Source organism: Castanea sativa, chromosome 11 (assembly GCF_040712315.1).
Source record: "Castanea sativa cultivar Marrone di Chiusa Pesio chromosome 11, ASM4071231v1".
Lineage (NCBI taxonomy): Eukaryota > Viridiplantae > Streptophyta > Magnoliopsida > Fagales > Fagaceae > Castanea > Castanea sativa.
The window spans coordinates 20,192,548-20,264,212 of NC_134023.1; the positions used below are offsets into that span (position 1 = coordinate 20,192,548).

Sequence of the window (71,665 nt, forward strand, 5' to 3'; positions counted from 1 at the left end):
AAATTGATTTTTATTTGTCAAAATACCAGATCTGTTTTGTAGTAAAAAAAAAAAAAAAAAAAAAAAAAAAAAAAATGGTTTTAACTTTATAAAAGATCAAACCTGTTTTGTGTTGATAAAAAAAAAAAAGGTTTTTAATGAAAGAAAAATCAAATCTGTCTTTATATGTTTTAAAAAATATGGAAAATATTTTTTAAGAAGAGAGTTTCACTCATAATATAAAGTTGTGCAACATGAATTAAACAAAACAAACAACAATAAACACATTCATGCACAATCTTTTTCTTTGTTTCAAAATCTGCATATGTTAAAGAAAAATCAAATATGTATCTAAGAAAGATACAAATCAGTTTTTGTTTTGAGAAAAATTTAGATATACATCTAATAAAGATACAGATCCTTTTTATTTGAAGAAAAATTCAGATCTATATCTAAGAAAGATGCAGATCTGTTTTTGATCAAGTAAAATTCTGATATGTTTTTATTTTAAAGCAAAATTCAAATCTACATATAAGAAAGATGCAGATCCATTTTTTATTAATAAAGATTTAGATCTGCATCTAAGAAAGATGTAGATCTTTTTTTTATTTCAAGAAAAATAATTGATTATATGCAGATAATTGAAATTTGGAAAGAGATTGTAACAATTATATAAAAAAAATTCAAGATCATGCTTTAAACAAAACATAGTTAATTATAATGGATAAGAAAAATGCATCATCATAACCTAGAAGCATAAAAAGATATAGGGTGATTGAAAACAACCTCTTGCATGAGCACTCCTTTTTCTTAAGAGGATGTTTTACGGTTCAAAGAAATTTATTCTATTATCTTTGAAACCTAAAAACCCTATTTTAAGCAGCAAATATCAAAGAGGATTAACAAATATCAGCAATTTGAAAGCCTCAAATTGTATGCCTCTTAGAGCATCCAAAAACGAGTGCTGAAATATGAAATCCAGTCTCTATTTATAGAGGCCAGAAGACTAAAAAAATAGCTCCGATGTGTAGAACTTGAATCGGGACTCATCCTTCTGCGAACAAGATCGAAAAGGGTGTGCCTTGTCGTCACCCGAAGGGCATTGGGCCAAAGCCCAAAAGGAGGCAATTCGGCACTTTTAAAGTGCCATTCGGCACTCCAAAAGTGCCATTCGGCACTCCAAAAGTGCCAAATGGTGCTCTTGGATGCCAAACACACTTTCATGTTTAGGTGCATTTTGGACTCTCCTTCTAGGGTTTTTTGATCCAACCCTTGCACCTAGATTGTTTTCATCCTTAGTCTATGATTTTTTTATTATCTCTTTTCTGTATAATTCAGACTTTTTAAGAACAATTATCTTGTAGATAAATACCCTAAAATAAATCTTGATAAAGTTCAGATTATCCACAATTTTATTGTTATCCAATCATCCATTTTATTCCTTTGCATGCATCCATATATTAGAAACTAATTATCAAACAATCACATAATTATTTAATTAATTTTAATTATTTAACCAATCAAAATTAATTTAAATTAATCATGTGTGGTCAACTCTACCTACATACAACACATGTTGACCGTGCAAACATGATTATGCCATATCTTTCAATCCGGTGGTTTGATTTGGAAACTAGACACATCGTTGTGACCGTTAGAACCTCAAGATCATTTTTATGATATGCAATGAATAAATTGATGCATGTAATGCAATCACAAATTAATGCATGTAATGCAAGAACAAATTGATGCATGTAATGCAATCATGATTTTTTTGGAGTACGTGGATGGCCATTCAAGTCATTCTCCTTGATTAAATCATTGGTGTAAAATTGAGTGTCTACACTATCTATAATAAGATGGATGACATAACTAGAGCATTCTGGTGGGGTCATGATCAAGGAGTTATAAAAATGCATTTGGTGAATTGGGATAAAATATGCCATCCTAGGAATGAAGGGGGCCTTGGTCATAAGAAATTTAGCCGCATGAACCAGGCTATACTTGCTAAACAGTTTTGGAGGATACAACAGAATCCTTGGTCCCTAGTGGCCAAAGCCTTCAAAACCAAATATTTTCCCAAGAGTACCATTCATGATTGTACACCTAAGCCCCATCATTCCTGTTTTTGGAATGATATCAATAAGCATGATAATAGTAAGTTGAGGGAGGGTAAATGGTGAGTGGGGGAAGGTTTGGAAATCCCCCTAAACCATCCTAATTGGTATCCTTCCCAGAATTTGCATAACACCAATCTTATAACTAACACTATGGCAAACTTGATTGATCAAACTTCCTGTTCTTGGAAACCTGACTTGATCCAATCCCTCTACCCCTTCCCCATATGCTCGAAAATCTTGAGTACTCCCATATCTAAAATAGATTCGGTCTCAGACAAACTTATGTGGAAATTCTACAATTCAGGGGATTACAAGGTTAATAAGGCCTACAAGATACTTCTAAATGACACTGACCATCCCTTTACAGCGTACCATAGGTCCAATAGTGTTTTTAGTGAGGTGTGGAAGATTATTTGGAAGGTCAAAGTTCCTCTAAAACTTTGTTTTGAAACTTCTGCAAGACAATATCCCAACCTTCCTTACCCTGAAAAGTAGAGAAATTGCAATTGCCAACCTTTGTCCTTTTTGTGATGCTGAGGAAAAAGATTCATCTCACCTGTTCCTTTATTACCATTTTGTTAGAGCTTGTTGGCCTGGTTCTGTCTAAGTTCAACAATCGGTTAAGAGAATGGTTCTTAAATACAAACAGATGGATCAAGAAGCTATGAACTACTTGCAACACCTCCTCAACACACTTGGATTCATAGGAACAAAGTTGCTCATGAAGGAGCACAACCTGACCCTATGAAAGTCATTTTAATTGCCCAAACTTTATTTTGTAGGTACTAAGATGCTTTGGATAGTAACTACACTCCTTCAAGGAGGAACACATGCCAAGTTTCAGCAACACAGGGTATAGGAGGAGAATGGGAACTCATCATCAAGGTTGCTAGTGTTAGAAAGAGAATAGCTTATGGGGCAATGCAGGAAACTCTAGTGGAGGCAGCATGCAGCAAAAATAGCTTGGCTTCAACTAGATTTTGGTTTTGAGCAATAGCAAAAGACTGTATTTTTAGACATTCATTCCTTAGCTCATTAGGGTCTAGTCTTTAATTTTTTTTTTTTTTTTTTTTTTTTTTTTTTTTTTTTTTTTTTTTTTTGTTTCTAAGATTGTACTTAACAATGTATGTGCTTTAGTTGACTTAGCAACTAGCATACCAGTACACTATAGCTGGCCTAGCCAGCTTCTATGTAATGTTGTTTCTCTCTGGTGGTTATAAAAAAAAAAAATAATAAAAAAAAAAGAAAAAAGAAAGAAGATAGTGGAATGGAGCAAATTGCATTGTTACAAAAAAATTTTTAGTGCCTAATAGTAAGTTTATGGATTGAAATCCCCTAATGAACTAAACTTTAGCATCCAATATCATATATAATCCTTATTTATTTTAAATCAATTTAACAATAACCATAATTTATTGTCGGATAAACCGTGTATTTGGTCCCTATCCTTTACACCATATTTCAATTTGGTCTTTAACCTTTCAATTGTGTCAATTTGGTCCCTAACCTTTTAGTGTTGTGTCAATTTAATACCTGTCGTTATCTCTTGGATGGAAATTGTTGTCGGGTTAAATGGCCAAAGTAATAAATTAGTTTCCATTAATGTGTGTCAAGGTGGAAATTGATGTTCCCAAATGCAATGTGGGAAGGCCAAGACAAAACTCAATGTTGGGCTCTAAGATGATACCAAAAGGCTTTCGGTGTACTAGTAAGCTTGTCCAAGGGAGAAATAAAGGCCACCTTAGCAAGAACAACATTAAGGCCCAACAAAACACTTCATGATAGTTAATTAATAAATTAGGAGTCCCGTTACAACAATGCAAGAAAATAAAATTCTCCAGCGGTATGGTAAAATTAAATTAATGATCCAGTAGTCAATTATTGAACAAATTTATGTAGGTGTTCACTTCAGGAAGTCCTTGTGTGTCTTTGTCAAAATTGTCTAGGGTACTTTTTGCTACTATTGAAAGCTCAAATAGTGTAAAAAACTATAACTTGTTTAGACTCCCAATTTTAAACTTACGGCTAAATGATACGCAATAACTAGAACTACTCTCTAAGCCATAACCATAAGCAAGAAACAACAACAATAAAGCTTACAGAGCAAGGGAAGAGAGATACAAACACAAGATAATACCAAGACGTATTATCGAAGAGGAAACCAAAATACTCAGCGAAAAACCTCTCCGCGACCTTCCAAGACAAAATCGATCCACTAGTGAATAAAGTTAGAGTACACAAATATCAAAAAGACCCTACAAGCCTCATCTACCCAATGTACTACAACCCTTCAAGTTCTAGCTATGAACAGGCTTCACGGAGCGATGTCTTCACTTGTTATCCAAGTCTCGCAATTAGCTTCAAATTGCATCTGCCAAATAATGGCTTCTTTGAATGCTTCCCACATGTACCAAAACTTCTCTCAACACTCAGATTGGGTGAGGTAAGTGTTTAGGCTAAGAACCTCTCAAGGATGTGTAAATGGAGAGGTAGGAGTAGAGGAAAATTTAAGATAAAATGTGTAAATGATTGTGAGTTCACAATCTCTAGCTCTCAAGTGTATAGCTAGGGTTTTCTCTCTCAAAAGTTCCTTGGAAAAAGTCCTTAAAATTTCACGAGTAATGTTGGCTTATATAGTGTTAGCAAAGGAATGAGAAAAAGCACACTTAAAAAGTTCAGTAGTGGGTTTCACGGGTCACTCGAGAATTGGCCTGAGTCACGAAGTGATTTGCGAGATTCTACCTGGCATGAGACTGTTTAGATTCTAGTATGTGCTTGTCATGTGGCCTTTCACAAGTTGTCACTTGCGAGCTAGTCGCGAATTCACCTTCTTCACAGTTCTTCACCAAACTCTCACACTCAACCTTTATATTAAATCTCACAAAAAATACGAGGAAATGATTGAACAAAATTACAATCAAATTTAACACGAAATTAAAGCCAATACAAAATATAGTTGCAAATCACAAATTTACAATCTTCCCCTTTGGGTATTTCGTGACAAAATCCCTAAACAGACTCAAGACTTAAAAACATGAGTTTGGGAATAGAGGCAAAACTCACTCACACCTAAATCTAAAACCTGTGAGGAACTTGCACCATATATATGAAGGAAAAATTCTGGTTTTGCATCTCATACAAAACCCACAGTGGAAGCAACGAACTAGGGTCTATTTCATTCATGATTGATAACGTGCACAATGTAAATTTCAGAATTTAAGAACAAGATAGCGTACCTTGGTGTGGAAAAATTCAAAACAAAGATTAGAAGCACTTGGGAACACTTTTAATCTTCACTCCAATTCCACTTTACGCCCAAGATGTGTGGTCTCTCAATCAGTTTTTCAAAAGGGAGAATGAAAGTGTGTCTCACACTTTCTCACACACCATTTCTTTTTCTTTTCTAATCTCATCTAATAAAAATTCTGTATGTTTCTCCCTTTATAACTAACTGATTATCTAATTGGGCTGGCCTATTGGGCCTTTCCAATTGGGCTTTAGTGTGTGGCTTGGAGTGGGACCAAAAGGGACCAATAAGACACTAGCTCCAATGGGCCTTGGGCTTTTCCGTCAACTCTTGACAAGTCCAAAGTTACCATTAATTATATTTAATACCACTATATAAATATAATTGCACTCTGGCCCTTATTAATAAATTATATCCCAAGACTTTATTATACACGTAACCCCTTCATAAAATATTCGTAGTAACATAAAGTCATAAATATAGACTGCCACTTTGTAAATTACTACATCTTATCCTTGAGTACCCGGTTTAATTCTTTAAAGTTATTCATTATATATTTATGAAATCTAATTTCATAAATATATACTTTAGCAATTTCTTACTAAAGTGGTTAGGCCTAACTCTCTGAATAACTGAACCATTAAACTTATCTCAAGGGAATATTTTATATCTCCATCAAGAGACTATGAATTCCATCTTGAGAATATATGTTCCATCAACACTAAATGTGGCTGCCCAACATACTGAAGTTTTGACTGTCATTTCAGATCTCACTCCTGATATATCAAAGCAACCTACACTTCATGATCAGGTCCATTATTCTCTCAGGATTAAGAGTTCATGCAAATAGAAGTCGTGAGATTTATTATTCATTTGACAGTCATTAGGAGAATAATAAATCTCACAGCGGTCCTATTCAATATGTCTTAACTCTTAAAACATATCAACTAGAAGTCTTCACTTCCATGATCAAGACAAATCATCTTAGTTGACACGTTATAGTCTTCGCAGATGAAATGCCCAATTTCATCACCGACTACGAACTATAAATTCTGAGTTTACAAAGAACTTGTGATTTACATCTTCTGTGACTTTTCACATAAATCACATACAATGCATCTCATGGACTATATGATAATGTCCCATATTCATGTTACCATTATTTTAGATAATAATAAAATAACTTTATCAATCACAATATTAAGTCATACATCATGTCTTACATAATGTCATACATAATATCATACATAGCATCATACAATAGGATTTAAGGGCACTAATCCTAACAATATACCTGTATCCTGGAACACTTGCACATAACAAATAGCTTCATTAAGTTCGAGATAAGTACAAATCAAGGTATGTACATAGAGTAAGTAAAATGCGATCAAGTAAAAACAAATGAGATAAGAATAGATAGCATAACTTAATCAAACATGAACAGTCATTAAAGAATTACTACAATGATCATTTAACGAGTAAATGAACATCTGGACACGCAAGCAATTAAGTGCATTGCAAAAACTAATTGTATGTCCAACAAGCACATGATGCATTAAAGAAACTAAGGCAAGAGGTAATAGATAACTAAAAGCATCATAAATAGTTATAAAAACCAAGGTACACGTGTATTAAGGAAAACATAGTTTGAAACTAAAGTACTAAAAACTTATAAAAAGCAATGTAAATAAAGACTACAAAAGCAATAAACAACTACTCCCCCTTTTTGATGAAATGGCCAAAGATGCTAGTCCAAGTTTGCCAAATCTTGAATTTAAGTGGAGAGAGCAGTGATTTGCTCTTGAAGGTAAGCCAACTAACTCGTGGTGAATGAACAATGCTCATCTAAAGTTCATTGCATAGCTTCCTGAGATCTTTGGAAATGATCAAATCTGTCAAGAAGCAAATCGAGGCAATTGAGAGCATGAGTTAGTGCCTAAGGCTGAACCTATAGCTGCTCCTGAGGCTGAGCCTATGAGGGTGAAGCTTCCATATCTTCTAGATCAAGAGTGAAGTTATCTATCTCTTCATCAGTTTTAAGAAGGAATAGAGCTCTTGGTTGAGAGAGAGTCATCAGATTCCTCACTAGGCAGAGGTTGTACAACATAATGTATGCCAAAGCTTTCATAGCTAGAGTGAAGCTAATAGTATGCAGGGATTGTCTCTTTCATGATCCTCCAAGATCAGAAGCTAATTTTAAGACCAGTGTTCTTCTCTTGCCATAGGGAAGAGAGGATTCAAGGATCACTAGTTGAAATTGTAGTAGGTTCTAGATTGATAGGGCTACAATAAAAAATTCCTTTCCTCTCACCCAACAGTTGAGGTGATCTCCTTCCTCGAAGGCATTCAAGAAGGACTCCCGAACCAGAATATCATGCACCTCTACTATTCCTGTAAATGGAGGAGCCCAAGCGCGGTCTTTAAACACATCTGATATGAAAGTGCTTGCAAGAGACCCAAAATCCACTTCTTATTCCACAATAATCACAGCCTCCCTATAAACATTCGTGAATGCCTCAAATGCATCTTTATTTTTGAAATAATGCTCTTCATATCGTTGACGCTTGAGAGATTTCTTAGTAGTGGTTTTCTTGCGAGGGACATCTACAAGATGGAAAAAAGCACAAAACATACACAAAATGACAACAAACTTGATTAAATGCAACTTGGTGCCAAAAAAAAAAAAAAAACAATGTTAAAAGAGTATAAACATGAACAAAAAGACATGTTATAGATGTTAGAGGTATAATTAGACTAAAATCATGAGAAAATGCTCGACATGTCAAGTGTGATAGGTTGTGTGCAATGCATGATCAAAGCATGAAAAAGCATACATGGGGAAAAGTGTGTAAAACACACACAAAATGATAAAAACATGTTACAATTAAGTAAACATAGCAAACTCCAAAGTTTATTACTCATCGGAGTCCAAATGAGTCCAAAAATGCAATACGGGCATTTTGTCAAACACCTAGCATGCACAAACTAATCCTATGTGACAAACAATGCATGAACATGATGAAAAATGCCTTAAATACATGTTCAAATCACAAGCAGCCAACACAATCATCAACAACCAAAATGGGACTAAGATATGAATTTGAAAGATGAAAGATGTTAGAAATTACCATAGAGAAGTCTTAGATATGAAATCCAAGCAAGATTGGTTAAGTTTTGAAGAATTTTGGTGATTTGGGGAGTGGGAGTCTTGGATAACAAAAAGACAAGTTTTTTGAAAAACTAACATTTTTTAGCCCTTTAAAAATTGTCTTTTGGCACATTTTGCAAGTTAGTGACTCGCGAAATGAGAAAATGCATAGGGCAAGATTTCGCGGGTTAGGATTGAGTCACGAGGCATTTGCGAATGAGTTGTGAAACTCTCTGTCCAAATTTGTGAAGAAACTGAAATTTCCTCAAATCATTTTGCGACTTGGATAGGAGTGCATCCACTCGCAAAATGAGTCGTGAAACTACCAAACAACAAGTTTTTCACCACAAAAATTTTGATATTTGGAGAAAAATTTTCAGAGCAAGAGTGACAAAAATCACTTCCAAAAACAAATAAAACACTCAAAAATCATTTTGGGTTTGATCAACAAGCAATTGAACATACACACGAGCACACACACATTCTCAACACCGGGCTGCGAACGGCTAGAAAACTGCCAGGCCTTCATTCAACCACCCTCCGTGGCAATGCTCCCGTGCATGTGGGGCATGTTGGAGGCCTTTCTTGATAATTGTGTGGTTCGTGCGGTGCTTTGGGTGCTCTCTCTCTCAGTGGAGGAAGGTATTTGTCTACCTTTGGAGGTATGGCAGGAATTTTGGCCAAATTTTAAGGGAATTACCAAAGGTAAGTAAAGTCGCCACCAATCATTGGGTTTTTCTAAGGTGTGATTGGTCACCTATTTCTAGTTGATTTTATTACCAATCCTAGGCTAAGAAAAAGGACATTTTTCCTAATTTAATGTGGATGGAAAAAATCTTGATTCTTGAGTTTGAAAGTTTGGTTACGTGTGGGGAAGGTGTTAGGCACCCCACAATGCCTGTCCAAGGACAGTCCTCTGTTTTGATAAAACCTTAATTTTCGGAGATTGGCAGTAAAAAACATGATTTTGGCATTGGCTTTCGGAGCTTTGCATGCATGGGGGGCTTTGAGGTTTGGCTTCTGAATGGGTGTGGTCCCAATCTATGCTTTCCTAACGCATTCGAGCAAAGTACCAGATTTCCAAGGCGAAAATTCGGCGACTTGTCACCTTACTTTCATGGCGAAAATTAGACATCTCTTTGCCTTAGGTGACATGGACTATGACAATCACACCGGAAGGGGCGAGCAGGTATATATATACATACATTGTTAGGACATATGTGGAATATGTTAAGAACATATGTCATTTAGAATTGGCTAATCCTTTGACAAAACTCACTTTACTTGTAATTGGGTAGATCTAGGATGTGTTTAATACTTCAAGGAACAAGAGTTCAAGTCCAAGTATTGAAGCCATGCAAATCTGTCCAAGAATCAAGTGAAGAAGTGTTGTTCATTAAAGCTCAACAAATGTATCTATTGAGATTTAATCATTCAAAGCTCAACAGATAGTTCAACAGTTGTATTTATCGAGAATTACGAAAATCAAATTTCCAAATCTGTTTTTCATGCATATCCTAGCTATGTGTTTAGGGTTTTTTTTCTCACAAGCCTAGACATATATAAGGATTATTTTAAGGGCCTTCATAAGGTGGTTGCACTTCTTGTTGCATGCATATTGTGACTGGAGAGAATCTGCCCTAATTCATCTTTCTCTTGAAGAAGCTACTGCGTTTGTACGCCGTAGGGTTTTGTGACCAAGGAGCTTTTTGATCTTCATCGTGTGGATGAACTGAAGAGTTTTGCAGCCAACATCCTTCTTAAGTTGGTGTGTTAGTCACGTATTGGGATCTGTGCATCGATTGGTTAGTCACATATTTGGAGCCGTGCATTATAAGTCCAATTGTGTATTGGGGTAAGGATTCAACTGTAGGTTGGTATAAGGTACTGGGATTCCTTTACTTGTAACTGCTTGTTTTGATTATAGTGGATTCTTGGGAATGGTGACCTTAAATTCACCTAGTAAGGGTTTTGCCTAGGTGGTTTTCACCATTCGTTTATGCTACCACGAATATTGCATGTTAATTGACTTAATTAATTCACTTGGCTTATTAATTGTTTAATTTACCCAAGGGGTCAATACATTCTTGGCCTACCATACATCATGCACAATGCAAGTACATAGAGCAGGAAAGTAAATGCCTACATCCCTAGGGCATAGCCCAAAATATAGGTGCATGAAAGTAAATAGGGGTTGCCATACTCTAGAGATGAGGACAAATGGTACATGGCATGATATACCTAAAAGTGTACATAACCAAATGGGAGAGGCTAGACCCCTAAATCTACTTAACATAGCCACTTGGCTTATATCCACATGCTTGCATCCTCGCCTTTTTTGCTTGTGCCTAGGAGACCGTGCCCTAGCTCCATGAGTCCTCGCTCCATGTGTGTACATGCAAAGACAAAGACAAGAAACTAGCAAACAAGAAATGGAAGGAAAAGATGCAAAGAGTATATGAAAGAGGCATAAAGCAGATAAGCATGATAGGCATGGCAAGCAAAGAAACAAGAAAGCAAGCAAACAAGCAAGAAGGTAAACAAGCAAGAAAGCAAACAAAAGGTGGTGTCCACGAGGGAAAAATGTAGGTTTGGATCAAATGTCTATAACTTCGTTGTGTTGAAGCATGGATGACACACTAGCAAGCAAGACTCATGCATGGACATGTGAGCAAACGTGTAAGATGCATAGAAAGCCAGCAGGTGGCGCGAACAACTCGACATCCAGAGATGCTTCCCAAATGGTAACATCCAAACAAGGCCTCATAGGTGTTGGATGTAACCAAACAAGATCAAGCTTGCGGAGGGTGTCAAGCATGGAAAAGCCTAGAAAAAGAGAGGATAGCACAAGCACAAAGCATAGACGCAAGCAAGCATAGACATGAAAATAGGATGATCCAAACCCTTTAATGTGGGCCTTGGTGTATGGACGATGACAAAGACCATAGGGTCGAGTTCGGGTCCTAACCATTAGGCCAAAACACAAGAAAATACGATAAAAAGGAACAAAAGGACTATAATAGCACTTGGCATGACAAACAAGGTCTAGGCCTAAGCACATAAACATGGCGTGAAGTGAAGGAAAAATTCTGGTTTTGCATCTCATGCAAAACCCACAGCGGAAGCGACGAACTAGGATCTATTTCATTCATGATTGATAACGTGCACAATGTAAATTTCAGAATTTAAGAACAAGATAGCGTACCTTGGTGTGGAGAAATTCAAAACAAAGATTAGAAGCACTTGGGAACACTTTTAATCTTCACTCCAATTCCACTTTACGCCCAAGATGTGTGGTCTCTCAATCAGTTCTTCAAAGGGAGAATGAAAGTGTGTCTCACACTCTCTCACACACCGTTTCTTTTTTCTTTTCTAATCTCATCTTATAAAAATTCTGTATGTTTCTCCCTTTATAACTAACTGATTATCTAATTGGGTTGGCCTATTGGGCCTTTCCAATTGGGCTTTAGTGTGTGGCTTGGAGTGGGACCAAAAGGGACCAATAAGACACTAGCTCCAATGGGCCTTGGGCTTTTCCGTCAACTCTTGACAAGTCCAAAGTTACCATTAATTATATTTAATACCACTATATAAATATAATTTCACTCTGGCCCTTATTAATAAATTATATCCCAAAACTTTATTATACACGTAGCCCCTTCATAAAATATTCGTAGTAACACAAAGTCATAAACGTAGACTGCCACTTTGTAAATTACTACATCTTATCCTTGAGTACCCGGTTTAATTCTTTAAAGTTATTCATTATATATTTATGAAATCCAATTTCATAAATATATACTTTAGTAATTTCTTACTAAAGTGGTTAGGCCTAACTCTCTGAATAACTGAAACCATTAAACTTATCTCAAGGGAATATTTTATATCTCTATCAAGAGACTATGAATTCCATATTGAGAATATATGTTCCATCAACACTAAATGTGGCTGCCCAACATACTGAGGTTTTGACCGTCACTTCAGATCTCACTCCTGATATATCAAAGCAACCTACACTTCATGATCAGGTCCATTATTCTCTCAGGATTAAGAGTTCATGCAAATAGAAGTCATGAGATTTATTATTCATTTGACAGTCGTTAGAAGAATAATAAATCTCACAGCGGTCCAGTTCAATATGTCTTAACTCTTTAAACATATCAACATATCAACTAGAAGTCTCCACTTCCATGATCAAGACAAATCATCTTAGTTGACACGTTATAGTCTTCGCAGATGAAATGCCCAATTTCATCACCGACTACGAACTATAAATTCTGAGTTTACAAAGAACTTGTGATTTACATCTTCTGCGACTTTTCACATAAATCACATACAATGCATCTCATGGACTATATGATAATGTCCCATATTCATGTTATCATTATTTTAGATAATAATAAAATAACTTTATCAATCACAATATTAAGTCATACATCATGTCTTACATAATGTCATACATAATATCATACATATCATCATACAATAGGATTTAAAGGCACTAATCCTAACATGAAGCACACAAGCACATAAATGATGGCATAAAGCATGTAGAGAACATCGATCTAAGCATGTAAACACACCGATCTACACATATAAGCATTGAAATGTGCATGTAAGCATGTAGATATACATCTAAGCATGTAGATATAAACATAAAGGCATGGGAGAATGTAAACCCAAGCATACAAGCATGTGACCAACATGGACATAGGCATAGGAGCATAGAACATGCGTACAAACATGTAGATCTAAGCAAGGTATTGCCGGAGACATAATATCAAGCATGTGAACATGTAGACCCAAACATCAGTACATGAGAAAGAAAAGATCTAAGCATCTAAAGCATGTCATAAAGCATAAAACATGTAGAAGAGGCAACTAACACATGAACAAACATGGAAGCATATAGAAATAAACAAAAAACATGCTAGAAGCAAAATAAAGCAAAGAGCATGCTAGATAAAGCAATAAATCATGTTATTAAGGCAAAAAGAGCAAGATAAATGCTAGAAAAAGATTTAGAAAGTTAAGGGTGTGGATAGTAGCTAAAAAGCTACATCCACATCCTTAAACCCCAAATCCAAGATATAGAACCAAGGAAAAGAAGATTGGGTATAAGGACAATACCCTTCATTTTTGGTGAAGAGAAGAATCAAGAGGCTTTGATGTGTTTTTTGTATTTGGAAGAGAGGAGAAAAGCTCAGAATTATTCCAGGTAGAGAGCAAGCAGCCAGGAAGTCTCTTTTCTTTTTTGGTCTAGAGGTGTTTGTGGCCTTTTATAGCCCCGGCACGGATTACGAGGTGGCGGCCCTTAAAGGGCCGCCCCTACAAACCTCCTTGGATGGGTTTAATCTTAAAAACCATAGAAAGATCTTGACTTGCAGTTTCTAAAAATGTATGGAACTTGAAAATCCAACGGTCAGATCAAAAGTTATGGCTCCCAGAAGTTAGCGGTGCATTGATCGGTGAGTTAACCCAGTTTTCCTGATATCTCGGCCGTTCTAACTTCGATTTCAACCCATGAATAGTCGTTGGACTGAGAATTTGATAATCTTCACAATGATGTTGGTTTCAACCCAATCTGACGGCCAGATCAAAATTAGGGATTCTAGAGCTCGTTGGGAATCAACTCCGGGTCAAACTTGGTCAAAGTTGCCAAAAATCTCCAAAAAGTTCGGGTTTGATGTAAAGCTATGAAAGGTGCTATTTTGAGGGGATTTTGACTTTGTTTGACTTTCAGTCAACCCAGGGTTAACTATGGGCATTTTGGTCATTTTAGCTTAAAAATGCACTTTGGGTGTTCCGGTACCCGAACGGGTTGTGCCACGTCATTCTGGATGTTCTCGCGGCCCCATGAAGAGTAAATAATATTTTTGGATTTTTCGGGGTCTGACATGCAAATTAAGGGCGAACAAAATACGGTATCAACACACATCACATTTAAACATGTACAATCACACAAATGAAATAGATATTCATTAAACATTAAACTTGTAAGCTGTGTGTGAGCTCAAGTATAAATTAATCCATAGTCTAACATGAAGCTTCAATGATCAATTTAATCAAGTCATACACAAATAGCACAAAGTCAAGTGACCTATCTCACTAGTGGAAATGAACATCTATAACTCCTCGCCAAGGTGTTTACATTTATTGAAAGTTTTTCATTTGGCTTCCATTTTTCACACTTTTGATCAATACAACTCTTTTGAATGCCATAAATTTTTTGATATTTCTTTGAAAAATAAGCCTTTGGCTTTGGCATCATACATTTTGAATACATTTTTTGCTTTACCTTTTCCTAGTCTAACTAGTTTTCGAAGCAAGGCTTTTTCAGCTCTTTCTCCTTTTAGAGATTAACGTTTGAAGAGCTTTTTGGCATAAAAATAAATGTGAGGAGATATATAGGATCAAGTCTACACATGCATCAAGATCAATCAAAACTATTGGCTAGACATTCATGACAAGCTTGAAGATCTATTTACAATAATCAAACATAGATTTCTAGAGTTCACTCACATTCAATATAAGTGCATACATGATAAGCTAAGGTCGTAAATACATTACGCCATTAGTACGAAGGTACTACGCCAAACTCACAAGTGATATGACATAACACAAGTGATCAAACTTTTTATATTTTTCACTCTTTATGTGGTTTTGGATTTTTTTTACTCACACAAAACAAAAGTAATAAAGTAAGATCAACAACTAACACACTTTTTAACTAAAAGGCAATAAAAGGAATGTCACATGATGAAATGAGTGAACCTTTCTACATGAATGAACCAAGGATAACAATGCAAGAGCTACACCAAATAAAAGAGTTAAAGAATGATATCGACATCGATGGTCTTTTAGAGAGACTCAAATTGAGGACCATCGAGAGGTTTAGTGAAGATGTCAGCTTTTTTATTTTCGGTATTGATGAATTCAAGCCACACCACTTTCTCCTCTACCAAGTCATAAATGAAGTGATACCAAATTTAGATATTCTCTAACTTCAAGTGTTGAACATGGTTCTTGGATAGATTAATGGCGCTTGCATTATCACAAAAGATGCACATGGTGTCTTGAGAGATTCCATAATCATGAAGAAGCTTCTTCATCCATAAGAGTTGAGCATAACAACTACCCGCAACTATGTATTCTGCTTCAGTAGTCGATAGAGATACTGAATTCTGCTTTTTGCTCATCCATGACACCAAATTATTACCAAGATAAAAACATCCTCTTGAGATACTTTTTCTATCATCCACACATATTGGTACTATCTCTGAGTAACTGGCTAGGTAATCATCTGAGTCACTTAAATACCAAATGCCATAATCAAATGTTCCATTGACATAACAAATGGTTCTTTTCACTTCAGTCATATGAGATTCTTTGGGCGCTACTTGAAAGCGTGCACAAACTCCAACACTAAAAGATATGTCCATTCTATTTACGGTGAGATACAAAAGGCTGCCAATAATGCTCCTATATAATGTTGGATTAACCTCCACACCAGCAGGATCTAAGCTCAGTTTAGCTGAAAAACTCATTGGGGTGGATGCATGCCTCTTTGAGTCTAAACCAAATCTCTTGACAATATTTTTGGCATACTTCTCTTAAGAGATGAAAATCCCATCTTTTCTTTGTTTCACTTGAAGACCAAGGAAATAATTTAACTCCCCCACCATGCTCATTTCAAATTCCTTCTTCATTTCTTTTGAAAATTCTTGAGCAAGTGAATCAATTGATGAGCCAAATACTATGTCATCAACGTATACTTGGGCTACTAATTTCATAAAGAGAATGTGATCTGCATGACCTCTTTTAAAACTATGGTCCAAAAGGTATGTCGTTAGAAGATCATACCGTGCCCTTGGAGCTTGTGTCAAACCATATAACGGCTTTTTCAACTAAAGAACGTGATCAGGGAAATGAGGATCCTAGAATCCTTTTGGTTGTTTAACAAACACTTCTTCTTGGAGGAGCCCATTGAGAAATGCGCTTTTCACATCAATTTGATAAAGCTTGAAGTTCATGATACAAGTTATCGATAGAAGGATGCAAATGGACTCAAGTCTTGCTATCGGAGCAAAGGACTCATTGAAATTTACACCATCAATTTGAGTATATCCTTGACCCACTAATCGAGATTTGCTTCTTACAAATTCACTACCCTAATCAGTCTTGTTCTTGAAAATCCATTTGGTGCCAATCATGTGATTGTCCTTTGGTCTTGGGACTAGTTCCCACACATCATTTCTCACAAATTGATGTAGTTCTTGGTGCATGGAGTCTACCCAATTTTCATCTTGCAAAGCTTCTTCCACCTTCTCAAGTTCAAATTGAGCAAGATAACTTTGGTAAGTCACATGGTTTACACTATAACTAGTTCCTCTTCTTAAACGAAGACCCTCATGCAAATCCCCACTTATGTTGCATTTGGGATGATTTAGACTCACTCTTAAAAATGGTTTCTTTGAAGTAAAAGGCTCATCATCACGGGATATAGGAAGTTGCACTTCTGGTGGAGTGAGAGGACTTGATGGCACTTGGGATGACCTTGTTTCTCTTCTCGATGAGAAAGGAGTAGTTTCCTTTTCCGGTGATTTCTTTTTTACATCATTGTCTTGAGACAAATTACCATCATCATTATTCTTCTTAAGATTTGAAGCATCTCCACTTTCCTTAATAATATTTTTTCGGAATAGCATCTTCTATGACAACATTGATTGATTCCATAACCGTCTTGGTTCTTTTGTTAAACACTCTATACGCTCGGCTATTCACGGAGTACCCAAGAAAAATTCCTTCATTGTTCTTGGCATCAAACTTTCCAAGATTCTCTCTATCATTGAGAATGAAACATTTGCTACCAAATACCTGGAAGTATTTCACTTTAGGCTACTTTTCATTCCATATTTCATATGATGTTTTCTTAGTACCTATTTGAAAGAAAATTCAATTTTCAAAATATGACATGATGTGTTCACGGCTTCTCCCCAAAACTTTTGAGGGGTATTCTTGTTAAGGAGCATCACCCTAGCCATTTCTTGAATAACACAATTCTTTCTTTCAACAATCCCAATTTGTTGAGGTGTTTTTGGAGCTAAAAATTCTTTACTGATCCCATTTTTATTGCAAAAGGTTTCAAACTTCAAATTCTTGAAGTCCTTCCCATGATCACTTCTTATTTTGGCAATGGGAACCTTTTTTTCATTTTGAAGCCTCTTACAAAGTTTCTTCATTCATCTTCTCACATGCTTCCAACTTTTCTCTATGAAATTCCACCCAAGTGTATCTTGAGAAATCATTGACAACAACCATGATGTACCTCTTGCCACCCAAGCTTTTAGTCTTTGTAGAACCCATTAAATCAACATGGAGTAACTCCAAAGGTCGAGATGTGGCAATCACATTCACCTTGGGATGACTTGATTTAGTTTGTTTTCCCATTTGACATGGTCCCTAAACGGTCTTCTCAACTTTTTCAAACTTTGGTAAACCAACCACTACTTCAAACTTTGAGACTTTTGCCACTTGCTTATAATTTGTATGACCAAAACGTTGATGCCTTAGCTCCAACAAGTTGACTCAAGCACTTTGAGATGACACATTTGGTTTGGGAACCACACCATAACAATTGTCAGTAGTTCTAAGTCCCTTCAACACTTGAACACCATCCCCATCAAGGATGACACACCCTTTCTTTAAGAATTGAACCAGAAAATCCTCATCACAAATCTAAGTAATGCTCAGGAAGCTCACATTTAGATCATTGATATACAAAACATTGGTCAACAATGGTAGTCCCGAAATTTCAATCGTTCCTTTTCCAAGAACATGAGAGTGACTACTGTCTCCAAACGTGACATATCCATCTTCCTTTTCTTTGAGACTCTTAAAGAGATATTTGTCCCCTGTCACATGCCTTGAGGATCCACTGTCAAGATACCACAAAAATGATTTAAAAACTTTCAATGCAGTATGAACAAAAAGGCAAGCATGAGATAAACATTCTTGATTTTCAAAACAAGATTCATTCACCTTTTCATTATCATCCCAAAAGTATACTTTGCTTTTCAATTTATCAAACTTATCACACAAATGTCTATTCCTTTTCTTATATTTTTCAATCAAGGAATTATACTCACACGAGCTATTATGAAGCATGTGATTCCTATGCTTTAGACATTTTAGCATGTGCAGGAAGATTCTAGTATGTTTTTTTATTTTTTTTATTTTAATAATTCTAGGAGCTAATCACTAGGACATTGTCCAAAAATGCTTATAGAGTCATTATCACTAACACATAAACCACAATTCATGTTAGCCTTTTTCATTGCCGTTTCCATAGCAATAAGAGGGTCTAGGATCACACAAGGATAATAAAATTTGAAAAATGTACCCACTCTGATACCAATTGAATGCTCACATAGTGTAAAACACTATAGCTTGTTTAGATCCCTAATTTTATACTTACAGTTAAATTGCTTTTATTCTAACTTATCTAGGTGCGGAACAAGAGTAAATGGTACACAATAACTGAAACTACTCTCTAAGACATAACCACAAGCAAGCAACAACAATAATAAAGCTTAAAGAGTAAGAGAAAAGAGATGCAAACACAAGATCACACCAAGACATGTTATCGAAGAGGAAATTGAAGTACTCAGCGAAAAACCTCTCCGCAGCCCTTTAAGTCAAAATTGATCCACTAGTGAATAAAGTTGGAGTAAAAAAAAATATTAAAAAAAAACCTCCAAGCCTAATCTACCCAATGTACTTGAACCCTCTAAGTTCCAGCTACCAACTGGCTTCACGAAGCCATGTCTTCATGAAGCCATGTCTTCACTAGTTATCTAGATCCTACATTTAGCTCCAAATAGCATCCGCCAATCAATGGCTTCTTCCAATGCTTCCCACACAGACCAAAGCTTCTCTCAACACTCAAATTAGGTGAGGTAAGTGTTTGAGCTAAGAACCTCTCAAGGATGTGTAAATGTAGAGGTAGGAGTAGAGGAAAACTTACGAGAAATGGTGTAGATGATTGTGGGTTTACAGTCTCTAACTCTCAAGTGTATAGCTAGGGTTTTCTCTCTCAAAGGTTTCTTGGAAAAACTCCTTACAATTTTGTGGGAATGTGGGCTTATATAGTGTTGGTAGAGGAATGAGAAAAGGCACACTTAAAAAGTTCAGGAAGTGGGTTTTGCAGGTCACTCGTGACTTGGCCTAAGTTGCGAAGTGACTCGCAAAATCCAACCTAGCATGAGACTATTTAGACTCCAACATGTGCTTCTCACATAGCCTTTCATGGGTTGTCACTCATGAGCCAGTCGTGAATTCACCTTGTTCACAAGAGTTCACCAAACTATCACACTCAACCCCTACATTAAATCCCACAAAAAATACAAGGAACTGATTGAACAAAATTACAATCAAATTTGATATGGAATTAAAGCCAACACAAAACATAATTGTAAATCACAAATTTACAACTACTACATCAATATGAGGGAAAATTTTCATTCTTACAAACACATTATATTCTTTAATGGAAAAACAAAAACTAAAGACCAATGGCTCCGTGGTGAGAAGAAACGGGTTATTTGGCATGGCTTGAAGGAAGAGAAATATTTCAGCTCAATGCAGTAGATGTTGAACCAAGATTCTTGTGGAATATGTATGTAGGGAATGAGTAGGGTAGTAAAGACTATTTTGGGTGAATGGGTGTGTAAGCTTGTAATGGGATGGTGGAAATAATGCTAAAACTAAGTTTTTAATAGGCAAAAGGGTTGTTAATGGCTAATTAGGGAGCATTCATAAACTTTAGATACGCAACAAAAGAAAACGGAATGTTTGAGGCTAGGTGGGTGTTGATTTGTATGGACCGAAATGGTTCATTTGTGGGCTGGTGGAGCTAAAATACAAGCTAAAATATGGCAAAAAGACAAAAATAACAGAATTTTTCAGAGGTTTTTGGTGTCTGTTTTGTGGGTTGATGTGATTACCCTTTAGTAGACCTTAGGGGGTGATTAGCAAGAATAAAAAAACGTGGGGTAGATTAGCAATAAGAGGGGAAAATTGTAGATCATAGGATTTGGCTATAAATGGTAGATTTTCTATTGGGCTGTCTTACTTCTTTGGACAATATCAAACATGCGTAAATATTTGGGTAAACTTGCATTAAATGCTGAGATTTTTGAGACTGCATTCAGCCAATGAGATTAAGGTAAGTATTGAAGGAGAATCTTGGTGCTGCAACTGAGATTTGGACCTAAGGGAGTAGGATTTAGCACCCCCAAGCCAGGTGTCAAATTTTGGGCCTACTTCAGAGAATTCCGTTGGAGATTCCTTTATTCCCCCCAAATCACATTTTTCGCAAATTTTCCCCTTTAGGATTCATGGGCTTGGCACATGAACCATTTCTTGAACATTTTTGGCATTTATAGAATTGATTTGTTGAGATTTGAGTAACTTGGTTATAGCTTCCATCCGCTAGAGATAGAACTTTAAGGAAGATGATGAAATCCCATTATCCATTTGACTTTAGTTGCTAGTACAACCTCTGGATACTATTCACATTAGGGAGACAGTGGCAAAAAGTTGATGGGATTGTCTTCAGTTCAATCTTAGAGATTTGTTTTTCCTTGAGGAATTCTCCAGCTGAACCTTGAACAAGAAAGAAGCTACTTGGATGGTTCAGTCCTTTGCTTTGGGCTACCTTGGCTGGAACTTTGGATTAGGCTTGTTCACATGGGCTGGACCCTTTGGCTGGGCTGTGCTTATGCCCCTTTTCACTTGGGCTTGTTCTCCTTTTATCACATATTTGGACCTACAAAATGGGCATCATGACACACATTGTCATGGGTTTTCATCCCTCATGGACTCTTATTATTAGTGGATATTCAATGTAGGCTAAGTTTTGATACATATTTGTAATGGATCTTTGGGCAATGAATGTAATATTTAAAATAATAGCAGAAGCTTAATTATTTCAAAATCCTTCATAAATAATATTTACTATTTTGAAATGATGAATTCCATATCATAAGTAATGTTTATGGTTCCCAATAATTTTGTCATAATTTAAATGATGAGCTTGTGGGATGAATATTTATCATAGAATTATGAATAGTGACTGTAGAATTAAATAATCATAATTTCCCATGAATTTGGAAACATATGATCATTCAAGCTTTTTAAAACAATTGTGGTTATGGGCATAGGTAATTTAATCATATGGTATTTCCCAAGTATTAACAATATTGGATGTTTCACTAAATAGTACCCATATGAATTGGGCTTTTAAATATCGCCAATAAGAATTGGGTTTTTTTGGTATTAGTAAAAACTGGGCTTTTAATGTTGTTAATGAGAACTGGAAATTCTGATATTGTCAGGGAGAATTGGGCTTTTAATGTTGCCAATGAGAATTGGATTTTTTTTTATTGCTAGTTCTAGGCTTTTTGATATTGCTAGTGAAAAATGGACTTTTAATATTGTCAATGAGAATTAGGCTTTTTGATATTGCCAATAAAAACTGGGCTTTTTGATATTGCCAGTGAGAACTGGACTTTTAATGTTGCCAATGTGAATTAGGCTTTTGAGAAACAATTTTCCATGAGTTTGAACCATGAGCTTTGATTATAGATTTGAATTCCATTGATAAAATTGTTTTGACATGGACTTGAATCATGGGCTTTTTATATATCGCCAAGCATAGGTAATCATAGGCTTTAGAAAGAATGTGATTTGAACTCGTTCAATAAAATAATTTGGGGATGAGTCTGAATTATAGGCTTCACAAAAATGTTAGGTCTTATAACATTTTATATTTATAGTCCAATTTTGTGGTGGCAAGAAGAAAAGTTGTGGGCTAGCATAATAATAGGGCAAAAATATCTGGAAAAACTCAATAATTTGTTGGTGATGTTTGAAAATAAATAGGTGGTATTTTAGTAAAAACAGGTGTAAAAAAAATGTACCCTAACAATGTGGCAATAAACTAATTTTTTATTTTGGATGTTCGCCACATCAACAATTTTCATCCAAGAGATAATGGCAAGTACTAAATTGATATGATACTAAAATGTTATGGACTAAATTAACACAATTGAAAGATTAGACACCAAATTGAAATACGGTATAAAGGATATATACAAAATACTTAATTTATCCCTTTTTTGTTTTAGTGATAAGAGCAATCATAAGTTTCATGCTTGAACTATGTATCTCAATATAAATATTATAAATTGTAAAGCGTAGTCTCGATGTATAACACATTATAACACATTATAATTAAATTAATATTTATTTTAAACTATATTATAATATTTTAATACATTTTGTATTTTATATTAAAATTGGAATTTACACCATGTGCATAGATTGTCATGTTACTTGAAATAAATTTTTCTTTTCACTGTTAACTATTTTATTTAGTTTGCATATAATTCTTTGATTTAAGCATGCGGCCAAGGCCATGGCATGTTCGTATGCCCACGCTGGGCTGCCATGGCCTAGGCTAAGTGCATGCAAGCATGCCATGTCCTTGGATGCATGCAGACTGGCATGGACGTAAGCGTGCCCATGCTGAACTGTCATAGTCTTGGAAGACTGCATATAAGCGTGACCACGCTAGGCTATCATGGCCTTGGCAGCCAGCACGTCCAAGAGAGGTTATTTAGGCATGCCAGCGTGCTTACGGGCATTCCCATGCTAGGTTGTCATGGCCTTCGCAACCTACATCCATGGACATACTAGCATGCACAAAGGAAATTATTTGGGCATGCCAGTGCACCCACGAGCATGCCCATGTGCACGCCACATTAATAATTTGGAAATCGTTGAATACCCTTTTTTGATACATAGATAATTAGGGATAGAATGACTTTATTATTATTATTATTATTATTATTATTATTGTTATTATTATTATTGTTATTGTTTTTATTATTATTATTATTATTATTATTATTATTATTGAAATTAGTTATTGTTAGGACATATGTGAATGATGTTAGGAACATATGTCATTTAAAATTAGCTAATCCTTTGACAAAACGCACTTGTAATTGGGTAGATCTAGAATGTGGTTAATACTTTAAGGAACCAGAGTTCAAATCCAAGTATTGAAGCCATGAAAATCTGTCCAAGAAACAAGTGAAGAAGTACGAGATTTTGAAGCTCGACAAATAGCATCTATCGAGGTTTAAAAGGCTTGTTTAGCCCGATGCTCGATAGTTGCTCGATAGATAACCTATCTATCGAGATTTATGAAAATTAGTTTTTCAAACCTGATTTCACTCCAATCCGTGTGTACATGTTTTAGCTTTCTTTTCTCACAACCCTAAACATATATAAGGATTATTTTAATGGCCGTCAAAGGTGGTGCGTGTGTGAAGCAAAGTTTTGTTCATTCAAATTGTGACCAGTGACAAAATTTGCCTTACTTCATCTTTCTTTTGAAGAAGCTCCTACGTTTGTACGCCGTTGGGTTTTGTGACCAAGTAGTTTTGTGATTTTCATCGTGTTGATGAACTGTAAAACTTTGCAGCCAACATCTTTCGCAAGTTGGTGATTAAGTCGCGTACTGGGATCCGCGCATCGATTGGATAGTCACATACTAGGAACCGTGCATTGGAAAGGAGAAATTGTCACTACAAAACAAGTCCAATTGTATATTGGGGAAGGGTTCAGCAGTAGGTCGGCAAAGGTATTAGGATTCCTTTACTTATAACCGCTTGTTGTGATAATAGTGTATTCTCTGGAGTGGTGACCTTAAAATCACCCGGTGGGGTTTTCGCCTTGGAGGTTTTCCCCACTCGTAAACAAATAACCATGTCAATTGTTTGTGCTACCATGCATTTTGCATGTTAATTGGATTAATTAATTAACTTGGCTAATTAATCAATTAATTTATCACAAGGGGTCAATGCATTCTTGGCCTATCAAGTGGTATCAGAGAAGACACACTCTAATTGGGGTTAATATTTGATGTGTGATCCATTGGCCCCTGTTTTCATGGATATAGGACAGTCTCTTATTATACCTCCTTTATTTGATGGCACTAACTATGCATACTAGAAAGTACGCATGAGAGCTTTCTTGTAGTCATTAGATGAAAACGTGTGGCAAGCTGTGAAGATGGGTTGGACTAAGCCAAAGGAAGCGCCGGTCGATTGGGATGATGTTAAGATCAAGGCGGCAAATTTCAATAGAAGGGCATTGAATGCATTATTCAGTGCGGTCACTAATGGGGAGTTTAAGAAGATATCCTCTATCGAGACTACCAAGGAAGCATGGACCTTTCTCTAGACAGCCTATGAGGGAACCAAGGCTGTCAAGGACTTGAAGCTTCAGAGGCTCACTACAAGCTTCGAAGAGATCAAGATGGAGGAGGATGAGTCGTTTGATGAGTTCTATGCCAAGCTCAAGGTCATAGTGAACTCAATCATCAATCTTAGGGAAACCATTCCCGAACCCTAGATTGTTACAAAGGTGCTCAGATCTCTACCCGAGAGATTTCATGCTAAGATCACCACAATTAAGAAATCAAAGGACATTGACAAAATTCCTTTGACAGAGTTGGTTGGTAATATACAAACCTATGAGTTAGGTTTGACAAGGATTGGGAAATCGAGTAAGGCTAAGAGCGTGGCACTGAAGGCCAAGAGCAATGACATAGATGAATCTTTAGACAATGAAGATTCTAAAATGAAGTCCTACATCACAAGGCAATCCAAGAAGTTCATGAAGAATGCCAATGGGTAGGGCTTCGACAATGACCGTAGGCAATCTAGTTCATCTCAATTTAAAAGCCAAGACAAAGGGAAGAAGGATGATAGAGATGGCGGTCAGTACACTGTTCCGTTAGGACTCAAGTGTTTTGGGTGTCAAGGTTTTGGACACATGAAACAGGAATGCCCTACGTATCTCAAGACCATTGGGAAATGCAAGGCACTTGCTTCTACCTTGAGCGACACCGAACCTGAGGATGATTTGCAAAATGAGGATGGTGGAATCCTTAATGCTATCACTACCATTGTCAATCCTACTGAAGGGATTGTTGAAGATGTGGATGAAGAAGAAGAGTTGGTAGAGTCTAAGTTTGAAACGATGGATGAACAAGATGACATCCACACAGCCAATGCAAAATTATACATGGTCTCGGAAAAGCATGAGAAGTTATATAGGTTTGCCACCAAGAAGCTCAATGATGTGGAGCTTGAACGAGAAGAAATCTCCATGAAGTTTGATGAAGCTGATCAGACCACTGGAGTATTGAAATTTGAGAATAATTTCTTGGCTAAGAAGACCAAGAAGCTTGAAGTAGAGTTGTTTCAAGTCAAAGCTCAGCTAGAGAGGGCTTCAAATGCAAAGCTTAACGAGATGCTTAGCTTTTAGAAATATTCTTCTAATCGAACTAGTTTAGGATATGATTTCTCTTCTTCTAATATTACTTCCTCTAGTACTACTATTTTGTTTCTCCTACTAACAATGTTAAATCTGAAAACACGGATGTCAAAACTGTTTTAACTAGTGAGAACATAGATAAAGGTAAATCTATCTTAGGAGCACTCCCTAAGCTTGTTAAGAAAGAAACTGAAAATCCTAGGACTAAGAAAGGCAATACCCAAAAGTCTAAACAAAAGAAGTAGCATCTCTGCCATCATTGTGGAGCAATTGGACATACTCGACCTAATTGCTGTAAGTGGTTAGTCACTCAACAGCGCAACAGTATGGTCTCATCGGGAAACCAAAATCGGTTTCCATCCTCTCTTGCTCCTCTTGGAGATCTTCTCAAAGCCCTTATGTTCCTTTTCGAACTTGAACAGTTGCAATTCTTCCCCTTTACCGCCGGTTCAAGGGTTTGCTAAAAGGAAAGGTTCTTCCAAGGTGTGGAAGGAAAAAGGCTCGAAGTGATCTTGTCATTTTCTCTCTCACCCTCTATTTTTTAATTGCATTACTTGTGTGTTTTGCTTTCTTGTTTTGAGTCAGTCTAGTTTTACGCTATGCTTTGTTTAACATGTTTTTATTTGTTTGTTTTCAGTTTTGCTTTTTTTTTAAAAAAAAAAATTGAAAAACCAGAAAAATACAAAAATAATGTGTGTTTGTGTACATTGGTACTTGTGTACCTTGGATGGCCATTGAAAAAAAGTTTTCTAAACTTTGTATCTTTTGTAGCTTAGATGAGCATCCTTATGCACAACTAAGCAAGTGGGCTTTGTGGCTCGTGTTTGTGATGAGTAAGATTAAGTAATCTCTTGTACTTAACACTTGTATCACTCTTTTTGATGAGTAGGAATAGAAAATCCTAAGAGAAAGGCATAAATAACCATCTCACCACTGTTGCCCACCAAACATGAAATGACATCCGTATACTTCAGCATAGCAAAAGTGCAATGTCAAAAGCTTAACATCATTGAGTATTTCCTTTCTCTCTCTTATATACCCATGCATGATATGCTTAAAAGAAAATATGTAAAGAAAAATAAAAGCAAAAAGAATTAATATGCTTTATATATGATTGTAAGCGTGCCTTTTAGGAGATGTGAGAGTTATAGGATGTACCTTGAAGTTGATAGTCCCCATCAAGTAGTTATGTAATGCCCCAAAATTATAAGCAATAAAAGTCTATTTAATCTGAAAAATCCGTAAAAATATTAAATAAAAGAAACTAGCAACCTAAAATCTTATCCCAAATGTCAGAGCTCTAATCCACCAAAAATAAAACATCCTCAAAATAATTCTCCAGTACAATGTTTAATACCATATAAAAAAAAAATAATAAAAACTTCAGTTCCACAAAATAACTCATAACTATTGACTTCCAGGAATCTTTACTCCAACAATCCCTCTAATGTATCTGTAAGGGGAAATAAAGGGGTGAGATAACTCAATAAGTGGAATTCACTAACATTGGGGCGTGGGAACAACCTTTCAAAAAAAAAAAAATTCTTACAACAAATTCATAACTTGTACCTCATCAGTATTTTCTCATCAAATCTTTCATATAAAAAAATATCTTTATTTTGTGAGCCATCATAATATATATATCAATACCATCACATACACAATTTCCTAGGCTTTGCTCGTGGTCAACGTTTGCGCCCTGTTGACAAGGTTGTGTTGTCCCGTTTTCTGGGATTGGAACCTCCTTTTTATCTCCTTTCTTAAGGATGACTCCTTTGAAACCTAAAGGTGCACTCCCTTGCTAAGGAGCTTCCTTTTTGGATCCTCAATAGTATATTCCCTTGCTAAGGAGCTATCAAATGTGCACTATCCCCTTTTCTAGGAACGTTCCTTGTTAAGGACTAGCTACAGTATGATTGTCCCTTACTAAGGACTAGTACAATACTGAGCTTTTAAATCACGACTTGCCATAGGTTTTCAAAACATATTCAAGATGCTCACATAAATAATCCACTCAAGATACTCACAAAAATAATCCATTCATAATTCTCGAAAATATAAGAATATATTCACACATACAAATTTGAATAAATTTAGGTTGTCCCACAAGTTTTTCATAAAACAAATAATTAATGTGCACATCAAGAAATTTTAAAATATCCATTTATATATATAGAATAGCAACATATTTCTTCGATATAAAGTAGTTTAATTAATCAACACGGTTTGGGAAAACCCCCAAAAATTAGTAAACACCACTTACCTCTTAGTTGCAAAAATAAAGGAAATCAACCTCTCTTGAATCACAACAAATCTGTAGAATTAGAACCTAGTAACACCAAAGATAGGTCCATCAATACACAATTTCCCACTTAAAATCAGTTTTCACACTTAAATAATTTTATCCTAGACAATACTGATATATCCAAATTCTCTATTTATTCACTTAACTATCTAATTCTCTCTAATATTATATATATATATATATATATATATATATATATATATATATATATATATATATTCAATCTAAGTCCTATTCCCACAAACGCTATGGCAAAGCAATTCATCAAGTTGAGGCAGCTTGGAAAATTCACCATCACACAATTTACTATTGTATGGGTGTGATAGAAGATCACAACACCAACTTCATCATCAGATTCCCAGATTGGGATCCATCAAATACCAACCCTCCTTTTAAGTGCTTTAAATCTTCATAGTAAACAAAATTATTATTATTATTATTATTATTATTATTATTATTATATTCAATCAAATAAGGAAGCCACGTAATAGCCTTACTATCAATCTAGTTGCCTATTGTCCCTTTAATGCTGTTAGACTAGTTTTAGACAATAATAAGGTGATGGTTGATTCGGTCAACAATGGAGGTTATGTGTGAATACATATTAACCACAAGCACTCTTTTCCCTTTAACATGGTGACAAAGTCCAAGCCTATTACTCTATTTTTTCAAATTCAAAGTCTATGGAGGACCATACGGCAATATATATATATATATACAATTCCTACTACAATATCGTAATCATCATGGTTGGCTAGAGAAGCCAAAGTCCCTTCTTTTTTTGTCTTTTAGGTGGGTCCCAAAAGAAGCCAATGAGGCTGCCCACTTTCTTTCTAAAAGGAGTTTGATATACAGTATTCATGAATCCAATGACAATTATTTACATGGTACCAAAATAACAGATGCACAGACCCAAGTCTTCCTATAGGCGTGGAACAAGTGTTAGCTATTGACTATTCAAAAGCCATACTTGAAATTCTAATGCACAGCCGTAGAGGAGAAAAGAAAAAAAGCTCAATTGTGTGTTGCGGTTGAAAACAAAAATGAACTTTCTTATATGCATACACGTGTAACTTAAATAGATAAAAGGTTAGGGTTATCAAGGCCCATATTTTTTCTTATTCCACTTTACTTGGGCTTCATATTATTTTCAACATCTTAGGCCCGAGACAATTAAATCCATTTAATTGTGGGCCTCCTTTTTAATTTACGTAAAATAATTAAATAAGTAATAAAATTATGGGGTGTTACAAGTTATGATCGTATGTGAGTTAAATTTCTTTGTTCATATCTCAAATTGTTATAACATGTAAACACTTGTGCAATCTTGCGATATTTTTCACACACAACACACATTTGTCCTATAGGTGTGGGACAAATGTTAGCTATTGACTATTCAAAATCCATACCTGAAATTCTGATGCACATCTTGTTAGGATTAATGCCCTTAAATCCTATTGTATGATGCTATGTATGTTATTATCTATGACATTATGTATGACTTAATGTTGTGTTTAATAAAGCTGTCTTATTATTATCTAAAAATAATGGTAACAGAAGATGCATTGTATAGTCCATGAGATGCATTGTCTTTTGGGATATTATCATATAGTCCATGAGATGCATTGTATGTGATTTAGTCACAGAAGATGTAAATCACAAGTTCCTTGTAAACTCAAAATGTAGTTTGTAGTCGGTGATGAAATTGGACGATTCATCTGCGAAGCCTATAACGTATCAACTAAGATGATTTGTCTTGATCATGGAAATGCAAATTTCTAGTTGGTATGTTGATATGTTTTAAGAGTTAAAACATATTAAACTGGACCGGTGTGAGATTTATTATTCTCCTAACGACTGTCAAATGAATAATAAACTCACGACTTATATTTGCATGAACTCTTAATCCTGAGAGAATAATGGACTTGATCATGAGATGTAAGTTGCTTTGATATATTAGGAGTGAGATCTAGATTAACGGTCAAAACCTCTATATATTGGGCAACCACATTTAGTGTTGATGGAACATACATTCTCAAAATGGAATTCATAGTCTCTTAACGGAGATACAAAATATTCCCTTGAGATAAGTTTAATGGGTTTGTTATTCAGAGCGTTAGGCCTAACCACTTTGGTAAGAAGTTACTAAAGTATATATTTATGGAATTGAATTTCGTAAATATATGATGAATAACCTTAAAGGATTAAACTGGGTATTCAAGGATAAGATGTAGTAATCTACAAAGTGACAGTCTTCTTTCATGACTTTGTATTACTACAAATATTTTATGAAGGGGTTGCATGTATAATAAAGTCTTGGGATATAATTTATAGATAAGGCCTAGAGTACAACTATATTTATATAGTGACATTAAATATAGTTAATGGTAACTTAAGACTTGTCAAAAGTTGACAGAAAAGTCCAAGGCCCATTGGAGCTAGTGTCTTATTGGTCCCTTTTGGTCCCACTCCAAGCCACACACTTAAGCCCAATTGAAAAGGCCCAAAAGGCCAGCCCAATTGAATAATCGGTTAGATAGAAAGCGAGAAACATACAGAATTTTTCTGTAGAGAATTTTGTAAGAATACTATTGTGAAGTGGTGTGAAGAAGTGTTAGACACTTTGACTTTATCCTTTTTGAAACTGATTGAGAGACCACATATCTTGGGCGTTAATGGAATTGGAGTGAAGATTGAAAGTCTTCCCAAGTGATTTTGATCTTCGGTTTTGAAATTCACCGTTACAAGGTACGCTCTCTTGTTCTCTAATTCTGAAACTTATATTGTGCATGTTAACATTTATGAATGAAGTAGATTTGTTATTTTTTCCGCTGCGCATATGCATATTTCCTTCACATCCGTAGAGGAGAAGAGAAAAAAAGCTCAATCGTGTGTTGCGACTAAAAACAAAAAAGAACTTTCTTATGTGCATACACGTGTAACTTAAAAGGGTAAAACGCTAAGGTTTTCAAGGCCCATATTCTTACTTATGCCACGTTACTTGGGCTTCATATTATTTTTAACATCTTAGGCCTGAGTCAATAGAATCCATTTAATTGTGGGCCTCCTTTTTAATTTACGTAAAATAATTAAATAAGTAATAAAATTATGGGGTGTTACAAGTTATGATCGTGTGTGAGTTAAATTGATATGTTCATATCTCAAATTGTTATAACATGTAAACACTTGTGCAAGCTTGCGATATTTTTCACACACAACACACATTTGTCCTATAGGTGTGGGACAAATGTTAGCTATTGACTATTCAAAATCCATACCTGAAATTCTGATGCACATCTTGTTAGGATTAATGCCCTTAAATCCTATTGTATGATGCTTTGTATGTTATTATTTATGACATTATGTATGACTTAATGTTGTGTTTAATAAAGCTGTCTTATTATTATCTAAAAATAATGGTAACAGAAGATGCATTGTATAGTCCATGAGATGCATTGTCTTTTGCAACATTATCATATAGTCCATGAGATGCATTGTATGTGATTTAGTCACAGAATATGTAAATCACAAGTTCCTTGTAAACTCAAAATGTAGTTCGTAGTCGGTGATGAAATTGGACGATTCATCTGCGAAGCCTATAACGTATCAACTAAGATGATTTGTCTTGATCATGGAAATGCAAATTTCTAGTTGGTATGTTGATATGTTTTAAGAGTTAAAACATATTAAACTAGACCGGTGTGAGATTTATTATTCTCCTAACGACTGTCAAATGAATAATAAACTCACGACTTATATTTGCATGAACTCTTAATCCTGAGAGAATAATGGACTTGATCATGAGATGTAAGTTGCTTTGATATATTAGGAGTGAGATCTAGATTAACGGTCAAAACCTCAGTATATTGGGCAACCACATTTAGTATTGATGGAACATATATTCTCAAAATGGAATTCATAGTCTCTTAACGGAGATACAAAATATTCCCTTGAGATAAGTTTAATGGGTTTGTTATTCAGAGCGTTAGGCCTAACCACTTTGGTAAGAAGTTACTAAAGTATATATTTATGGAATTGAATTTCGTAAATATATGATGAATAACCTTAAAGGATTAAACTGGGTATTCAAGAATAAGATGTAGTAATCTACAAAGTGACAGTCTTCTTTCATGACTTTGTATTACTACAAATATTTTACGAAGGGGTTGCATGTATAATAAAGTCTTGGGATATAATTTATAGATAAGGCCTAGAGTACAACTATATTTATATAGTGACATTAAATAGAGTTAATGGTAACTTAAGACTTGTCAAAAGTTGACAGAAAAGTCCAAGGCCCATTGGAACTAGTGTCTTATTGGTCCCTTTTGGTCCCACTCCAAGCCACACACTTAAGCCCAATTGGAAAGGCCCAAAAGGCCAACCCAATTGAATAATCGGTTAGATAGAAAGCGAGAAACATACAGAATTTTTCTGTAGAGAATTTTGTAAGAATACTATTGTGAAGTGGTGTGAAGAAGTGTTAGACACTTTGACTTTATCCTTTTGGAACTAATTGAGAGACCACATATCTTGGGCGTTAATGGAATTGGAGTGAAGATTGAAAGTCTTCCCAAGTGATTTTGATCTTCGGTTTTGAAATTCACCGTTACAAGGTACGCTCTCTTGTTCTCTAATTCTGAAACTTATATTGTGCATGTTAACATTTATGAATGAAGTAGATTTGTTATTTTTTCCGCTGCGCATAAGCAGATTTCCTTCACATCCGTAGAGGAGAAGAGAAAGAAAGCTCAATCGTGTGTTGCGACTAAAAACAAAAAAGAACTTTCCTATGTGCATACACGTGTAACTTCAAAGGGCAAAACGCTAAGGTTATCAAGGCCCATATTCTTACTTATGCCACGTTACTTGGGCTTCATATTATTTTTAACATCTTAGGCCTGAGTCAATAGAATCCATTTAATTGTGGGCCTCCTTTTTAATTTACGTAAAATAATTAAATAAGTAATAAAATTATGGGGTGTTACAAGTTATGATCGTGTGTGAGTTAAATTGATTTGTTCATATCTCAAATTGTTATAACATGTAAACACTTGTGCAATCTTGCGATATTTTTCACACACAACACACATTTGTCCTATAGCTGTGGGACAAATGTTAGCTATTGACTATTCAAAATCCATACCTGAAATTCTGATGCACATCTTGTTAGGATTAATGCCCTTAAATCCTATTGTATGATGTTTTGTATGTTATTATTTATGACATTATGTATGACTTAATGTTGTGTTTAATAAAGCTGTCTTATTATTATCTAAAAATAATGGTAACAGAAGATGCATTGTATAGTCCATGAGATGCATTGTCTTTTTGAACATTATCATATAGTCCATGGGATGCATTGTATGTGATTTAGTCACAGAAGATGTAAATCACAAGTTCCTTGTAAACTCAAAATGTAGTTCGTAGTCGGTGATGAAATTGGACGATTCATCTGCGAAGCCTATAACGTATCAACTAAGATGATTTGTCTTGATCATGGAAATGCAAATTTCTAGTTGGTATGTTGATATGTTTTAAGAGTTAAAACATATTAAACTGGACCGGTGTGAGATTTATTATTCTCCTAACGACTGTCAAATGAATAATAAACTCACGACTTATATTTGCATGAACTCTTAATCCAGAGAGAATAATGGACTTGATCATGAGATGTAAGTTGCTTTGATATATTAGGAGTGAGATCTAGATTAACGGTCAAAACCTCAGTATATTGGGCAACCACATTTAGTATTGATGGAACATATATTCTCAAAATGGAATTCATAGTCTCTTAACGGAGATACAAAATATTCCCTTGAGATAAGTTTAATGAGTTTGTTATTCAGAGCGTTAGGCCTAACCACTTTGGTAAGAAGTTACTAAAGTATATATTTATGGAATTGAATTTCGTAAATATATGATGAATAACCTTAAAGGATTAAACTGGGTATTCAAGGATAAGATGTAGTAATCTACAAAGTGACAGTCTTCTTTCATGACTTTGTATTACTACAAATATTTTATGAAGGGGTTGCATGTATAATAAAGTCTTGGGATATAATTTATAGATAAGGCCTAGAGTACAACTATATTTATATAGTGACATTAAATATAGTTAATGGTAACTTAAGACTTGTCAAAAGTTGACAGAAAAGTCCAAGGCCCATTGGAGCTAGTGTCTTATTGGTCCCTTTTGGTCCCACTCCAAGCCACACACTTAAGCCCAATTGGAAAGTCCCAAAAGGCCAGCCCAATTGAATAATCGGTTAGATAGAAAGCGAGAAACATACAGAATTTTTCTGTAGAGAATTTTGTAAGAATACTATTGTGAAGTGGTATGAAGAAGTGTTAGACACTTTGACTTTATCCTTTTGGAACTGATTGAGAGACCACATATCTTGGGCGTTAGTGGAATTGGAGTGAAGATTGAAAGTCTTCCCAAGTGATTTTGATCTTCGGTTTTGAAATTCACCGTTACAAGGTACGCTCTCTTGTTCTCTAATTCTGAAACTTATATTGTGCATGTTAAAATTTATGAATGAAGTAGATTTGTTATTTTTTCTGCTGCGCATATGCATATTTCCTTCACATCCGTAGAGGAGAAGAGAAAAAAAGCTCAATCGTGTGTTGCGACTAAAAACAAAAAAGAACTTTCTTATGTGCATACACGTGTAACTTAAAAGGGTAAAACGCTAAGGTTATCAAGGCCCATATTCTTACTTATGCCACGTTACTTGGGCTTCATATTATTTTTAACATCTTAGGCCTGAGTCAATAGAATCCATTTAATTGTGGGCCTCCTTTTTAATTTACGTAAAATAATTAAATAAGTAATAAAATTATGGGGTGTTACAAGTTATGATCGTGTGTGAGTTAAATTGATTTGTTCATATCTCAAATTGTTATAACATGTAAACACTTGTGCAATCTTGCGATATTTTTCACACACAACACACATTTGTCCTATAGCTGTGGGACAAATGTTAGCTATTGACTATTCAAAATCCATACCTGAAATTCTGATGCACATCTTGTTAGGATTAATGCCCTTAAATCCTATTGTATGATGCTCTGTATGTTATTATTTATGACATTATGTTTGACTTAATATTGTGTTTAATAAAGCTGTCTTATTATTATCTAAAAATAATGGTAACAGAAGATGCATTGTATAGTCCATGAGATGCATTGTCTTTTGGAACATTATCATATAGTCCATGAGATGCATTGTATGTGATTTAGTCACAGAAGATGTAAATCACAAGTTCCTTGTAAACTCAAAATGTAGTTCGTAGTCGGTGATGAAATTGGACGATTCATCTACGAAGCCTATAACGTATCAACTAAGATGATTTGTCTTGATCATGGAAATGCAAATTTCTAGTTGGTATGTTGATATGTTTTAAGAGTTAAAACATATTAAACTGGACCGGTGTGAGATTTATTATTCTCCTAACGGCTGTCAAATGAATAATAAACTCACGACTTATATTTGCATGAACTCTTAATCCTGAGAGAATAATGGACTTGATCATGAGATGTAAGTTGCTTTGATATATTAGGAGTGAGATCTAGATTAACGGTCAAAACCTCAGTATATTGGGCAACCACATTTAGTATTGATGGAACATATATTCTCAAAATGGAATTCATAGTCTCTTAACGGAGATACAAAATATTCCCTTGAGATAAGTTTAATGGGTTTGTTATTCAGAGCGTTAGGCCTAACCACTTTGGTAAGAAGTTACTAAAGTATATATTTATGGAATTGAATTTCGTAAATATATGATGAATAACCTTAAAGGATTAAACTGGGTATTCAAGGATAAGATGTAGTAATCTACAAAGTGACAGTCTTCTTTCATGACTTTGTATTACTACAAATATTTTATGAAGGGGTTGCATGTATATTAAAGTCTTGGGATATAATTTATAGATAAGGCCTAGAGTACAACTATATTTATATAGTGACATTAAATATAGTTAATGGTAACTTAAGACTTGTCAAAAGTTGACAGAAAAGTCCAAGGCCCATTGGAGCTAGTGTCTTATTGGTCCCTTTTGGTCCCACTCCAAGCCACACACTTAAGCCCAACTGGAAAGGCCCAAAAGGCCAGCCCAATTGAATAATCGGTTAGATAGAAAGCGAGAAACGTACAAAATTTTTCTGTAGAGAATTTTGTAAGAATACTATTGTGAAGTGGTCTGAAGAAGTGTTAGACACTTTGACTTTATCCTTTTGGAACTGATTGAGAGACCACATATCTTGGGCGTTAGTGGAATTGGAGTGAAGATTGAAAGTCTTCCCAAGTGATTTTGATCTTCGGTTTTGAAATTCATCGTTAGAAGGTACGCTCTCTTGTTCTCTAATTCTGAAACTTATATTGTGCATGTTAACATTTATGAATGAAGTAGATTTGTTATTTTTTCCGCTGCGCATATGCATATTTCATTCACATCCGTAGAGGAGAAGAGAAAAAAAGCTCAATCGTGTGTTGCGACTAAAAACAAAAAAGAACTTTCTTATGTGCATACACGTGTAACTTAAAAGGGTAAAACGCTAAGGTTATCAAGGCCCATATTCTTACTTATGCCACGTTACTTGGGCTTCATATTATTTTTAACATCTTAGGCCTGAGTCAATAGAATCCATTTAATTGTGGGCCTCCTTTTTAATTTACGTAAAATAATTAAATAAGTAATAAAATTATGGGGTGGTACAAGTTATGATCGTGTGTGAGTTAAATCGATTTGTTCATATCTCAAATTGTTATAACATGTAAACACTTGTGCAATCTTGCGATATTTTTCACACACAACACACATTTGTCCTATAGGTGTGGGACAAATGTTAGCTATTGACTATTCAAAATCCATACCTGAAATTCTGATGCACATCTTGTTAGGATTAATGCCCTTAAATCCTATTGTATGATGCTTTGTATGTTATTATTTATGACATTATGTATGACTTAATGTTGTGTTTAATAAAGTTGTCTTATTATTATCTAAAAATAATGGTAACAGAAGATGCATTGTATAGTCCATGAGATGCATTGTCTTTTGGGACATTATCATATAGTCCATGAGATGCATTGTATGTGATTTAGTCACAGAAGATGTAAATCACAAGTTCCTTGTAAACTCAAAATGTAGTTCGTAGTCGGTGATGAAATTGGACGATTCATCTGCGAAGCCTATAACGTATCAACTAAGATGATTTGTCTTGATCATGGAAATGCAAATTTCTAGTTGGTATGTTGATATGTTTTAAGAGTTAAAACATATTAAACTGGACCGGTGTGAGATTTATTATTCTCCTAACGACTGTCAAATGAATAATAAACTCACGACTTATATTTGCATGAACTCTTAATCCTGAGAGAATAATGGACTTGATCATGAGATGTAAGTTGCTTTGATATATTAGGAGTGAGATCTAGATTAACGGTCAAAACCTCAGTATATTGGGCAACCACATTTAGTGTTGATGGAACATACATTCTCAAAATGGAATTCATAGTCTCTTAACGGAGATACAAAATATTCCCTTGAGATATGTTTAATGGGTTTGTTATTCAGAGCGTTAGGCCTAACCACTTTGGTAAGAAGTTACTAAAGTATATATTTATGGAATTGAATTTCGTAAATATATGATGAATAACCTTAAAGGATTAAACTGGGTATTCAAGGGTAAGATGTAGTAATCTACAAGGTGACAGTCTTCTTTCATGACTTTGTATTACTACGAATATTTTATGAAGGGGTTGCATGTATAATAAAGTCTTGGGATATAATTTATAGATAAGGCCTAGAGTACAACTATATTTATATAGTGACATTAAATATAGTTAATGGTAACTTAAGACTTGTCAAAAGTTGACAGAAAAGTCCAAGGCCCATTGGAGCTAGTGTCTTATTGGTCCCTTTTGGTCCCACTCCAAGCCACACACTTAAGCCCAATTGGAAAGGCCCAAAAGGCCAGCCCAATTGAATAATCGGTTAGATAGAAAGCGAGAAACATACAAAATTTTTCTGTAGAGAATTTTGTAAGAATACTATTGTGAAGTGGTGTGAAGAAGTGTTAGACACTTTGACTTTATCCTTTTGGAACTGATTGAGAGACCACATATCTTGGGCGTTAGTAGAATTGGAGTGAAGATTGAAAGTCTTCCCAAGTGATTTTGATCTTCGGTTTTGAAATTCACCGTTACAAGGTACACTCTCTTATGCTCTAATTCTGAAACTTATATTGTGCATGTTAACATTTATGAATGAAGTAGATTTGTTATTTTTTCCGCTGCGCATATGCATATTTCCTTCACATCCGTAGAGGAGAAGAGAAAAAAAGCTCAATCGTGTGTTGCGACTAAAAACAAAAAAGAACTTTCTTATGTGCATACACGTGTAACTTAAAAGGGTAAAACGCTAAGGTTATCAATGCCTATATTCTTACTTATGCCACGTTACTTGGGCTTCATATTATTTTTAACATCTTAGGCCTGAGTCAATTGAATCCATTTAATTGTGGGCTCTTTTTTAATTTACGTATAATAATTAAATAAGTAATAAAATTATGGGGTGTTACTAGTTATGATCATGTGTGAGTTAAATTGATTTGCTTATATCTCAAATTGTCATAACATGTAAACACTTGTGCAATCTTGCGATATTTTTCACGCACAACACGCAATTCTTTGCTACTTTTGATACATGTGCAGATACAGTGTGATTGGCCATCACAAGGAATACATGTGTTAATGTATGCACACTAAACTGTCTTAACTTGTTTTTAAAATATAAAATTGGTTAGACTTGTTTAGTGTGTGTGTGTGTGTGTTTTGGATCTATATGCTTGACATTTTTCTTGTTGAGAGATGTTTTTGAGAGTTTAAAATGTTGTTTGGATCCTTGGTAGAGTAGCATGATTGATTGCATTCATGTCTATATTTTTCTCTTCTTTAAGAAACTGTTTTGAGCAATCTTGATAGCTTCTCGATACCTCTTGACAGCTAGGCTATCTATCAAGCTCTTGATCTTCCTTTCTCGATAGCTACTATCGCAATTTCAATCCATCGAAATTTTTGAGAATTTGTCTCAATAGCTTCTTAACAGCTTCTCGATCCATCGAGAAAGTTTCTGTCTCCTCGATAGCTTCTTGATCTATAAAGGTTCTTTTGCTGTAAACACCTTTCGATAGCTCATCAATAGCTCTATCCATCGAGTTTTAACTCTCGACACCTCTCGATGCCTCTCAATCCATCGAGAATCATGAACTTCTATATAAAGGTCAGCACGAATTCTCACTCATTTTTCACGATCTCTCTCACCTCTTTTTGACTTCTCACCTTCCCAAACACCCTCCTCTCACTCTAAACCTCATTCTCACTCAATATTCGGCCTCAAGATCACTTTCTTCCTCTGGTATGATTCACTTTCTCCCATTTAATCATGCATTTCATCTTTTTGACCTAACTTTTGGGGTTTTTGAAAGATTTTGGGATTTTTCAAAATTAATGAGGTTTTTACAAATTTTTGGGATGGGTTTTATTAAAATGATCATGCATTGCATCACATTTTCATTTGAATAATGTTTCATGCATTTTAGATGTGTGTTTACTTTGTTGCAATGATATGTGTTGGTCGGTTTGGATTGGGCTGAGGCCATGATGTTTTTTTTTGTTGCATGTCACATGATCATGCATTTTTCATGCATGCATACCTTCCTTTTTCAATCATTTTGATATTAATTGTGTTGGTGCTTTTCTACTTCTCTCTCTCTCTCTCTCGGTTAGTCTGCATCATGACACCTAAGCGTAAGTGCACTCTATCCCAGAACCCTCTTCATTTGGAGATATCTATTCCTAACTCTACCCCTTCTCACATTCGGTTTCATGATGAGAAAGCCCGTAAGGACTTCTTGGAGAACTTTTCTCGACAAAGCATTCATTCAAAATGCCAAGTCATCTTATCGAATTTTTTCGACACTGACCTTCCCACTATCATCTGCAGTAGGGGTTGGGAGTCACTTTGTGACATCCCTGTCACTTTTCCCTCTGTGATCAAATAGGAGTTCTACTCCAATATACACGAATTCAATTATTCAGTACCTCATTTTATCACTCATGTTTGAGGTACGCACATAGTAGTCACTCCAGATATTGTTTTCAAGGTGCTACACGTACTGAGGGTAGCGCATCCTGACTATCTCGATTGTGATCGTCTTAAGACTATGTCTAAAGACGAGCTCATGTCTCTGTTTTGTGAGACTCCTTCTTAGGGTGGTTGTCAAAACACCTATTGCTCGGCCTTTGCTAAAGGTCTAGGTTCCTTAACATGGTGATGACATTCGTTCTCCATCCATTGTCTCACTATAACTCTTTCAATTTTTGTTATCTCTCTTAGAGAGCCTTACTATTGACTTCCCTTCTCACTTCATTCTCTCTCTCATAAATGTATATAGGGATATGGTGACCTTATGATAAGCTTATCTTTCCTTCTACTATCAGAAGGATCCTTCACCACTTTTTTGTTCCCTTTCCCATTTCGGATCCCTTCTTTTTCATGTGTGCCATTGATGAGGCGACCGTGAGATGAAGTGAGGCCTAGCTTCAATGCATGGATGCTCGCCTTGACACTCTTAGCGATGAGTTATGTCTGGTGAACACCCGTGTCTGTTGTATTACACAACAATATGCTCACCTTGGTGGCTTCATAGAGTCTCCCACTCCTTCTCCAGAGACTTCTGAGGACGAGGACGATGGTGGTGACTTTAATGGTGATGAGGATGATGGTGCTAGCTCTTCTAGTGACGAGGAGATGACTGGTTTTTAGTGACTTACCCTTTGTCATTTGTGACAGAAAGGGGGAATAGTTTTGGGTATGAGAGTAGTCATGTACTTAAGGGAGAGTTAGTATAAGAGTTTTTTTTTAGGGGGAGTGCTTTTGTTTTTTGATACTTAGGGGGAGAGTTAGTATAAGTGATTTTTGTTAGGGAGAGTGCTTTTGTTTTTTGAGGGATGTAGTGAGGACTTATGTATTTTTTTTCTTTTCTATCTTTTCTAAGATACATTGTGATAGCAAACCTTGTACTCATTATTGATATATATACATATATATATATATATATATATATATATACATATACATATATATATATATATACATATACATATATATATATATATACATATACATATATATATATATATTGAGGTTGTTATTACATTTTCACCTATCTCTTCATGTGTTATTTCTTTTCTCTCTTTATTCACATGCTTCTTATTACTTGTATGCAATCTTTTATTTTTGTTTCACACTAAGATGCCGTGATGAGTTTTGTTTAAAGTATTTTAGAAATACAGGTTGTCAAAGTCTTTCTTGCCATGAACTCTCTTCTTGCAAAATTTTCAAGAATTTGTGTTAGGATAGATTTTATTGTATTCAACAAGTGAGTATAAGTTGAGTGATTTATGACTTCTCTCATATATTCATTTGTTGTTGTGGTTTTGTCATGGTTTGCCAAAGGAGGAGATTGTTAGGACATATGTGAATGATGTTAGAAACATATGTCATTTAGAATTGGCTAATATTTTGATACAACGCACTTTACTTGTAATTGGGTAGATTTAGAATGTGGTTAATACTTCAAGGAACCCGAGTTCAAGTTCAAGTATTGAAGCCATGCAAATCTGTCCAAGAAACAAGTGAAGAAGTGCTGGATTTTAAAACTTGACAGCTAGCTCGACAGATAGCATCTATCGAGGTTTAAAAGGTTTGTTTAGCCCGATGCTCGACAGCTGCTCGATAGATGACCTATCTATCAAGATTTATGAAAATTAGTTTTTCAGATCTGATTTTTACTCCAATCCGTGTTTACATGTTTAGGCTTTCTTTTCTCACATCCCTAAACATATATAAGATTATTTTAAGGGTTGTCAAAGGTGGCGCGTGTGTTAACAAAGTTTTGTTCATGAAAATTGTGACCAGTGATAGAATTTGCCCTAGTTCATCTTTCTCTTGAAGAAACTGCTGTGTTTGTATGCCGTTGGGTATTGTGACCAAGGAGCTTCATGATCTTCATCGTGTTGAAGAACTGAAGAACTTTGCAGCCAACATCTTTATCAAGTTGGTGATTAAGTCGTGTACTAGGATCCACGCATCGATTGGTTAGTCACGTACTTGGAGCCGTGTATTGAAAACGAGAGATTGTCACTACAAAATAAGTATAATTATGTATTAGGGTAAGGGTTCAACTGTAAGTTGGTATAAAGTACTGAGATTCTTTTACTTGTAACCGCTTATTGTGATAATAATAGATTCTTGGGAGTGGTAACCTTAAAATCACCCAGTGGGGTTTTTGTCTTGGAGGTTTTCCCCATTCGTAAACAAATCACCGTATCAACTTTCTTTTCCATTGCATATTAACTTATTTGGTGATTTGTTTGTGCTACCACGCATTTTGCATGTTAATTAGATTAATTAATCAACTTGGCTGTCAGGTTCTAAAAGCTTAAAACAATTGGCAAATTGTGAATACAAACTTGTCTAGATATCGATCTTAGAGTCTATAGGTATTATTAGACAATGCTCAAGGTGATACAAGTCAAAATTCAAGAACAAGCAAGCTGCAGAAAGAAGAATTCAGAATTTGCCTAGTTCGACCGATTGAGAGACAGACTCGATCAATTGAGAGTCGTATCTGCAGAATTTCAATTAAGGCCTAAACAGCAGTTCAAGCCCATTAAAGACTAGGGTTTCAGGTCTACTTCTTCTAGTATATAAAGGAAACCCTAAGCACGTTTTTAAGGAGGCTTTTCAGAGAGAGAAGAGTGTGCCTCTTTTGTAGATCTAAGGTTTTGTACCCAAAAGCTCTCTAGAGTCTTTTTGTTTTATGCAGTTTATGTGCATCTCTTGTGAGATTTAGAGTTGTTTGCCTTCATACATACTTAGGGTTATCAAGATCGAGATTGATGTCAAGAACATGGTGTTCGTTTCAGTTGCTACATAAAGAATTTGAGAAAAACAAGTGGTATACTTATGGATGTTGTGGATTTGAGAAAGAAGTAGTCCGTGGACTCGAAGCTGTCACGTGGTCATGGTAGTAAGTTTTCTACTTGAGGTAGCAATAGGATGTTAGTAGTCTAAGTCGCTATTGTAAATATTCAATTCTTTCATACTGGATCTGTTTTACCTTGAGGATGGTTAGGTCAAATCCTCCCTAGGTTTTTACTGGTTTGGTTTTCTTGGGTTATCATATCATTGTGTTATTCACTTTCTGCACTGTTTTAATGATATGATTTACTTGTGTTAACCTAGATCTGAATAATAAACCTAAGTATTCACTTGGTTAATTAATTAGGTTAAACAACTTGTGTTTTAAGGGGTCTAAAAACGTACATTGGCTAATTAATCAATTAATTTATCATAATGGGTCAATACATTCTTGGCCTATTAGTAATTTAGTTTTTTTATTTATGTTTTGACCCCACATATAAAAAGCATGTTCCCTATCGTGTCTGTGTAAATGACATATTCTGGTTGTCCACCAATTTATTCCTCGTATTTGCTCATATTTCCAACATCAATATCCATGATTTAAATCTCTGGAAATTTTTTTTTTTTTTTTTTAAATAACTAACTAAAACTATAATTAACTATTTATTCCACTTTGTTTATTTCTGCAGCGAAAAGATTTGACTGGTGACCTGCGGGTGCATCTGGACAAGTTTTGGCTAAGACAGTAAGTGGACGCCTCAATGTTAAACACGTAGCATCTTTACCTTCAAAATAAGAACTATAAAAAAGCACCCATCTAATTCATTTTATAATCTCACTCGCTCTTATCTCAAAACATGGAAATATCATTGCTTAGATTTGCAGTTTCCATAGTTTCAATTGTGGTACTAATAACATGGGCATGGAGAGTAGTGAATTGGGTGTGGCTAAGGCCAAAAAAGCTAGAGAGGTGCTTAAGGGAGCAAGGTCTTAATGGCAACTCCTACAGGCTATTGTTTGGAGACTTGGAGGAGATCTCTAAGATGACAAGTCAAGCCAAGTCTAAACCCATCAACTTCACCCTTGACATTTGACCGCATGCCAACCCCTTCGTCCATCAAGTTGTCTCAAATTATGGTATTTCTACAATAACTCTCAAGTTGTCTCAAATTGTGCTTTGATTTTCAAACTTATACATCAATTTTAGTTCTTGCAGCTTACATCTCTTGAGAGCATCTTCAATAAGCTCTCTAAAGCTATTTTTGGAGAGGAAACACACAAAAAACTACCTCAACAGCCTATTTAAACTCTATTTTTTTAAGTTGCTAATACAAATAGTACAAAAATTTGAAGGGAGGAAAAACTTGGATATTGTTTTTTCTTAAGAGAGGAAAAACATGGGGTCCATCTCCATGTGACCCATGTGAGAAGGCGGAAACATGCATCCAATGCATGGTGTATTTTATTCCATATTTGTTGGGCCTCAATGGGGGTAGGGTCCACCTCCATGTGAGAGGGAGAAAACATGCATCCAATGTGTGGTGTATTTTTTTCCATATTTGGTGGGCATTAATGAACCCACCATTAGATGAGGTCGGTCATAATTCATGCACCCACTAGATAACTTTAACAAACTTTAGGCATTGGAAATTGCTATAAAGTATCGAAAATATTTACCAAATATTTTGCATTTATTGTTTTCCTAACCTCCTATTGACTAGTGTCCACATTTGGAGGTGGTATACCATGCATCAGTTGCATGATTTATTTTCTCCCATATTTGGTGGGCCTCAAACAACCCACCATTAGATGAGATCGGTCATAAATCATGCATCCACCAAATAACTTTAACCAACGTTAAGATTTGGAAATTGCTACAAAGTATCAAAAATATGTAAAAAATATTTCATAATTATTACTTATCTAATCCCCCTATTGACTAGCGTCCATATTTGGAGATGGTATACCATGCATCAGATGCATATTTCCTCCCTCTTACATGTGTGGGGTCCACCTCCATGTGAGAGGGAGGAAACATACATCTAATGCATGACGTAGTTTCTCCATATTTGGTGGGCTTCAATAGTGGTGAGCTCCACCTCCATGTGAGAGGGAGGAAACATGTATTTGATGCAAGGTGTGTTCTCTCATATTTGCTAGGACTCAATGAACCCACCATTAGATAAGGTTGGTCAGAAATCATGCATCCATCGGATAACTTCAACAACTTTAAGCTTTGGAAATTGCTACAAGTATCAAAAATATGTACCAATTTTTTTGCATTTATTGCTTCTCTAATCCTCCCATTGACTATTTTCCATATTTGGAGGTGGTATATCATGTGTGTGGGGTCCATCTCCATATGAGAGGGAGGAAACAGGCATCCTATGCATAATGTATTTTCTCCCATATTTGGTAGGCCTCAATGAACCATAAATCATGCACCCACCAGATAACTTCAACCAACTTTAAGCTTTGGAAATTGCTACAAGTATCGAAAATATGTCTTGCTTCTGTATTGTTTAGTGAATGCTTGTGAGACTGAGAGGAGTTTTTCTAAACCCATTAACTTTAGGCACTTTCCCATAAAGTCACTATTCACTATTGTTTCTGTGTTATTTATAATCTGTCACATCATTATTTATAATTTTTCATGTCAAATTTATGGCACAAAATATTTTGGTCCTAATGGGCTTTTTTATTTTTTATGCATGGAGTAATACTCTTACACTATGTTTGGTTGTGTAATGTTGTAATTTATAGCCATGTTTTTGTTGGCATTAATTTTGTGTCAAATTTGATTGTATTTATTCAATCTTTTTCGTATATGTTTATGAGATTTAATGTAAAGGTTGAGTGAGAGTTTGGTGAAGAAAATGTGAAGACAATGAAATTCGAGAGTGGCTCGCGAGTGGAACAACCCGTGAAAGGCCACGTGAGATACACATGTTGAAAGTTGAAAGGAATTCTTCCAGGCTATATTTTGCGAGTCACTTTGCGACTTGGCCAAGTCGCGAGTGACCCGTGAAACTCTTTGCCTAAAACTTTCTAAGTGTGCTTTTCTCATTTCTTTATCTACAATATATAAACCCTTATTACCCACGAAATTGTAAGGAGACTTTTAGAGAGAAAACCCTAGCCAAACACTTGAGATTTAGAAGATTGTAAACCCACAATCATCTACAAAAAATCTCTTAGTTTTCCTCTACTCCTACCTCTCTAATTACAAATTATTGAGAGGTCCATAGCCTAAACACTTTCCTCATCCAATCTGAGAGTAGTGATAAGTTTTGGTGCATGTGAGAAGCATTGGAAGACGCTAAAGGATGGCAGATGCAATTTGGATCTAATTGTGGGATTCGAATAACTAGTGAAGACATAGCTTGGTGAAGCTTGTTGGTAGCTGGAACTTGGAGGCTTCAATTACTTTGAGTAGATTAGGCTCGGAGAGTCTTTTTTATATCCTTGTACTCCAACTTTGTTCACTAGTGGATCAACTCGGCTTGGACTGCTCCAAAGAGGTTTTTTGCCGAATACTTCGGTTTCCTCTTCGATAACACATCTCAATGTTATCTTGTGTTTGCATCTCTCTTCCCTTCCTCTTTAAACTTTACATTTATTGTTTATTGTATATGCTTATGCTTTAGAGAGTTGTTCCGATTTTGTTGCATTGCAATTACTCTTATTCCGCACTTAGTTAAGTAGGGTAAAAGCAATCTAGTTTGGGGGTCTAAACAAGCTATAATGTTTTCACATTATTTAAACTTTCAAGTTGCAAATTAGGGAAAGGAAGAGAAGAGAAATGAGTAAAAGGAAAGGAGATGAGGGAGATGAGAAAAGAAAACCATTCTCTCATGATGTTTGGAAATAGGAGGAGAAGAGAAAAGAATAGAGAAATATACACTTCTCTTTCCTTTGTTTCGTTTGCAAATAGAAAGGAAACCAAAAGAAAAATATGTCATTTTACTTTTATGCTCACATAGATGTAAAATATGAATGAAAGTTTTGGGAAAAAAATATAAATTGGTTCATAAGTAGTGAAGTACATTGGGTCCACTTATTTTTATTCTATTGATTCTCTCCAAATTCGATCAATTTGGGCAGATTGCAAAATGTGGGCCCTGTAGAAATTATTTCTGTAAGGTTGAATTTATTCGATCTTCTGTTGGCTTTATTCCATGCCAAATTTGCTTGTAATTTAGCAATTAGATACCTTCTATTTAGGTGGGAATTATGTAAGGGTTGTGTGTGAGAGAGTGTGAAGAAAACTCAAGATGTGTGCACTCAAAGAAGTCTCGCGACTAACTTGTGACTGGCAAGTCGCCAAAGTAGCACACGTGTGAAGCATACAGGGAGCTGAAGGGTCATGACAGCTGGAGCACTACATGACAAAAAGTAGAGTTTGGCCTAGTAGTTATTATGCGACTCAGACTCGCAACTAGTTCCAGTCGTGAGGTTGAGTCGCCAGAATGCCCTGTTTGGATGAAAAAATGTCTTTTCACATTCCTCACGTACCCTACTATAAATACTCGTATATCCACGCAATGTAAAGAGCTTCTAGAGAGAATTTTGAGAGAGAAACCCTAGAGAAAACTAAGATTGACTCATCCACAATCTTAGACATTTGATTCACCAAATTCCTCTATTCTCACTGTCTCCATTGACATACCCTTGAGAGTTTCATTACCCAAATACTTTTCTCACCATACCTATATCAGTGAAGAGGTATTTTGGTGCTTGGGAAGCAATTCAGAGAGGACTAATTCATTTGGTTGATGCAATGGGCTTATTGTGGGATCTGGTGAGTTAGAGAAGACAAAGTTCGGCGTAACCCTGTCGGAGCAAGAAGCTTGGAGGGCTTAGGTGCATCTAGTAGATTAGGCTTGGAGGGTCTATTGCAATTCATGTATCCCAAATTTATTCTCTAGTGGATCATTTGACCACTTAGAGGGCGGCAGAGAGGTTTTTGCCGAGTACTTCGATTTCCTCTTTGATAACATATCGTCGTGTTATCTTTGTATTTGCATCTCTCTTCTCTTACTCTTTACCTTTTAATTACTGCTGCATTTGTGATTAATTTTGGTTTAGAGTGCTTTACCAATTCGGGTTTAGCTTATATTCATCATTTCGCACATATATTGTTTATGTATAAGCTTGTGTTAGTAATTTTGATATTGGGGGTCTAAACGTTCATCGGTTTTTTATACGCTAATTGAACTTTCAATTTCATTGGCTTTCTCTTTTCCCCTTTAACCAAATAGAAGAATATGCCAACTCTCCCCTCATTTCTCTTATTTTCCTTTCTCTTCTCTCCCTCCCAAACATAGTGTTAAGCTTTATTCCTTAATGGGCTTTACCAAATTCAACCCAAACACAACCCAATTGCTCAATATTGTTAATAGGTGTGTTTCACTCTATTTTATTTTCTATTATTTGTTTAAACTAGTTACTAACCCGTGCAATGCACATATTAATTATATAAAAATTAAAAAAGAAATTTATTTTGCTAAATGTACCAACTTGAAAATGAATGAAAATAAAAAATTTTGCTTAAAAATAAACATCTTTCCCCTGACATTACAACTAACATAAAAATTTAATTTTGTTACGAAGGAAAAACCTGATGATAAATACAAAAAAAATTTATTTGTTTCTTCTTTTTTTTTCTAATTTTTTATTACATTTAAGTGATTGGTATGCTCAAGCTTATTTACAGAAGTGAAAAAAAACAATTGAAGTCTACAAGACCTAATGTAATTGTAAATCACATTATGAAATCCCAAAGAGCTCATGTAATTCAGTGATGTGTGTGCGTGTCAATTGATATCTTCCTACCTTATCTGTCTCCTTATGTCAACAACCGTAGTTTGAACTTTAGGGGCTCGTTTGGTAGAGGAGTTTGAGTAATGTTATTTGGGTGTTTTTTTACATACATGTGGGTGAAAAAATGTGTTGAAATGTGTGTAAAGTTGTTTAAAACGTAAAAATGTGTGTTAGAACCACATAACCAAACAGGCCTAGATTTACTAAACCTATTCTATACTTAAAAGGCAAATATGCAGGTAAGAATTCTTTTATATGGATGAGCCCCTCACCCGTGGTGAACATTATGAACCCTGAACAATTAAAAGAAATCTTCTCCAAGATATACGGGACTTTCGAAAGCCAAATGTAAGTCCACTTGTGAAGTTGCTAGCAACCGGACTTCCAAATTATGACGGTGAGAAATGGACAACACACAGAAAGATTATTAATCCAGCATTCCAATTTGAGAAGTTGAAGGTTACTTCATTCTTGTCACTTGTTTCCTGTTTGTTTCTATCACTTTATATCAAAGAAGTCAATAACGTACCGAAGGCTATACCGGTTTGATCAGCGGTACGATAAAACCTCTATTTACCATAAAATATTACCTCAAAAATCTCTGTTTACTATAAAACATGATTTCAATTGTTCATTGCATACAAAGAAAAAAAAAACACAATATAAAAAACAGAAAACTTAATTGTTCATAGTATACAAAAAAAACAAATAATACAAATAATTAAGTTACAAATTTGTTTTTACAATACAACTAAAGCCACTACTTACGGTCCTCCCATCCTCTACATTCACTTCCTTATTTTTTTATGTTCAAGTGAAGAACAGTCTCAATCTCCTAGTGTCAAAAAACAGAGCACCAACAGGTTTAGTCTAGGATTTTAGCATCAATTTAAGCCAAAGGGTCCTCAAAATCCAATATAAAGACTTTATAATATAAAAAAATGCATAAGTGCAAATGTACAGCAAGCTTTATACTATAGAATATAGCCATCTTCAATTGAATTGACAATTTAAGTAATTTTGCTATAAATTGCATTGAAAAAGAGCTTTACCACTTTGAGAACAGGCCTTCTCAGTTGAATCTTCTGTATCCCAATGAGCTTCTGAGAAACCAAGTCACTGATCCTCGGCAACCTCCCTGCAATAATTGCTTGATTTCAGCACAGAAATAATAAAAGAAAATTAAATTTGACTTTTTTCTGATTCGTTGCTGTCATATAATTCCAAACCCAAAAAATAAAAACAATGGAAAAGATTCAAACTTTCATGTTTCTTCAGCAACCAAACATGGGTCAAACGAAAAATTAAGCAAAACCAAAACTTCAAACGAACCCAGATAACCAAAAAAAAAAGGAAAAAAAATTTTACCTGAGTGAAAGACAGCAGCCGAGACATTGAGACAGAGAAGCCGAGATATGAGAGACACAGAGCAGCTGAGAGAGAGCATGAGAGAAAGAAAGAAAGAGGGCTGTGCAGTTGGGTCCTTAGGGTTAGAATTAGGATTTAGCACAATTACCATATTGCTCTTGAAAACTTGTCAAAATTAAAAAAAAAAAAAAAAAAAAAAAAAAAAAAGCTGAATATGTTTCAGGCTTTCAGTCCGGTATCTCTTTACTGGCCGAAACAGCCGGATTTTGCCGGTACGCATCCGGCACGGCCAGTATATTTGCTGGTTCGAAACAGGGGATGTACTTGTACCGGTGCACTGGCCGGTACGGTATGTACCGGTTGGTACGGCCTATATCGGTACGAGATTGGCTTCACTCTTTTATATTCAACAATGGTGTTTGAAGTGAAACTAATGATTAAAATGTTAATGAAAATATTATAGGTCATGAATATTAATCTTTTCTCAAAATTTTTTAAAAGTTTGGATGTGGATTCCATCAGAACAAAACTTAAATTAGAAATATGTGCAAATATGGCATTTCTATGCTTCAATTAGTTACATCTAACGCCCAAGATTGTGGATTCGCAAAAAAAAAAAAAAATTAATAATCACACCCAAGATTAAGTTTGTGTCAGAGATTTAAGATCATTTAATTTAGCCATGTTAGCAAAACTGGGTTGGAGGTTGTTGTAGGATAAAAGCTCTCTGTTATACAACTGTTCTAAAGCAAAATATTTTTTGCGGTGTGATTTTCTTGAAGCGACTGATTGCCAAAATAGTTCCTATATTTGAAAGACTTTGTTAGCGGCTCAACCAATTTTGAGGAAAGAATGCTTTTGGAGAGTAGGTAATGGGGCTTCAATTCATGTTCTAAAGGATTGCTGGCTGCCAAACCAACCAACAAAAAAAATTCTTTTCCAAGCTGAGGAGGAGATTTGGGAGTGGAGGGTCTTTGATTTAGTTGACTGGCAGAATCATCAGTGGGATAAAGAAACAATTATGGCCATGTTCCATCAGTTTGATGCGGAAGCTATACTTCAAGTCCCTTTGAGTAGGCGGGTTGCACAAGATGTGCTGGTTTGGTGTCTTTCAAAGAAGGGCAGCTATACAGTCCGGTCTGGGTATGTGGCAAAACAGTTAAGGAAGGAAGAGTTAAATGATGGGGAGTCTCCGGAGCAAAGAACATATGGGTCACTATGGTCACGACTTTGGAAAGCAGATGTTCCAAATAAGATCAAAATTTTTCCCTGGAGAGCTTGTCTTAATATTTTGCTCACACAAGACAATCTCATTCGACGAAGGGTGTGGAGACCGCGAGATGTTGTTTCTGCCAGAAAGAGGCCAAATAGGTTTTGCATGTGCTTTGGAGTTGTGGGGCGACACAGGATGTTTTGGCTGAGAGTTTAGGTAGATTTCAAAAATCATGTACTGAGCAGGATGATTTCTTGCAGCTGGTCACAGGTCTCATAGCGAAGCTTTCATCAGAGGAATGGAACCTGTTTTGGGTTATTTGTTGGCAGATATGGCATCAGAGGAACACGGTCATGCATGGAGGTGCATTCTAGAATCCTTCAAGGTCGGCCTAGCGTGTAGTGGATTATTTGAGGGAGTATCATCTGAGTGTGCCAGCTTCGATTCATGTTCCAGCGCTGCAAACATGGCAGCCTCCACAGGGATCGTTATTTAAGCTGAACTTCAATGGTGCTTGCTTTGATGATGGAGCTGCATCGGGTTATGGGGCTGTGATTCGAAACGAAAAGGACGAAGTCATGGCTACTATCGCTGCAAGGGGTGGTGTTGTGCGATATACTGAGGAGGTGGAGGTGATGGCATGCCGTAAAGCGCTTGAGTTTGCTATCGATGCGGGCTTCACGGAGATAATTCTAGAAGGTGATAATGCTATGGTGATGAAGACGATTTGTCAGGCTCAACCAGACCTCTCGTGACTCGGTTTAATATATGAATACATCTAGTGCTTGGCTGCGGGTTTTAGCTCCATTTCAACTAATTGTGTTAGGCACAGTGCAAATAGTGTCGCTCATGCTTTGGTTAGATTTGCTAGATTAATTGATAATGAAATTATATGGATGGAAGAAGATCCTCCGCCAGTGGTGGATGCGTTGTATTTGGATTCTAGTATTCTAAATTAATGAAAATTGATTGGATCTGGCTTCAAAAAAAAAAACGTTTGTGCACGTGTGCGCATGTGCCTACCAAGTACAAACAACAGTTCGCACTGACATTTGGCTAAAGGTTTTGCTAGAATATACTTGAAATGCTTTTTCATGTAATTTTTGTAGGTACATGTGCCTACTAAGTACAATCCTTGTAATTTTTTTATGTTGTTTTCTGTAGAATATGTCAGCAGCATTTTATCAGTGTTGCAATGACATGATGTGCAAATGGGAAAGTTTGGTGTCTGAAGAGGATCAATTGAGTTAGATGTATGGCCTTATCTCCAAACGCTGACGAGTGATGTGATTTCTCGAACAGCGTTTGGGAGTAGCTATGATGAAGGAAGAAGGATTTTTGAACTCGAAAATGAACAAACTGAGCTTGCAATGAAAGCTCTACAGTCTCTTTACATTCCGGGTTGGAGGTAACCCCAAACATTTCAATATCTGCTAATAATTAATAATCAAGTTTTTCTTAGACTTAGGTTCATTTATCAAAAGAATCAAACTTAAATATACTAATTTACATATATATATATATATATATATATATATATACACACACTAAAATTAAGAGTGTTATCGAGCATTAATTTGAACCAATGGGTTTCAAGTTTTCACTTCTGTTTTGATTTCCTTGTGCCTTTTATTCTTCCCAAAGAACAGCCGATTAAGACCACAAAAGTTCATTTTGTACAAAAACATAATGAGTGGATTCAAAAATAAAAAATCACTATGAGCCTATCCTAACTATTTCTCCTCATGTTTCTTGAAACTTTATATCGAAAAACTGATACCGTCTAAATATAACAAAGATTTTTTAAGAGATTTTTAGCTCAATTGTTACCTCCTATTGTTTCCAATGAAGATATTTGAGTTCAAATATCCTTTTCCCATTGTATCTATTGAATTTCATATATATATATATATATATATATATATATATATATATATATATATTTGTTAAGGTTCTTGTACATGAAATAAATAGGTTAAATAGTTATATATTCATACTCTTCTGAACAGCCTAAGAATAGATTATTCAATTTGATGTAATTCACTTCCGTGAGGGAGGTAATTCACTTTATTCTTATCTCATGTTTGCATGAATGATTCGCATATAGGTTTCTGCCAACTAAAATAAACAAGAGGAGTGAAGAAATTGATAAAGAATTACAAGTTTCACTTAAAGGCATCAACAACAAAAGAGAGATGGCAATAAAAGCAGGTGAAGCTAAAACTGATGACTTACTAGGCATACTTCTAGAGTCCAACTTTAAAGAAATTCAAGAACGTGGGAGCGACGAGAATACTGGAATGAATCTCCAAGATGTAATTGAGGAATGTAAGATATTTTATTTTTCGGGACAAGAGAACAACCTCAGTTTTGCTTGTTTGGACAATGGTAATTCTGAGTAGGTATCCAAGTTGGCAAGCGCGTGCAAGAGAAGAAGCCCTACATGTTTTTGGTAAAAACAAACCAGAATTTGATGGGCTAAATCACCTCAAAGTTGTAAGTTCTTTTGATTAGTTTACATTGAATTGCTTCGTAGAAATAATAAAGCATACTCTCTTTTAAATTCATAGTTATAAACGTGGAGATCTATTATCCAGCTTTAGGACACCAGGAAAAAATAGAAGGGACCTAGACATTCTTCAAAATAATCCAGCATCATGGATAATAACAAAAGCTATTGATTGACATATATATATATATATATATATATATATATATATATATATATATATATATATAGAATATCAAGATATAGATAGAATTTATTTTTATGTGATGGGGCTGAATTTAGACTGAAGGGATTACACCGTGCAGGTCCCAATCTGAAATCATATATATGAAGATTAATATCAAAGCAGCTTTTTTGTTGTTCCTTTTCTTTCTTACAAGAATCTTGTTTATTGTATACGAACCTATTTAGCTGATGTTAGAAATACTGAATTCAATAGTTTTGTATTTCATGCTCAAATAATATACATGAGTGCCTTTATATATAGGAGGCATATGAGTGCTGTACAAGTAAATATGAGTGCAGTACAAGTAGTACAATGTGTGCTATACAAGTAAGTAACCTAGTTGGGCCAAGCCCACAATACTATACGTTAACAGCCCCCCTCAAACTCAAGGTGGATGTGGACCAGCTTGAGGTTGTCAACCAAATTACGAAGGCGTCCCTTAGGATGGGACTTGGTGAAGATGTCTGCAAGTTGATCTTTGGAGGAGACGGAGAAGAGCTTGAGAGCACCATGAACAAGATGATAACGGATAAAATGACAATCAATCTTGATATGTTTAGTCCGTTCATAGAAGACATCATTGTGAGCAATGTGAATGGCACTCTGATTATCACAATAAAGAGGAGTAGCAGAGGATGTAGACACACCTAAGTCTGTAAGAAGCCATTGTAACCAAAGAAGCTCAAATGTGGTATCAGCAAGAGCACGATATTTTGCTTCAGTACTGGAGCAGGCCACAAAGGTTTGTTTCTTACTTCGCTAAGAAATCAAGGAAGAGCCAAGGAGAAAACAATAGCCAGTGGTGGACCTACGATCAGTGGGATCTCCTGCCCAATCAGCATCAGAGAATGCATAGAGTACAAGAGGAGATTGAGTTGAGTAGAAAATGCCATGGAAGAGAGTGCCCTTCAAGTATCGAAGAATGCGTAGAACAATAGCATAGTGAGTCGACCGTGGAGCAGACAAATACTGGCTAACCTGATGAACAGCATAGGAAATGTCTGGACGAGTAACTGTGAGATAGAATAGGCTGCCAACCAATCGTCTGTAAAGAGAAGGATTAGACAATGGTTTCCCCCCCGAGGGAGTCAGATGCGCATTAAGCTCAACTGGGGTGTCAACAGTCTTGCTGTCAATGAGTCTAGCACGAGACAAAAGATCAGAAGCATACTTGGCTTGAGTAATATAAAGACCATCTAAGGAACGAGTGATTTCAAGACCCAAGAAATAGCTAAGGTGGCCAAGATCTTTCATCTCAAACTGCTGACTAAGAAAATCCTTGAGTTCTTTTATGCCACTAATGTCATCACCAGTTATGATCATATCATCCACATAGAGGAGAAGTAGAATGGTGCCTTTATCAGTACGACGAAGAAATAATGCAGCATCATAAGGATTGGCAGTGTAACCCAAGCGAAAGATAGTAGAGCTAAATTTTGCAAACCAGGCTCGAGGAGCTTGTTTAAGACCATACAATGCTCGTCGAAGGCGGTAAACCTGGTTGGAGTCAATGAAAAGACCTGGAGGAGGTTGCATGTAAACTTCTTCACTCAAGTCCCCATTAAGGAATGCATTTTTAACATCCATCTGAAAAAGATCCCATTTTCTAGCAGCAGCAACAGCCAGGAGGGCACGAACAGATGAGATGCGAGCAACTGGAGCAAAGGTCTCTTCATAATCAATCCCATACTCCTGTGTAAAACCTTTTGCAACAAGACGAGCCTTATAGCGCTCAATGGACCCATCTGAGCGAGTCTTAATCTTGTAGATCCACTTGCAACCAACCACAGACTGTCCAGGAGGGAGAGTAACTAAGTCTCAAGTATGGTTTTTGGTTAATGCATCAAGTTCCTCTTTCATTGCAATCTGCCATAAAGGGTCAGTGGAGGCCTCACGATAGGTTTGAGGCTCATGGAGTGTAGCAAGTGCAGTGTAACAATGATAATCAAGTAAATGTGTAGGAATGGATCTTACCCGAGTTGAGTGACGAGGTGGAATGTCTTGTGGAGGTGGAAGGTCTTGTGAAGGATCTTCAGGCGGAGCAGGAGTGGGGGACCCAGGCTCAAGTTGGGGTAGCTCGTCATCAATCTGCTCATCTTCGACCTGTCCAGAAGAGACATTAAAAGGATCTGGTGTTTGAATAGAGAAGTCCAAAGAAGGATCAAGAGGATTTGGAGAAGGAACATGAGACTCCTTTGGAAAGACTTCAAGTACAGATGAGGTAGTGAGGGAAGAACGAAAATGAGAGAGTTCAACAAACAAGCGGTGTTCCCAGAAGACAACATTACGAGAAACACGAAGGCGATGAGAGACAGGATCATAACATCGATACCCTTTTTGTGTTTCGCCATAACCAAGGAAACAGCAAAGTCTAGATTGAGGCTCAAGTTTTTTGTGCTCATGAGGCTGAAGAAGAACGAAACAAGCAGATCCAAAAGAACGAAACAAGCAGATCCAAAAGAGCGAAGGTGATGATAGTCAGGGGGTAACCCAAAGAGGCGCTCATACAGAGTTTGATTATGGATGACAGTGCTTGGAATGCAGTTGATGGTGTGAACAGCATGAAGAGTAGCTTCACCCCAGAATGGAGGAGGAACCTTGGCAGAAAGAAGAAGAGTACGAACAGTGTCAAGAATATGACGAAGTTTTCGTTCAGCTTGACCATTTTGCTGAGAGGTACCTGGACAAGTTAGATGATGTACAGTGCCATAGGAGTGTAATAGAGCTTGAAAAGCATATTGAGTGTATTCAAGAGCATTATCAGAATGAAAAATTTTGATTCTTTTGGAGAATTGGGTTTCAACCATTTTTGCAAAATTACTATATATTGGCAAAATTTCAGAACGAGATTTCATAGGGAATATCCAACTATAACAAGAATAATCATCGATAAAAACAATAAAATATCGAGATCCACCAATACTAGCAACAGGAGAAGGTCCCCAAACATCAGAATGAATTAACTCAAAAATGCTATTAGACATAGAATCACTATTATTAAAAGGTAAAGCTGGCTGCTTTCCTAACTGGCATGAAGTACAATCAAAATTGTCTTTGGACACAGAACCTAACAGACCCTTAGAAACTAACTGTTGTACCCGAGAAGAGGGTGCATGACCAAGACGAGAGTGCCAAAGTGAGAGAGAGGGTAAGGAAGACACTGCAGCGGCAGCAGCAACAACAGACACCGGAGCAACAGGTGGAAGATGAAGATTGTCCACTGGAAACATACGCCCAACTCTAGGACCGGTCCCAAGCTCTTGCCCCGTCCTCGGATCCTGCACAATACACCCAGAATAGTAAAAAATAAGGCGATAACCTAGTTCAGCTAATTGTCCCACAGAACACAAATTATAGGATAGGTCAGGAACATGGTAGACCCCAGGAACAGAGAGGTTGAAGGTTGAAACAAAACCAAGACTATTCCCATGCATGGTGGAACCATCGGCTATGTGAATATTTAGGGGATGTGGAGCAGGGTCAAGTTTGGAGAATAAGGACAAGTGAGGTGTCATGTGATTGCAACAGGCAGAATCAAAAAGCCAAGTTTGAGACTTACCGGGTAAAACTGAGAGAGCAGTGGAAAGAGATGCATTACCAGCCATACGAATAGCTTGAGCTATGATCTCCTGTAGTTCAGTGGGTGAGAGGTTGATAGTGGATCCAGAAGACTGGGACTCAGCTGAAATGGGAGGCATTGGCAGAGTAGACTTAGTGTTAGCAACTGCAGCCGTAAATTTGTTGCGATGGTAACAAGTCTCAATAGTGTGGCCAGGGCGCTTGCAATAGTTGCAGAACTTTTTATTGGCCTGTTTGCGACGATTGCTGGAGCCAGAAGGATCACATGAGTGCTGAGGTTGCTCTATGGATGGAGCAGAAGGAGTAAGGGCCAGAACATTAAACTTATCCTGGGCTCGAAGAGTTGCAAGGCGAGCTTCTTCTCTTACTAACTCGTTCACAGCAGTATCAAGAGAGGGAGGAGGACAACGATTAAGAAGCTGACCTCGAATGGGCTCATAGTCCTTGTGGAGTGACATCAGGAACTCATAGGGACGAAATTCATCTCTAATAGCAGCATATTGTTGAGCATCTTTTGAGCATGCCCAAGTTGGATCAGAAAGGTCAATTTGGTCCCAAATGAAGCGAAGCTGATCATAGTAGTCATTGATGGACTGCCCCGGTTCTTGCTTGAGTTGATGCAATTCAACCACTAACTGATATTTCATGGATCCGTGAGTAGTAAAGTATCTTTTGGCCAACATATCCCATGCTGATTTCGCATCATCAAAGCTGCCCAGCAAATTGGAGATGGAGGGAATAGAAGTGTTTCGAATCCATGTGAGGACCATGTGATTGTGACTATCCCATTCAATCATACGATTGAGAAAGGCAGCATCTTCTTCACTTGCCCCCTTCACAGGAATAGTGATTGCACCAGTGCAATAATGCCAAAGCATGCGACCCTTAAGAAAACTGCGCATAGCTTGAGACCAAGATAAGTAATTCCTAGTCCCCTTCAATACAGTATTGATGGGGCGAGGAAGAAAAACATCATTTTTATCCATTTAGAGACACAATATGCAAAATCAGACTGCAAAAATGAAATCTACGCGAAAAACTGAGTAAGGAGAACCTGGCTTGCAAAAAGTCAACTCCGAAAAAAGTCAACGGTCAACGGTCAACAGTGACGTGGCGGGTGACATCAGCAGCGCGCTGGAGGATGACGTCAGCGATGACGTGGTAGTGATGACGTGGCTAGGGATGACGTGGCGGTGATGACGTGGCTAGGGCTCAGCAGGAGCAGTTGGCGCGTGGTGGCGCATGAGCAAGCGGTTCGGCGTGTGGCGACGCGTGGGCGCGTGATCTTCAGTGCAGAAGCTTTGGGCGGCGCGTAAGGGCGCGTGGAGCCTCCGATGACTGTGAGGTTTTCACGAAAAGGTAGATCGAAGAAAGACAATTTTTGTGGTACTTTCAGAAAATTTTTCGGAGCAATATTCACGGCGGTGCCGAAAAAGGCAGTGTTCGAACTCCTCAATGGCGGCTGCTACAGGTCCGGAACCTGAGGACGATGTCTGGAAGACTCGAAGGTTCAACGGCGAAAAGCTGTGGCAGTTGTTGTGACAACGGAAGCAATATTGAGAATGGAGTTACACCAATAAAGACAAGACTGCTAAGAAAAAGTCAGAGCAGTGGCTCTGATACCATGTTAGAAATACTGAATTCAATAGTATTGTATTTCATGCTCAAATAATATACATGAGTGCCTTTATATATAGGAGGCATATGAGTGTTGTACAAGTAAATATGAGTGCAGTACAAGTAGTACAATGTGTGCTATACAAGTAAGTAACCTAGTTGGGCCAAGCCCACAATACTATACGTTAATAGCTGATTGAGGAAATTGTACCACCACAATTTTGTAGTGACGTGATAACAAATTAGAAAATTGGATTACAATTAAGCCCCCAAAGATTTTGAGGCTTTCAATCAAGTTTGACCTACTTGATTATGCTAGTTACTATGAGAATGATAGTAATCCTATCTAAGTGCCTCATTGTCATCCCTATACGTTTCTTGTGCATTTTCCATGTTTCGCAATGTTTCTTGTGCATTTTACGTGTTTTGTGAAGGTAAAGAAACGTAGATAAATTTATTGTAAATAGTACCCAAATGAATAATTCAAATATTCAACCATTGACTTGGATGAATTTAAAAAAGAAAAAAATAAATAAATAAAAACTTTATTGAAGTCAGTTTTTTTTTTTTGCATGGGCATTACTTCTATCAAATATTTTATTAAATGAGTCTGATATGCACATCACTTGCTAATTCTTAATATATATCACAATATTCCATGTCATAGGTGACCATGATTTTGTATGAGGTTTTAAGACTATATTCACCAGTAATTGTCCTTACTTAAACTGTTCGCGAGGAAACGAAACTTGGAAATTTGATTTTACCAATTGGAGTTCAAGTCTTCTTACCCACACTCCTTGTTAATCATGACTGTGAACTTTGAGGTGATGGTGCAAACGACTTCAATCCAAATAGGTTTGCCAAAGGAGTTTCAAAATCTACAAGGGATCAAGTTTCATTGTTCCCATTCGGATGGGGTCCTCGGATATGCATTGGACAACATTTTTCTATGGTAGAAGTGAAAATGACTGTGTCAATGATTCTACAACGCTTCTCCTTTGAGCTGTCCTCATCCTATACTCATGCTCCGCTCCAAATTATGACCCTTCAACCACAATATGGTGCTCACATTATTCTACATAAACTCCAGAATAGAATGTTAGAATTTAAACTTGCTTTTAATTAACCTTTCATAAATAAGTGGGAGTTTCATAAGTTAATGTAGTGGATGGTTTATTGAAGTTATATGTGGGATTTATGAATGTAAGACTTAGAAAAATAAATGTAGTGGGAATTAGAGGTTGGATGGTGTACTATATAAACTCATTCATTTGTAAACGTTTATGCAAGAGTTGAAGAGATATATAACACATTGAAGTGTTCTAACTCTTCCTTCTCCATTCTCTCTCCCTTTGTTTAATTTGTGAGTGTGAGTCTCTTTTATACACTTAGTGTGTGTGTGTGTGTTTGTGAGAGTAAGTGAGGAAAGGCTCATTAGTATTTTTATTTTATTTCCAACATAGTGATATCATAGCCAATCGGTTCGTGGTGAGAATGGCTATTACCAATGGGATGGTGTCGTTCCAATTTCCTTGACTTACTAAACAAAATTTTGAAAATTGAAGGATCTGAATGAAGGCTTTCCGGATCTTAAGATGCATGGTAGATTGTGGAGAAAGGTAATGTAGAGTCAGAACATGAAGAATCATTGACTCCAAACTAAAAGGAAGCCTAGCAAAAGGTTCGGAAGAAATATCAACAAGCTTTTAATTACTTTGATCTATTGAGGTTTGGATGAAACCATGTTCAAGAAAGTTGCAAATGCAACTTCATCCAAGCAAGCGTGGGAGATTCTTAAAATCTCTCTAACAGGAGTTAATAAAGTGAAGAAAGTTCGCCTTCAAACATTGAGAGGCGTGTTTAAAGGTTCGAACATGAAAGAATCTGAATCTATTTCAAATTATTTTTCAAGGGTGTTAGCAATTATAAATCAATTGAAGAGATATGGTGAGAACTTAGATGATGTTTGTGTGGTAGAAAAAAACCTACGGTCATTAACTTTTAAGTTTGACTATATTGTTGTGGTGATTGAGGAATCAAAAGACTTGGAGATAGTGACCATTGACTAGCTCATGAGATCATTACAGGCCCATGAAGCTAAATAAGAAAAAGCAAAAGCCTTTGGAGCAAGTTCTACAAGCTAAGCTCACCTTGAGTGAGAAAGGGTGGCGTGAAAGTAGCCAAAGAGGCCGAGGACATGGACGTGGTAGAGGGAGAGGATCCGAAGGAAGAAATGGTCAAAATTCTCCCAATTATGAAGAGAAAGGTCAAAGTTTAAAATTCACAAGAGATTGTGGAAGAGGAAGTTTCTCAAGACCATACAGAAGAAGGTATGATAAGTCTAATATTAAATGTTATAATTGTCAAAAATATGGGCATCATGCTTCTAAATGTAAAAATGTAACTGAGACTGTTGAGAAGAAAGCTAACTATGTTGAAGATAAGAATGAAGAAGTGGAGCCAACTTTGTTGTTGGCATACAAAGGAGAAGACAGAGAAGAAAATGGTGTGTGGTATCTTGACACTGGTGCTAGCAACCATATGTGTGGGAATAAAAGGATGTTTATGGAGATTGATGAATCAGTAGTTGGGAATGTTACCTTTGGTGACTCTTCCAAAGTTTCAGTGAAGGGGATAGGTAAACTTTTAGAACCTAACAATCTCCCCCTTTAGCAATCCATGAAAAAACTTACATACAAAATGAAATGCTCAAATACAAGAACAACCCAATTAAAATAAAATTGCTCAATTACATCACAAATTATAATATAAGACTCCTAACCTAGATGTTGCAAGAAAAGGCAGAAGATCTTGATCAGAATGTACCTGTCTTTCCTAAAAACACTTAAAAGAGCACATCAAAACATGTGTGGAAATAAAGACAAATAAACAATATGAATCATCAAACTAAAGCAAACTAACTCTCCCCTTAAGTTAGATATATTAAAAAAAAAAAAATTATTTTCTCCCCCTTTCAAAAACAATTTCATCTCCCCCTAAATAAAAACAATTAAAAACCTTTTCCTAATTTCATCCATTTCTCCCCTTTTTGTCACATATTGTCTAAGGCAACTTAAACAAAGAGAAGATAGTAAACATATACATCAGAGGACAAGAAAAAATAGAAAATCAAAAAACCATAAAACATAAGCTTATAGAAAATAGAGGCAATTCCCCCTATAGACAGCATATGTTATAAAAACAACTTTCTCCCCCTATAAAAATAGGAAAAAAAAAGTTTTGGCAAAACAAGTTTGGGGAAATTTTAGGAAGTGGCGAAAACTAAAAAGACACAAATCAAACTTGAAAAATAATAAGTTGAGGATACAGATGAATACAAATATTCACTCTTTTAATATATGCAAACTTGACATTATATGACCCATTAACAGATGCATGCAAATAGTCTAGGCACAATCAGTTAAGACTATACAATATAGATCTCAATGATATAAAAATTAGCGTGCAATGTTTTTCATGTTTTAAGGTATTTTGAACTCAAATCAACCTTAAGAGTAGAAAAAAATTTGCACATTTATTATCCATCATAACTCTCAAAAAAGAAATTCCCAATTTTTAGATGTTCACATTTCAAGAAAATTAGCATATACTAAAATGTACAAAACTCATAAATTAATCAATCAATTTTTAAATAAAAATGCAATTTAGCAAAGTGCATGTATGTTGTTTGTGAAAAAACAATGAGAAATAAAAATGCAAGATGGATAAAGAAAACAATTTAATGCATGTGGATCCAATCACAAATGATGCATGAAAAGATTGTTTGGTTAAAGACTGAAATTTTCAAATTTCGATAGGTCGAAAGGAATCAAGCATCAATCAAAAAATTTTCTAGGAATTTTCGATCGGTCAAAATAGTGACACAAGTTCGATCAATCGAGGGAGATTTTCGATTGGTCGAAATAGTGAAAAGAGTTTAAACTTAAAAATCAGGAAATTTTATGCAGAAAAACAACTTTAAAAAAAAAAATTTAAGGCTCGATGTATGCGAACATGATCCAAAAATGTTAAAAAAAATTATGTCTCTTAAATGCAAATAATAAAGTCAATCAACAAGTTAAAACCACAAGATTTAAACTTCTAAACAATTTTTTCTTCAAATTCCCAAACAAAAAAAAATTTGTATGTACACATCAATTCATATGCAATTAAAGATGGCCAGACTAGACAACACACACAATTATAAAATTTAGCATTGATATGCATGTAGTGTGTGCAACTAGAAAGTGTAAAAAGTACAAAAAATGTGACATGTGGATAGTAATCAAACAAATTTTCTACATCCTCAATCACATAGGTTTGAAAGTGACTATCACGTAAAAAGTTACATCGTATCACTCTCACATCTTCTAGAAAACATGCTTGCAATCATGTATAAGCATTTTGATTCTTTTTGCTTTTTCTTTTTCTCTTGATTTTTTTTTCTTTTAAGCATAATCAAATATATCATGCATAGGCATATAGGAGATAGAAAAGAAATACCCTTGTTACACATTTTTATTATAAAATAACACCTCATTTTATCTCGTTGTGCAAGTGCTACACCTTATCAAGCTTGGCTTTTATGATTTGCACATAGGTGTTCATGATTGGGGAGTAACAGTGCTGAGATGGTTATTTATGCCTTTCTCCTAGGGTTTTCTAGTCCTTACAATCAAAATATGTGACATCAAAATCAAGATTGTTTGTTTAAAGACTACAAGCAACTCACATAATTTAGTGCTACATAGCACAAACTAGCCAAGTGCACAAAAAAAAATAAAAATAAAAAGCTCATCAAAGTTAAGCAAGGTACACACAGACGTGAAATGTAAATTTCATTAGCCAACCTTAATTACACACTTGGTGGTTTGCAAAACAAAGCAATAAAAATCATTTTGGATTTTCAAAGTATTTTTGCCATGACAAAAAACAAAGCACACATTGCGCTAAATGGATAAAGTTTAGAGGGTACACAAGCAATAAATATCAATTTCTTAATTAATCCATGAGTATTTGTACAATCTACTACATACTTACACAAAATTAGAAATAGCTTATGCACGCAGTTATGCAGCATATACTTTTCAAGTTTCTCCACAATATCAAGCATGTTCTAAGACAAGAGAGTGATATTCTAATTCATATAATCCTAAAAAAAATTACTTGACAAAATAAAATATTTTCATCTTTTTGAAATTTTTCAATATTTTAGGATTTTTTTTTTTAAATAATCAAAAGAACCTAAGAAAATAAAACAACCAAAAACAAAACATAAACATGTTCACCAATAATTGAAAGAATTAAATCAAGCACAAGTAAACAACACTCACCGTAGCAAATCTTTTCTAACCATATAGCATGCGTCATTGGCTTTGTAGGTGAAAAACAATGAGAAACAGAGTATTTGAGGGATTACACACTTTTTCTAAGAGAGACTGAAATCCTGCAAATTCCTTTCACAGGCCAACATTTTGCAAAAGCATATAAAATAATTTATTAGGACTTGTAATAGGAGATATATCATTACATATCCTAGACTGAAACACCGAATGCTTAAATTTCAATTTATGACAGTTAGAATGAATGTGGCTAATAACACCACAACAGTGATAAACATGAACAAATTTAAAAACATCAGTATTCCTAACAACAAATCTAGTCTTTAGTTTTGGTTTTTGCCTTAAAAAAGAACAATTTGGTCTAATGTGACCAACAACACTACAAAGGTGGCAGGTAGGCACAAAAACAAATTTCTTTTGCATTCTAGTAGTAGGTTTAAACATAGATGTAAAAATTTCAGCGTTTACATCAGAATTTATCTATGTCTAAACTAGCAAAATAAGCATTTTTCTTATGATTCCTCTTCAAAGGAGGAATATAAATTTTGTCATCTTTAGGCTTAAGAGGAACAGAAGCAGAAACAAATTTGTTATCAACAACAAGTTTGGTACTAGAAAAATTGTCAAATTTAGCTTTGGAATCAGCTAACTTTTGTTCCAAAACTTTCATCTTTTCCTCTTAAGAGGAAAATTGGTTTCTCAAAAATTTCATTCATTTTATTAGATTCATCTAATCTCATAATCAATTCATCTTTTTCAAGATTAGCCAATTTGAAACCTTCCTTGAATTTCTTAGCAATTTTCATAAATTTAAACAATTCCTTATGAAGAGTTTCACTGGCATCAATAAGATCAACAGAAACATTAGTGTCCTTTTTATTCAAAACATCACAGCTAAAAGTAGTAAGACACTTAAAATTATTCATGATAGCAGGGATCAAGTATCTCACTCAGGACGTTAATCCAACCAAAGTGAACCTACTTTGATACCACTTATTTGTTCGTTTAGACCTTGTGCACTCAAATTGTTTAACCTAATTAATTAACAAGTTAATACTTAGATTGATTTTTTAGATCTAGGTTAAATACAAACAATAATATTACTTAGTGTGGAAAAGTAAAGAAAGCAAGCAATATGATGACTCAAGAAAACCAATGAAACTAATAGTTTCAAGGTATAAAACTTGGGAATGATTTAACCTATTCTATCCTTAATGCAACAAATTTAGTATGATAGAATGAAAGATTTACAATAGTCCGTTTGTGAATCTAAGATCCCACTCAAAGGTTTAAATCATCAGTTATGTATGATTTTGTTTGTAGTAATTTCAGATCTACCGATTCTAATACTGTATAGATGGAATTCTGATAATGACTTTGAAAGGAGAAGGCACAGTACCTTTTAAATCTCACAAGAGCACCTCCAAAGTCATAACAAAACGTATCTTAGGATTTCTTTTAAATACTAAGAGAATTAGATCTGAAACCCTAATCACTTAATGGATTTAACAATCTGTTAGGTTGAAATTAAATTCCGCAGATCCTTGTCTCGATTGGTCGAACTAGGCATATTTTGAATTTCCTAAATCTACAACTTCATTTTTCTTGTATTCTGACTTGTAGCACCTTGAGCATTGTCTAAACATACCTCTAGACTTAGGAATCTGTATCTAGACAAGTTTATGTTCATGGTTTGTCAATTATTCTAAACTTTTAGAACCTAACACTATAGCTATAGGGTTTGGCCTTGCAATGTTATTTCTTAATTTTATCACAGTTCTAAAACTTTAGAACAATTCGCAAACCATGAGCACAAACTTTTCCGTATACAGATCCCTAATTCTATAGGTTTGATTAGACAATGCTCAAGGTGTTACAAGTCAGACTACAAGAACATTCAAGCTGTAGAAAGGAGAATTTAATTTCTAAAGAGTTTGACCAATCAAGAAACAGTTTCGACCGATCAAAATTCGCAGACATGAAATTTCTACAGAATTCTATTTCGGCCCAAACTCTGCATAAACATTTTGGGCTTCAAGTGAAATTCTTCTAGTATATAAAGGAAAACCCTATCTACATTTTTAGAGCTTTTGAGAGAATTTAGAGGCACTCTTGTGAGATCTACAAGGTATTATGCCTTCCTCTTTCAAAGTCACTATCGGAAATTATTCTCATATCATTAAATCCGGTAGATCTAAAGTTGCTGCAACAAGAGCAACAATTGCTGATGATCTAAACCTTCAAGGGTGGTTTTGGAGTCACAAACTGGAGAATTTGTGTTGCTAAATCTTTAAGTGAGATCTCAAAGTCACAAGCATGGGTGCTTGTGTTGCAGTAAATCCAAGAAGAGAAGGGGTCTGTGGATTCAAAATTTACACGTGGTCGTGTCAGTAAGTTACTACTTGAGGTAGTAATAGATTTAGGGTTAAATTTGATTGTAAAAACTTCAATTCTCTTATAGTGTATTTGCTATACCTTGAGGATTGTTAGGTCAAATTCTCTCCAGGTTTTTACCTTGAAATAGTTCATTTCATCGATTTTTCTGGGTCATCATATCGTGGTGTTATTTACTTTTGCACTGCTATGCGTGATATGATTTATTATTGTTTAACCTAGATTTGAATAATTAACCTAAGTAATCACTTGGCTAATATATTAAGTTAAACAATCTAGTTCTAGTTTAAGGGGTATAAACAAACAAACAAGTGGTATCAGAGCGGGTTCACTCTGATTAGATTAACATCCTGAGTGAGATCCTTGATCTCTGCTAATACGGATAATTTTAAGTGTCTTACTACTTTTAGCTATGATGTTTTTAATGAAAAGGACACTAATGTTTCTGTTGATTTTATTGATACCTGTGAAACTCTTTGTAAGGAATTAACTAAATCTATGAAAATTGTTAAGAAATTTAAGGAAGAGTTAAAATTGGTTAATCTTGAAAAAAATGAATTGATTGTCAGATTGAATGAATCTAATAAAAATAATGAATTTTTGAGAAATCAACTTTCCTCTCAAGATAAAAAGATGAAAAGTTTGGAACAAAAGTTAGGTGAGGCTAAAGCTAAACTTGAAAATTTCTCTAATACCAAACTTGTTGTTGATAACAAATCTGTTTCTGTTTCAGTTTCAATTTCTGATAAGCCTAAAGACAATTTATATTCCTCCTTTCAAGAGGAATCATAAAGAAAATGCTTACTTTGCTAGGTTAGACAAAGGTAAAAGTTCTGATATAGACGCTGAAGTTTCTAAACCTAAGTCTAAACCTACTGTTAGAGAGTACAAGAAATCTATTTTTATGCCTACCTGTCACCTTTGTAGTGTTGTTGGTCATATTAGACTGAATTGTTCTTTGTTGAGGCAAAAACCAAAATCTGAGACTAGATCTACTGTTAGGAATATTGATGTTCCTAAATTTGTTCATGTTTGTCACTTTTGTGGTGTTACTAGTCACATTCATCCTAATTGTCATAAATTAAAATTTATGCATTTTGTGTTTCAGTCTAGGATATGTGATGATATTTCTCCTGCCATAAGTTTTGATAAATTGGTTCAAATGCTATTGAAAATTTTAAGTTGTTGGCTTGTGAAAGGAAATTTCAAGATTTCAGTCTATCTCTGAAGAAGGTTGTAATCCCTCAAACACTCTATTTCTCATGGGTTTTCACCTACAAAGCCAAAGATGCGTGCTATATGGGTAGAAAAGATTCACTAAAGTGAGTGTTGTTTACCTGTCCTTGATTTAATTCTTTCAATTATTTGTGAACATATTTACTTTTTGTTTTTGGCTGTCTAGTGTTTATTTTGTTTTGATTATTAAAAAAAAAAAAAAAAAACATTGGTATTTCAAAAAGACAAAAATATTTTATTTTATGTCTATTTTTTTTTTTTTTTTTTTTTTTTTTTTTTTTTTTCTTGAGGATTACATGAATTATGATATCTCTCTCTTGATTTTGAGCATGCTTGATATTGTGGAGAAACATAGAAAGTATGTGTTGCAAAACTGAGTGCATGAGCTATTGCTGATTTTGTATAAGTATGTACTAATTTTTACATGTACAAATGGGTTAATTAAGAAATTGATATTTCTTTTTGTATACCCTCTATAGCTTAGTTGAGTTCATGCCATGGTTGTCAAAATCGCGATCCAGATCGTAGAATCGCACGATTTTACGATCCCACCTCACCAAAAAGTTTTAAATCGTAGCAGGATCGCAAAAATGCTAGGATCGTAGGTAGGATCGTGTAGAATCGTATAGGATCGTAGGATCGTATGGGATTCTTCCGATCCTACCATTTGGCTTGAATTTTTTTTTTTTTTTTAAGTGGGATTCATTTGGGTAAACCTAAACCCACAAGCCCAACAGGTTTTAGAAGCCCAATAATGAATTGAAGTCCCAAATTTACCCCTATGTCAACATAAAATCTCAAAAAAACCTATGGTATAAGTTTAATGTTTTCAAAAACAAAACCTTTTCTTTCTTTAACCGTTCCTGTTTTTTTAAACTGTTGTAGAAGCCAATTCACTTTTAATATTAACATACTTATGCTAAATTAATCATCTATTTGTATCGCCTTCACAAATGTTGTTACATAAAATCTAATGATGTACTTGTGTTTCACTATCTGTAGGCAACCATGTTTTATATAATTTTGAAGTGATTATTTTTATTGAGTTAAGAAGAACTATTTTTTTTCATAGAATAATAAGACCTAAAAAAGTAAATATCAATTTTAGAACCAAAAATAAAAAATAAAACCACACAATTGAAACCAATGTCATTAAAGCATTAGATTTAGGAACTTTACCTTAGAAATAACAGTTTTAGTACTCACAACAGTGGTGTTTCTAACTTCATAGAAAAGAAAATGCATTTTGTAGAGTCCATATTTTTGTAGTTGGCAAATACGATAAATGTAATCAATTCATAGTGTTTTTGGTGTGTCTTAAGTGGGTTAAAGATGTATTTTATAGTCCAAGACAAAGACCCAAGTTCAGATCAAGAAAGAATCAAGTTTAGAGCAAGAAAACTAAAGTTTCTATCAGTTTGACTGCTAGCTTGATTCCTGGCTAGACCGTATAAGATTTTCGATTTCAAGCTTGACATCTAGTTCGATCAATCGAGATTGCGATATTATCAAAAATATAAAACGTGAAAAATGCCATAACTAGCCCTTTGTCAAAAACACAGCATCTTTCAAATTTCGTTAATGGTGAGTCATCACCGCCTTTAAGCTTTCTTAACTTAAGTTTAACTTTTAAAAAAAAAAAAAACTCGCCGAAACCCAGCACCTCTCAACCCTCTCAATAATGTTGCCATGAGCCATTGCTGCCTTTAAGGTTTCTGGTAATTTGTTTTGGTAGTTAGTACTTAGTAGTTTATCATTTATTTGTACTTTGTTAGCTTAATTCCATATTGTTGTGTTGCGTATATGATTTTGACAAAGCTTTTAAGGTTTTTATTTTTCTATTTTGTTAACTAAATTAAGTAAAATTTGAAAAATTATGAAACTGGATCTTCATTATTTAATTAGCTAGTTTACCTTAGATTGAAAATTTTCTTTTAGATTACATATTGTAAAATTGTAGTTAGCTATGCTAACTAGCCTAACTTATTTTGGATTTGGAACTTAGAATTTGGAAAACATTTTTCATATGTGTAGATAATATTTTGGTACTTAGTTGCTAATTAAACATGTACTGAACTTTTTAGATACATTATGTCAAAAGTTAAATATATTTTGCTTCATTAGAATGACATAAGAACGATGTAGTGTGTGCAAATTACATTTTATGATGCAATTTTTTTTTAATGGATGGATTTATATTTTAAGTAATTATATAACATACAAAGTCACTATCGATAGGTTTTTTGCTTAAAATCTGAAAATAGGTAGGATCTTACGATTCACGATCCGATCCTACCTACCTCCCACGATCCTACGTAGGATCCCGATTTTGACAACCTTGGTTCATGCATTATTGTTTGCATTTTTTTTTTTTCATTTAGCATAATGTGTGTGTGTGTGTGTGTGTTTTTTTTTTTTGTCATAAAAATTTCGAAAATCCAAAAAGATTTTTTTTTTATTGCACATCACTAAATGTGTAATTAAGGTTTGCATATGAAATTTGCATTTCATGACTGTGTACCTTGTTTAGCTTTGATGAGCATTATTTTTTTCTGCACTTTGCTAGTTTGTGCTATATAGTGCTTATATTGTGAGTTGGTTATGGTTTTTAAACACATGCTCTTATATTGTGTGAAGTCACATTCTTTTGATTGTAAGAACTAAAAAATCTTAGGAAAAAAACATAAATAACCAGCTCACCATTGTTACTCATTGATTATAAACACCTGTGTGCAAATCATAAAAGCCGTGCTCAGTAAGGTGTAATTAAGGTATTGCTATGAAAATTAATAAAAGAAGAAAAATTCAAAAAGAAAAACAAAGAAAAATATGCTTCAAAAGAAAAAGAAAAGCAATAGAATTATAAAAGGAAAAAAAAAATTGCATGGTTACAAGCGTGTTTTCAAGAAGATGTTAGAGTTAGATGATGTAACTCTTAAGGTAATAGTCACTCTCAAACTTATGTGATTGAAAATGTAGAAATTGCACTTATTTTCCATCTACATATCACCTTTTGGGTAACTCCTACACTTTCTAGTTGCACACACCTCAAGCAAATCTTTGTTAAACTCTGTACATGTGATTGTGTGTTAAATTTTGTGGCCATCCAAGATTTAACTTCTTGATATGTTTAATACTTTTTGG

At 35.3% G+C, this 71,665-nt stretch overlaps 1 protein-coding gene, 1 long non-coding RNA gene and 1 pseudogene across 2 annotated transcripts; 1 reads left to right on the forward strand and 2 right to left on the reverse strand.

Annotated features, from left to right (window-relative positions):
- Positions 1–15,483: 15,483 nt before the first annotated feature.
- On the reverse strand, positions 15,484–16,041 carry LOC142616197 (secreted RxLR effector protein 161-like). Its single transcript, XM_075789081.1, has one exon. The coding sequence runs from the start codon at positions 16,039–16,041 to the stop codon at positions 15,484–15,486; it is 558 nt and encodes a 185-aa protein (XP_075645196.1).
- A 28,027-nt stretch (positions 16,042–44,068) lies between these two features.
- Positions 44,069–60,675, forward strand: LOC142616198 (cytochrome P450 CYP72A219-like; annotated as a pseudogene).
- Positions 49,626–50,501, reverse strand: LOC142614809 (uncharacterized). Its single transcript, XR_012840576.1, has 3 exons — positions 50,403–50,501; positions 50,087–50,172; positions 49,626–49,869 (listed from the first exon to the last, which is right to left on the reverse strand). It is a non-coding gene; the product is annotated as an uncharacterized LOC142614809 (long non-coding RNA).
- Positions 60,676–71,665: the final 10,990 nt, after the last annotated feature.

Bases quoted from the DNA above. Each gene is read 5' to 3' on its own strand.
- LOC142616197 (XM_075789081.1), bottom strand. From the start codon at position 16,041: ATGAGTTTTTCAGCTAAACTGAGCTTAGATCCTGCTGGTGTGGAGGTT.